Raw genomic sequence first — 70,720 nt, 5'->3', positions numbered from 1 at the left:
TTATGAGGAAATTTTCATTTGAAAATGGTTGATTCAATTTGTATCATCTTTGCTGGACATTAGATATTCGTGTATTAATCAAGTCAAGTTCATATGATAAAACCAGCTACTAAATTGAAAAAAAAAAACAGGCAAAATTAGTTGCCTTCTAGTTTCCATGATATGAAAAGTTTGAGAAACTGTGCTCTTATTTTTTTCCAGATTTTTCAAAGAAAAGGAAGGGGAAGAGGAGACAATACGTGACTGGGAAGAAAATCTGACAAGAAAGAGGAGAGGAGGAATTGAGAAAAAACAAAGGGAGGTGTAATGATTCAATAGAAAATTCTATTATGAAAAAGTTACATATAAAATTATAATAAATGTTATAGATAATGCTTACTACGTGGCATGTTTTGAGTGGATGGTAGTGCTACACAACATTGTCCAGTGACAAGCCAAATTCCATGCAAGTTTTTCTTCTTAAGACGAGTTTTTAAGGAAAAATTGAATATTTTGATCGGAGGTGTCAATTGAAAATATTTAGTTTTAATTTTTGGTGGAGATTTAGGGAAGAAGAAGAATCAGACGAAATTGGAAAAATTAGAGAAGGGGGTTTACTGATTGTGAGGAGCAGGATTGACACGGTGGTTGTATGGGATGAGTGGTGGTGATGGAGAAAGGAGGAGATGGAGATGGAGGCCCTTTGCTGAGTTACGTGGGATAAGAGAGGGTGGGCCATTTTGCCATTGTATTCATTTACATTTTTATTTAAATTGTTTTTTATATATATTTAAATATTTTTATATGCCACATCATCAAAATATGTGAGCTATACATATGTCACGTCATCACTTAATGGTCAAATTGATAATTTGACTAATGGATGTATAAAATTACAACTAAATATAAGTTTGTGTATGAAATTGAAATATTTTAAAAATATTGTATGAGGTTGTAGATGCACCTAAACCTAAGATAGTAAAATATAATTTACCCTTAAATATATATAAGTCTGCTTTGGTCAGTTTAGTAATGTTAAGGATACCTCAATAAAATGGGTAATGCTATTTGGACATATTTGTTTGTTCTCATTAATACGGTGGGATCCAAATACATGCAGGATAGTGTTATTTGTTTTTATTGACAAGGGGATTTGGTGGTTTCGTAATGGCAATCCATCATTCTAAAGGTCAGAAAGACTTTCGAAGACATTTCATCATTCCCTTGACCATTCTCATGCGATTCACTAACACCTCCTCACACACAATTAAAGTATATGTATCTTAATGGAGATGAAGAGATTCCTTTTTTTTTTTTCCTTTTTTTATTATAAAAATGGGGATTAGCTGTGAGACTCACATCACATCGAACTTTAACAATCCAAACTTTCTATTTTTCAAGTTGCACCTCATAGATCATCCTTACAAAATATTAGCCAAATCAGAAATATTTGAGACATCTAATTGAGTTCAAAGAAATTGACTAACACTTTGTTATAAGAAAAACATTAAAATTTTATCATAATAATTAAATAGACAAAGGGTAGTAATGGTATTAATTACCTTATTGTAGCCAGATATCATGCCACAAAGAGGGACCTTGGCATGCTTGTTGACATGGTTGAGAGCAGCCTCAAGCATTTCACCGCCAACATTGTCAAGGTAGACATCGATTGCATTAGGGAAATACCTGCAAATTATAAGGAAACCCTTCACATGAGTCTTCATGTACGCTTCGTCAAAATCATCATAATCCTAATTTTACTAAATGATAGTATTAATTTAATTACTTGCTTAAAGCAGCATCAAAATCTGTCTCTGTGTGGTAGTTAAAAGCATCATCATATCCAAATTCCTCCTTGATTAGCCTCACCTAAGAACCACAAAATATCAGCAATATTGGAAATAGCAAATTAATCTATCAAGAGTTATAGAAGTCTATGTGCTAAATTTCAGAGATTTATTTACATCATTGTGTTTGAAGGCATCATCATATCAAATACTATATAAGATAGTTCATGAGATTATTATTTAATTCGTCAGCATTCTATAAATAAAAAGAATCCATGTTCTACAATTCTACTAAGAATTTTCTGTACTTATTAAGATCAATTGTATAAATCCTAATAATATGGCGACAAGCAGAAATTTCAAAGAGTGAACCCTAATAGAAATATTTTCAATGAAAAAATGAATGATAATCATGAATACGTCACAATCTTAACTGTTAATTTTTCGTTCGCTTAATTTGTCATGTCTCGCTTTAGTGGATTATGAACGCAATTTATTTATTTATTTTCTAGTTGATACATTTTCGACTCCAATTCCATACTTTACATCATCTTCATAATTCATATATATTTGTTTGTCATGTCGCGCTTTATTGGATCATTTAAATATCAATGCAACTTATAGTGGTGCACGGAAATGTAGTACTCCTGCCACGACTGTTAATGGTGCAGAATGCAGACTAACGCTAGACTACACAATATTATAGCCTAATGGGGCCTGAAACAAGTATAATGTCCATTTTATATAATTGAACTGTCTATATTTTAATTCATCATTTATCAATTGGTTTTGCAAAATATTAGACAAATATAAAAGCATTAAAACATCCAATTACAATGAATAAAATACAGGAATATGGTTCTCCTAAAAAACATTAAAATGACTATTAAATTAAATGATCATATGATTTCAAATTTGAGTAATTTGTGGTAGATATTCTTTTGAAAGAAGACCTTAATCATAGACAATTAAATCTTTAAAATACATTAGAGTTTGGGCTCTACCAGAAATCTCTCAAATAAGCTCAACGAAAAATGAATATATATAAAAAATAAAAAGGGGAAACACAGCCAGCCACACACACGAGCGTACGAGTTTTCTGTAAATAGTTGAGCAGTAGGCGACAGGCATGAGTATATTTCATCAACTTCTTAAGATGGTTAATTAGATGCGTTGATGTGTAATAGTTAGGTGACCAAAATTAAATAATTGACCATAAAATAACAACAAACCAATTTTCTTTCCTTTATTTACATGGAGTGTTGTTTGTTCACTATCATAAACTAACGTATAAAGTTAACTCATTTTCGGTCAGGGACAATACATGGGACGAGAAACCACCACAGCATTGAGAATGATATTGGTGCAGATAAATAAACTTCTAAGATTTTTTTTATTAGCACCCCACATAATGTTGAATACATTCCATATTAAAATTTAATATTAAGTGGCTTATGTAACCTACTATGCGATGACAATTTCGACCTTATGAGGTTTAAAGAAAATAAAAAAAATTTAAATACACCCCAAGTTACTTTTAACATATTATTTATCTTCTTCAACTATCAAAACCCCTCTCACCCTCCACTCCATTGTTGAATAAAATTTTAACTATTGAAACTATAAACACGTTGATTGAGAAAAAAAATTAATGAATGGAACACGATATCAATATTTCAGAATTTTCACATGAGGTAAAATTTCATATTTGTCATTGTTTTAAGTATTCAATGACATCGGTAATTATTTAAGCCTGTTTTTGCTTTCCATACTACCCAACAACTCCTTTTCCGTTCTTATTCATCTTCTGGGGTTTACTTTTGATCTGTTAGGTTCTTCTCAATTGCCATTTTTTAGCAGAAATCCTTTTTTTGTTAGCAAAAGGCTTAAAGAGACAGAGAAAAGGAGATTGGATGCCATGACCCAATGAAATTCAAGCTCAACAAACCGGATTGTAGACTTCTCTTTTTAGAGAATGTTAGGGTTTTAATCCTAAGTCAATTTAATTTATAAAATTGAAAATGAGTATTATAAGATTTGAAGAATATGGGATGTATAGAGAATGTGGGGTGTATATGGAAAATATTAGGTGTATGAGAATGTGGGGTGTAAGGGTATTATGAGAAAGTATGTTGAGTGTATTAAGATAATTTTTAATTAAAAACGTAAATGTGAGGTGTATTAAGTATGAAAAGTTTAATCAACAATACGTGGGGTGTTAATAAAATAAGCCAACTTCTAATGGAATGAAACCTAAATAGAATCTATTGTTTCTAGAATATTTTGTAAAATACTCTAATTTACCACTATTTGTATCATACTTGACCAATCTCGAAACTACTAAGCACCGATCAACGTTATACCGTCAATGACGCATAAGAGTTTCCCTCCAACTAGGAGGCCAATCACAGCACGACACGTGTCGACATCAGAAGCCAATCATAGCGCGACACGTGTCAACATCAGAAGCCAATCACAACACGACACGTGTCAATGTCAGAATGAAACTAGAAACTCTCTTCTATAAATAGAAATCATTCTCTCACAATATTTCCAAATGTCATTTGTACTAAATCATTCACTTGTACTCACTAAAGGAGAGCTTGAACCTATGTACTTGTGTAAACCCTTCACAATTAATGAGAATTCCTCTACTCCATGGACGTAGCCAATCTGGGTGAACCATGTACATCTTGTGTTTGCTTCCCTGTCTCTATCCATTTACATACTTATCCACACTAGTGACCGGAGTAATCTAGCGAAGGTCACAAACTTAACATTTTCTGTTGTACCAAAGTCCTCACTGATTTTGTGCATCAACAACCACTATTATTGTTCAAACTGAATGAAATGCCACTTAAGCAACTAACTAATTATTCACTTCTAAACAATGCAACTATGATATCCCATCTCATCCCATAATTTATTTATTTATTTAAAATTTTGAGAAAAATGATTTCAAGGGTATTTTAGTCATTTTAACTTTTGCTTTGGCATTTGGAGGTGGATTTAGAATAGATGGATAGAGTTCGATCCCACGAGCATTTAGAGAAAAACCGTTCACAAGTCAGACTTGAAACAAAGAAGTTTTAAGCAGTGTTTAAAATTTCTTGGATACGATCTATCTTTCCATGGAAATATCCAAAATATTAGAGAATGATATGGAAATTGGAGGTGAAGTCTAAACTTCACCTCATATTGGAGAAACTTTTAAGTTTAGACCAAAATCAACATATATCATCGATATTTTTTACACATCTGTTAAATATTGGAGAAACTCTTATATTTCTTCCAAACCAATGTTTGACAATCCCCAAAGTTTCATTTTAAATTTTCATCATTTCCATTGAAAGCAACCGATATCAATATCGATATTTGATATATTCGTCAATATTTCCACAAATTTGCATATCGATATTTCCACAGGTAACGGTGTTTTAAACACTAGCTTTAAGTGTAGGGCAATTTGGTAATTTAGGCTTATTATAATAATAAGTTTTTATAAGAGGATCTACCAAAATTAAACGGCTTCCGTTTTTAGAAACCTGACCCAGCAGCACTAGAACCCCAATCACGACCCAATCGATAGCACCGACCCGTTTCTTAAGTCGTTTCAAATGCGAATTCTGGCCAACTCATGAAAAATTAGACTATGCCACCACCACTATCTTGAAGCTCATAATTCACTCTACAAAATTCACCCAAGAACCATCTGTTTAACCACCATACGTTGCGGTGTGAGGCCACAAAAATCGATGAAAACCTACTGGTTTCGACGACCTTTACCCATATTTCGACGAATCTGTAAAACGGTGACTGATGCTATCACCTGGGCTTTGTAGCCCTTCATCCCAAAAGGAAAACCCGACCAACCCCGACGTTGTTAGACCACCATAGGCGATGAATCGATGTTGTGAAGTTTTATGCACCCTCCGCCTTTACTTGTGAAATCGATCGTCTTACGTCCATTTTTAGACTTTGCCATAAGTATAAAAGTTCCTCTTATTAAGCTTTATATTCCTGTAAAATTGGTGTTATTTGGAGGTGGTCAGAAAACTGGGTTTCTGTTTGCCAAAAACCACCGCGTGCGGTGGCGCATGTGGAAAAATCTGAAAACATGAATTTTGGACATTGAGACATTCTCGATGTCCTGAGCTCATAACCAAGGTCTGTTTGTTGAAATTTGATAGGATAATTCGATTATTTGATTTTTGGGATAATTATACCGCCGTATGATTTTCGTAATTGATGGCAATCCGACGGTTAGATCGTCTTGAAACTAGAATCAAAAGTTGTTGAGGCTCAATTGAGCTTAGTTAGCTCATCACGATGACGTGTTAGTGTATCTCAATTTACATGCAAGTAGCATTGTTCCTTGTTGTGCGTGTCAGTTTCATAAGTTTGCCTAGTGGAGAGTTATGTACGTATTAGGTTCTATAGGAGCATTGTTGGCCGATCAGGGACACATAACGTTCAATGATGTGCACATTGTTTTGCGTGACGATTCAATTGTATTGATTCTTGAAGTGCGTTAAGCTCCAAATGAGTTGACTTTAATATTATGTGAGGAGTATTTTGCATATGAAATTCCCTCGTTATATACTCTGGGCGTATAACATGGACTTACAAATGTTATTACCCAATCATCGATCTGCTTTGTGAAATGATAGATACCTAGTGTACTTTCTTTCTCATTTCATGTGTGGATATTAAATCCCTAGTGTGTTACCTTTCTTTCTAATTCCATGAATGGTTCTGGAATCCTGCTTGATTGTCACTAGTTTCCATGAGTGATTCTGGAACACTACTTCTGTTTGGTTTCATGAGGGGTTCTAGAACCTTATATCATGTCAGATTCCATGAAAGGTTCTGGAATTTTACTCCGGTATCTTGAGAGGTTCAGGAACCCTATGCATAGTTTCTATATGGTTCCATGAGATGTTTTGGAACCTTACTTTGTGTGTCCTTGTTATCCAGTTCCTTGAGAGGTTTTGGAACGCCGAACTTTGTGATCTTTATGGCTCTAGCCCTATGATTTTATTGTATATGTGAAATTGTTTATTGAGTGTCTCTGTGAATTAATCATGAAAAGGGTGGTTGGATGCCTATGTGGATTCAATCGAGAAATTATGAGTGATGCCACCTATCAAAATCAAAACAGACCAATTAACAGATCTGCTTATCATCACTGGCATAACCATAAAAAATATCATTAAAAAAGCATGAGTCGTTATTAAAACATTATAAAGTTGATGATTACCACTAAGAATTTGATGGCTAGGTCGTGCTAATTTCATACAAATCAGTATTGAGAAGTATGTACCTATCACTCCAGCAATAACACTGAAGTGGAAATATAGTCCATGTATCCTTGTGTTTAGTGGAGAACAACCATCGTGTCATAAAATTGAGATTTTTTCATTTCTTTCCTTGTTAGAGATGGGCCTTTAGGGAGTGGAAAATCTCGTCGTTGGATTTCACTATTTAAAATTACATATTTTGTATTCTTAGTTTCAACATGTTTATAATTACGGCGTATAGTTTTTTTTTCAATAAGTAAAAGGATGAAAATGCCTTTAATGAACTAAACGGACTTTTCAAGGACGTATTTAATTCCTATATCTTTTGTCACTTTTATTTACATATTTGGATAGAGCTCAATCTCACAAGTGCGTCTTTAAACAAAGCTATAATGAATGAGATATAAACGAGCAAAGACATAGGCGAAATGGCCATTTGACCATTATCTGGAAGGCTCTAGGTTGGCTACAGCACTGATTTGGTACCACGTGTGTGGCTAGGATGGAGGGATGAGGAGATAAATGAGGAAAATGAGGGAGAGACGAGCCAATCAGGAGGGAAGGAAAATATGGGAAATAAGGGAAAGAGATAGGAGGGAATCGGTCGACCCAGTTCCTTCCCTTCAACCTGCGACGCGACCCGACGGAATCTATGATTCCCGACACCTTTCATGGCAATTTTCTGGTGAATTGAAGCTGACACGCCCCGATCCCGATGTCCTCGGGACATCGAGATGGCCACGTGTTGGCTGACACCCGAAGGTGACGCAAGCCATTTATGAATGCAAATGCTGAGAACATGTGAAACATGCACGTAGAATTGTAACAAGATAAAATGATGTGACTATTCATGCAGTAGTAGAGTACTATCGAAATAACAATATTCAACTACCAACAATGAATTGTTATGATAATGCATGACATGTTCGGAGCTACACTAATACAGAGTACAAGCACAAGGTAAGATAGGGAAGTGCTATTACAATAGATGCCAAGGCATAGAGAAATAGCACTATGTCATTGGTAGGGGAATGCCTTGTAGCTAGGCTGGTACCTAGGTCCTGAGGGGGCGCAAAACAAACATGAATAGACCAAGTTGATATATATAATACTGAAACAATTATCAACATACTAACCCCCAAAGTTTTATGAAAACATAGATAGCATAGTATGTAGTAGGTTTTCCGAAAACCCTAGCATGCCATAAAACTTGTCATAAATCATATTTCGTATAAAGTGTGCTAACTAGTTGTATCGGTGTTGTCCGAATGCATATAGAACTCTTTCTTCATAAACTTCCTTCATCAGTATCAATCGCCCGCAGACTCTTACATCACCCACTCGAAGGCATATATATAGTATCAATCGCTCGAAGGCTCCTACAGCACCCACTCGAAGGCATATATAGGTCCACTGGCTACGCGTAAAACCATTGAATATAGTCTTTCCAAACACACACACATATATATATATATATATATTTCAAAAGCATCTTCATAGTATAAAGTCATCCATCATCTATACTATAAAGAAGTGTGTGAAAACATGTTCTAAATAGTATATCGCCATCCATCAGATATCCTACAAAGAACATGGGTTCGATAGAAAATATGGTATTCCAAAATAAGCTCAGTATAGCATGATAATCAATTTCTCATAAAACGTTCACAAAACGTATTCAGTAAGTCATGCTTTTCATGTATGCATTTCTACTATTAAAACATGCATTTTAGAAACGGTCCACTCACAGTACTCCGCCGTCGAAAAGCTGCACAGACTAGCGAAGGTTGAACGCCACAATATATGCACCTAAGCACATAAAGGGTACAATTTGATAAACTCTACTCAAACGATTTAATTTGAAAAAAAACGGAGGTTAGAAACGGGTCCAGGACGTCGAAATTAGCCTAGAAGGGTTCCGGATGAAACCCAAAAAGTCAACAATCAGCGTTGATCAGGTCCGGGTCGGTCAAAGTCAACGGGTCCACCCAAATCAAACCGGGTCAAACCAATTTAAGGTTGGACTAGGTCAAGGGTTTGGGCTTGGGTCTAGAATCGAGTTGGGCCTTAGGGTTTTAGGCTTTAAGGTTTAACGGACATAGGCTTGAAAGCTCGGCCTAAGGTTAGGGTTTTGGGTATTGGGGTTTAAAGGGTTGGGCTTAGGGGGTTTAGAGTCAACGGGCCTAAGGCCCAACTTCTAATTAGCCCAATAGCCTAAGTTAAAAGGGGTTTTGGGGTGAGCCAGCTCAACAACCTGGGCTCAAATGTAATTGCCCGAAGGCTTGATTTCACCTGAGAGATCGCCAGAGCTTCCCCAGCTCTGGTCGACGGCAAGACGCTGATCAACCATCCAATTTACTATGCAAATGAAGGTATAAGAGAGGGGAAGAGATTGGTTACCATAGTTTCACCGAGAAAAAACCAGAAGTGGCAGGGATCTGGGTTGGGTGCCCTCGGGGTCGCCGGGGTTCCTATGCACGTCGTCGTGCTTTCCAGAGATGGTGGAAAGTGAGGGAGAGTTTAGGAGGGTGGTGGAGATACTGCGTCGTCGTTGGGTGAACGGATTTAGGTGTGCTTGGGTGTGGGTGCGATCGGCGAGGGAAATATGAAAGTGAGAGAGTGAAAGTCAAGCTGAGAGAGTGAGAGATCCAAGAGAGAAATAGTGGTGAGTTAGGGGTTGCCACGTGGCAGCGTGAGGGAGAATGAAATCCAAATAAAAGGTCCGGATTAGATTAGGATAATGGACCAAATTGAAAAATTACATAACTTTTAGGGAAAATGTGAAAATACATATAAAAATGGGGGTAGGATTTCACAGAAGCTACTTACCCCCTGGAATCAACCTAGCATCCTTTCCCCTTCCATTTCCACTCAAAAACCAACAAAATTTGGCCTTGATTTTGCGAAAAATGGATATAAGGGTTCTTGGCAGGGATTCACCAAACCGGAAGCTAACTCCATCAACCACCATCACCAATAGACTCCCTTTAACCTCAGGCACAAAACCCAAGCAGTGGTTGAGGTGTTGGAGTTTGTCTTGGGGTCGAATCGAGAACATCCATTCTTAGGGTTTCTGACGGATCGAGGGCATTTTCAGGTGCTTCCCAGTCGAATTAGACTTCGGCCCAAGTATGAAAGTTCTTCCCCTTGTTGTGTTCTACAGTTCTATAAAATTTGATAATTGTTTGGGGTTAAGTGAATTTCCCGAGGGCCCACTTAACCCTTCTTGGCTAAATTTAATACCCCGATTCCATATGTGACATCCGATTAACGAAATCCCATCGTTCGAACATAGTTTTGTTAGGGTCCGCCACTTGATCATTATAACCATCAATGATCCAATTGTTGGATCGTCACCAAATTTTAATGCGTTATAGTACGTAATATTTGAGGACCTTAGGAAATTACAGATCGAAAATCCGACATATGGATCTTCCCGAATTGAACTTCTAAGTTTGTAAAACCAAACGTTGACTGCCTCTTAATTTTAGCAATTGACGGAGATCCAATCTTTGGGCTATTATGATATTGTTCTAGAAGATTAATGAGACTCTTGGGAAGTTACGAATCAGAAATTCGTAGGCAGATGTTTCATATTGAATTATATAGGGTTGTGGACCCCACGATTGACTGAGAGTTGACTTTTGGTCCACCTGTTTCAAACTGTCTTAAATACTAATATTAGCAATACTAAAGACTAAGTGAAGTATAGTGGGTCAACATTGGTTAGTGAGTAACTTTAATATATGTGATATGGTTATTATCCTAGTTTCGTATTTAATATCCTTTGTGGATATGAATTGGTTTTATAAATGTGTTTTCTATTAAAATGTGATTTTTAATATTATGAAATGTGATTTGACTTGTGCATTGGGAATATTTGTGAAATGTGAATTGAAATGCATGTTGGATTGTTTGTTAAATGTGAGGGCTAGTAGTGGACTATTAACCCATTGTCATGGGGATTTGTTTGCTTCGATATTGTTTCATTTCTTGCTTCATTGACCCGTTCTAAATTTAGTACTTGTACTTTGTTTCATTTCGCTAAGCCTTTGTAAATTGAGCACATGATTCATGTTTTATTTCTTTGAGCCATTGTTATGTTTCTTGGACTTCCGCTCAGTTCCGTTAAGTGATCCAAAACAGGGTTCTGCTGGGGTTCCGTTGAGTGGTTTGGTTCCCTGCTCCGTCTGGATTTCGTTGAGTGGTCCTTCATCATATACTGATTTGGATTTCATTGAGTGGTCCGAAATCGTATCTATTTGAATTCCGTTGAGAGGTCCAAAATCCCTTCTACTCCGCGATTTCATTGAGTGGTCCGGAATCCCACTTTGTATTTTGGTTTCATTGAGCGGTCTGGAACCCGATGTTATTGGATTTCGTTGAGTGGTCCGAAATCACATTCTTCAAAGATGTAGGCTTCGGTCGAACTGTGTCGCTCTAGCCTTGCATTTTGGTGTATTGTATGAGTTATTAATTGATGTGATTGTGGAATGGTGTTGGAAAGCATATGTGTGTGTGAATGGCAAGATGACAACTCTTGTTTGGCTTATGGTTGATGTGTAGTGTGGTACTCTATGTTTTATGCTAGAAAGTGTTTTACAAAAAGTTCAGAGTTTAACAAATGGTGAACTTCGAATGGTTTGATCCCGTCAGAGAGTACATAGGCAGTCTAACAAAGAGGTTAGATGCAGCCATAGAGTAAACGAAAAATCACTATGCAATTCAAAGCTTGAGTTGTGCTTTGTCCGTATCTCGGAAGTGGGGTATGTTAAATATACGGGTACTTAGTGACGTCGCGTGTCGATCTTGGATGTACATCAGGTTCGGGGCGTAACAGGGAGCGAGGCCTTTTTATTATTGTCCTACCACCAAAGGCAGTTGGTATTAAATTGCCACTATAAAGGATAGCACAATGTTGTTTTTAAAACACCTATGTTGTATTATTGTCACTCACACAAGGTTCGCAACTCATCCGTCTTTTTGCTTTGCCCGATGTGCCACTCCCACGACATAGAGTTGTTTTGTAGGGTAATAGGTAGCGGCTATAGAAGAGGTTTTCGAAGGGTGTAGCTATTCAATGCACTCAATAATGGTGTTTGTTTCCTTTTGTTGTAATTTCGTTTTCGCTGATTACCTAATGTATATTATGTATAAGTCTCAGTTGACTCCATTTATTATTATACTGCTACTTTCTGTTGCCACATATCGATCTTAAGCATATCTTAGGATCAGAGCATGATTTTCTTTTCTTAAATCTTGGGATCAGAGCGTGATAGAAATAGGGGTATTTCTTTTCTTTTTATAATCAGAGAATCAGTGATATTTCATTCACTTTGAATTAGTGACAGATTTGAGCATTTTCTAAAATTTAAACTACTTACCTTCTCATCTGATCCGGTGCTTCCGATGACCGTGCATCCTCTGAGCTTGGCCAACTGTCCAGCATACATTCCAACAGCCCCAGCAATAGCTGAAATGAACACATTGGATCCTAGTTTTTGGTCTGCCAGCAACTCAATTCCCAATTTCCCACCCATGCTGCAAACCCCGGCAACCCTATATTTCATCATCAACCTAATTAGCCGTGATAGAATTAATTTTCATTTGTGAATTATTTTGAAGTAAAAGAAATAATACGAAAACGCACTCTGATTTGAGCTTCTTGATAATCCAGTAACCGCTGAAAAATTATAGAATGTCCGGTTTATAGTGCAGAGGCTAAAATAGGAGTGTTGTCATAGCTAGGGAAAATGCAAAAGGAGAGAAATTGGGAAAGAAAATTGTTACCTAACGAACTGATATATTCAGGCAAGGGGATCCCATTATTTGGATCGATCCTTCTTGCTACGAACTGGGATGGTACCACACAATATTCAGCAAAATGTGTGAATGGACTGACGACTATGTCACCTTCAACATAGTTACTATCTTTTGACCGAATTACCCTTCCAACCCCAAATCCTGCAATTACCTGCATAAATAAATTTTAATCTTAAACTGTAAATTTGTTATCAATGTTTAAGCAAGCTTGCATGTTCAGCTTTTATGCTCAAACAGAAGTAAATTCTAATAAGGTATTAAATATCAATACGTAAGCAAAATCGGATAAACAAAAATCTCAAAATAAGAACAATGGAGATTAATGTGATTCGGCATAAAGCCTACATCCACAGGTGAATCCTAATCCTAATGAGAAGCCTAATCCTAGTTAAAAGTAAATCTAAATTCTAATCAAATAAGTAATTAACAAAATTTCAACATCAAACAAGAAATCCAACCAAGAAGTCAGATCCAAACTTAAATAAGACACTCAAACGAAATAGGTAACACAAACCTAATTCATGCATCATTTTAATTTTGAGTTGTAAATCACAACATTGCAGCACATGTTACAAGTGTGATTGAATGTACTCTGGTATATATGCACGAACCTCGCCAAGGTTGAACTGGGGGTTGTATAGCCCATCTTCCCGGCCAGTAATTCTGCTGCGTAAATATGGCTCGACGGAAATGAAGAGGGTCTCAAGAATGACATGTTGTTCGGGAATGGAATCAGGGGATGGTGAGAGTGTGACCGTACGGAGTTTGAGATGATCAGAAGTTGGAACACCTTCAGCTGCATAAGCAGCCAAGTACCATTCTCTGCTTTCAACTTCTTCCATCTCTCTCTCTCTCTCTCTCTCGCCTAGCTTCCTCACCTCGTACTGGAGTTTGTTTCTTCTTACAAATACCGGTCTCTTCCTTTTTTGTGATTGTGTCTGTTCATTGTATATCGTGCGATCAGTTTTCATTAGGTATTATTTATATTTAATTTTAAATTTTAAATAATTTATAATCGCATGATGTACAATAAACGAACACAACTATAAAATTTTTTGGATCCCGAAAAAAAAATTCCAGCGATAATTTAGGAGAAAAAGTACTCAAAGACAATAAAAAAAGTTGATGGAGACAAAAGTTTGAAAAGGAAAGGAGTGGAAACTGTGGGTTTGAAATCTTGTATTGGTTGGTTTGTTGATTTGTTGGAAAAGTAGTGGAAGACAATATTTTTTTTTTTTTTTTTTTTAGGGAAAGGAAACTTTTATAAAAAGGCACAAAAGTCAGCGCAAATACATCAGACCAAAGGGCAAGCGAAGCTTAATAGGAAAACCTCTGGAAAACCATACCCGGAAATAGACCTAGCATTTTTCACCTGATCCGTTAACCCGATTCGATCCGATCCGTTAAAATTAGTATTCGGGTGAGTGATAAACGGGTCGGGTGGTTAACGGGTCATTTTAGGTGAACCCGCGAAACCCGTTAAGACCCATTATTTAGGACTTTTGTGTAATTTCAATAGTCCTAATAGAAAACCTCAGGTTCCTCACGTCTATCTCTCTCACCGTCGCATGCTCTCTGAGACATAACCTATTTGCTATCTTTCTTAGTTATTCCAGAAGTTTCAGCAGCTTTTATTTATTCGATTAATTGTTTGTTCAATTCAATTTATTTTCCTGTTCATAACCTGTTTGTTGTTTTGTGCAAAGTCTGAATCTTGCTATCTGTTTCTGGGAATTTTCTCAATTGCCCAATTGGGTCAAGTTCTTCATAACCCAAATTCCATTTTTCACTTCACTTTCAATTCTCCATAGAATTAGTTCCAAAATCTCACATCCCAGTTGGCTTTCTTTAAAATTTGAAAAATCTGACTTGGGACTGTTGAAAAGTTGAAACTTTATGGATACCCTTCTTGAAAGATATGATGTTTCCATGGAATTTTATTAAAATTTGGCTACTGACTTTGTCAAACTTTTGAATTCAAACCTTCCTAGAAGTTTCATTAAAATATGCAGTATGAAGATGTCTCTGCAGTTTTTTTTTGGATGAAATGTAAAAAAATAATAATAATAAGGTTAACGGGTTGGGTTCGGATGATCCGTTAGCCTAACTGGTCGAGTTTAACCCAATCCAAACTCAATAAACCTGACCCGCTTACAGGTCTACCTGGAAAGACCCATGAGGAAATTCCAAGGAGGGAGTGAGAGGCTGAGCAAGCCAAAAGTGGCCACCATAAAAATCATTAGCCAACTACAGACTCTAAATTCAAGATTTCAGTAAGCCACGGATGACCCACATCAGTCCAGAAATCGAATCCTTGTTCGTGGAGACTATATCTTGCAGCTCGATATGCAGCTCCATTCGCCTCCCTGGGAATTGCAATTAGGACCAGATGATGATTCACGGTTAGATCTCTAACCTCCTCCACGAAATTTCCTTCTGGTGCGAAGCAGGTATCATCTTGGGTAATTAGGCGAATGGCATTCTGTGAATCGGATTCAACAATAAGAGGAAGCCATCTCGCATCAATGGCGAATTCAGTACCCACTTTTAAGGCTTAGATTTCCGTAGCCAAGATAGATACTAGGCAAGGGATGGGCATTGCAATAACGCATTGAAAGACACCATTCCAATCACGGATCACAGCTCTCACACCCTTTTTACCTCCTCTTGTATCTAGCAGGGGACGCCAAACATTACTCTGAGCTTGTAAAGGAGCGCTCCTATGTCGAGAGAGATTGATCTCACAGTATTCCTTGACATAGTCCTTTACACGCTGAATTAGCACCTCAAATTCCAACCTTTGGGACCCAAAAACAAGTTGGTTCCTATCGTTCCACAGCCACCAAATCCCAGCAACAAACAGAGGAATTAGTTGCGTTGGGATCATGCTCCAAGCATTCCGTAACCACCCCGCTACATCAGTACTCTAGAAGTTCCATGCCGATTTGGGGATCCCTAGCTTAGTCCAAAACCGATTACAGAAGTTACAATCTCTGAAAACATAGAGCACATATTCAATTGCACCATGGTAGCGAGGGTATACCGCACCATCCATGATTCGGCAACAAAGTAAGTTTTGACGTGAAGGAATGCAATCATTCACAACACGCCAAAGGAGGTGTGACACTTTCGGATGGGCTTTCATTTTCCAGATTTGTTTCCATAGGGGATCGGGTGTAGATCGAGTACTACCACTCGAGGAAACTCCATCAATCAGATCCCTATACTCTTGAGCTACCCAATATCCACTTTTCACCGAATAGCGTCCATTTGAATTAAAATGTCAAATCCGTTGGTCGTTTCTATCTCCAAGTAAGGGATGGATAAAATTGCTTCAGCCTCTTCCCATTCAAAATGGTTGTAGACTGTTTCCACATCCCAATACCCACCTTCCAATATCAAAGAGTTCACAAATGAATTAAGTGGTAGAGTAGGTTGTGAATGCACCCTAAATAACCTCTCATTTGGAACCCACGCATCATCATAGACATGAACTGACCGGCCGTTACCAATGCACCAACGAGATTCGTGGTGCAACAACTCTCTGCCCCATAACAAAGATCGCCATGTGTAGGAGGGGTACGATCCCATTTGTGCTTCCATGAAGTTGGACTCTTTAAAATACCTAGCTTTGAGCATCTTTGCAATGAAGGAATTAGGAAATTCCAGTAGCCGCCAACCTTGCTTACCCAATAGGGCCTGATTAAAATATGAGATTTCCTGAAATCCAAGACCCCCAACACTTTTAATTTTGCACAAATGCTTCCAAGTTTTCCAGTGAATTCCACGACCATTATTGTTGGCCTACCAATATTGAGCAAAAATGCTTTCAATCTCATCGCAGCTGGATAAAGGAAGCTTGAAGACACTCATGGTATAGGATGGAATTGCTTGGCATACTACTTTAATCAATACCTTCTTACCGGCTTTGGATAGCAATTTCCCTTCCCACCCATTTATTTTCTTCCAAATTCGGTCCTTCGAAGATCGGAACATTTTCTTTTTATCTCCTCCCGCAACCGTTGGTAACCCCAGGTACCTTTCGTGGCAAGGAACAATTGGGACTCCTGCTTGATGGATCTGAGTTTTTGTTTAAAGACCCGTGGAAGAGCTAAAGCAAACAGCAGACTTTGCAAAAGTAATACTTTGTCCCGATGCATTTTCATAAATCAGGAAAATTCTCCTTAGTTCATTCACTTCCTTCAGTGAAGCATCGCAAAATATTAGGCTATCATTCGCAAAAAAGAGGTGATTAATCGATGGAGCCCCCGCCGCAATGGAAATACCATGGATCAGGCAATTCTCCTTTGCCCGTTGTATAAGGGAAGAAAAACCCTATGAAACAATTAAGAATAGATACAGGGATATTGGGTCACCTTGCCTGATTCCCCGAGATGAGATTATGGTGCTGTGAGGTCTGCCATTCATAAGGATAGAATACGATACCGAAGTAACGCAATTCATAACTAGAGCTACAAAACGGGAGGGAAACTCCATTTTATACATCATTTTTGTTGATATATAACCCTTGAGCTAATATCTTGGAGCTAAAGTTACAAATTTTGATTTTCCTTTTATGTGCTTTATCTTGCTGATGTAATCTGAGCCATTGGATCATAGTCCAAGTGGTCTCTTCTCTAGCATAGGATCTAAGTGATATAACAAGACAAGTGGCATCATCTCATAGGATGATAGCAATGTATGGTTGAGATTGTGTTGTGTATTGGTGAGTGAAGGATCTCCCTTCCTCTACATACATAACGGTTACAAATGTATTTTTGGATATAGAGTGAAATCGAAGAGACACATTCAATCTTCTTCTCTCTCATTTCTCTGTTTTGTTCTTCAACCTCCAACACAGAGATCTCCATTGAAAAACACATAAAACACAAACTCTAATATGGCCTCAGAGCCAGGTTCGGTTATCTAAACTAGGCGTAAATCTGTGAAAAGAAAACTGGAATTGATTCGAGCTGCAATCTAGCTCATACGACGATCGAGGTGGTGTGATTTCTTGAATCCGATGCCTAACATGGCAGGATCAGGCACTGCTGAGCTTCGCACACCAGTTTTCAATGGAGAAAATTATGAGTCCTGGAGCATTCGAATGAAAACCATTCTGAAATCTCATGGGTTATGGGATCTCGTTGAAAATGGGTTCGATGCTTCAGATCCAAAGAAGGAGAAGAAAAAGATAGAAGAGATCGAGGTCACGGAAGTGGAGAAGCCGACGTTAGCTGAAATCCTGATGAAGGATGCTCGTGCACTTGGGTTGATCCAAGGTGCTGTCTCAGACCAAATTTTCCCCAGAATTGTGAACGAAGAGACCTCAAAGGGTGCTTGGGACATTCTGAAGCAAGAGTTCAGAGGAGATAAGCAAGTAAGGAGTGTAAAATTGCAAGGTTTGCGTCGAGAATTTGAATATACTCGCATGAAAGATAGTGAATCCTTATCTGTATATCTCACTAGATTGTTTGATATAATGAATCAAATGAAGAGTTATGGTGAGGATCTGTCTAGAGAGAGAGTTGTGCAAAAATTGTTGATTAGTTTGCCTAGATCATATGATCCTATTTGCTCCGTAATTGAACATTCTAAGGACCTTGAAACTCTTGAGATTCAAGAGGTAGTTGCTTCTCTGAAAAGTTTTGAACTCAGATTGGATAGACATGCTGAAAATTCTACTGAACGAGCTTTTGCTAGTCTAAATGTTGGAGGTAAAAACTCTAAGGGAATAGGTTATTCTGGAAATCAAAAGTTTCAGAAAAACTGGAAATTCAAAGGAAAGAAGTGGGATAATAAGCCAAATTTTGTTCAAAGACCAAATGTCTCTAATGATGGAAACAAGACAGCTTGTAGACACTGTGATAAATTGCATTATGGCAAATGTTGGTTTGAAGGGAAGCCAAAATGCACAGGTTATGGGAAACTTGGGCATGTGATCAGAGACTGCCATGGAAACAAAAATATACAGAAGGTGAACTATGTAAACCATGTTGAAGAAACTGGTACCATGTTCTATGCATGCAATGCTATGACAGATGTGAAGGTGAATCATTCATGGTACATTGATAGTGGTTGTAGTAACCACATGACAGGTGATGAAAGGTTACTAATCAACATCCAAAGGAATCTGACTTCCAGGGTGAAGATGGGAACTGGAGAGATTGTTCAGGTTGCAGGAAAGGGGACTCTTGTTATAGAGACCAAATTGGGAAGAAAGCACATTCAAGAAGTGATGCTTGTTCCTGGACTTGAAGAGAATCTGCTAAGTGTTGGACAGATGATGGAGGACGGGGTACTATCTATTGTTTGGAGGAAATATTGTGAGTATCTTCGATGGTTGGTCAATGGATAATCTTGTGGTTAGAGTGCAGATGACAAACAACAGGTGTTTTCCTCTTACAATGATGCCAGCAAATCAGATAGCCTTGAAAGCAAGTGTGACACACTGTATGCAGATATGGCATAAGCGTTTGGGGCATCTAAATAACAAAAGCATCAAAATGCTTGAAGATCAAGAAATGGTTCATGGATTGCCTCATTTGGAGAAAACCTCTGTTGTGTGTGAAGGCTGCATGCTAGGAAAGCAACACAGAGAGTCTTTTCCATCAAAATCAGCTTGGAGAGCAAAATTTCCTTTGGAATTGGTTCACACAGATATCTGTGGACCAATGCAAACTGAATCTTTCTCTGGAAATAAGTACTTTCTGTTGTTCACTGATGATTGTACTAGGATGTCTTGGGTATATTTTCTCAGAAACAAGTCAAGTGCATTTGATTGTTTCAAGAAGTTTAAAGCAATGACAGAGTTGCAGTGTGGATATAAGGTGAAATGTCTAAGGAGTGATCGGGGTGGAGAGTTCTTATCAACTGAATTTGATAGTTACTGCAATGAGCTTGGAATTCAAAGGCAATTAACCATGGCATATTCTCCTCAACAGAATGGAGTAGCTGAGAGGAAGAATAGGACTGTGGTGGAAATGGCAAAGTCTATGATGCATGAAAAGGGTCTTTCTTATGCATTTTGGGCAGAGGCTGTGAACACTGCAGTCTACATACTTAATAGATGTCCCTCAAAGTCCCTCAAGAATATAACTCCATTTGAAGCATACACTGGTAGAAAACCAGGCATTGCACACTTGAAGATCTTTGGGTCACTATGCTATGTGCACATTCCCTCAACACTAAGGCATAAGCTTGAAGAAAATAGTCGCAAGTGTATTTTTGTAGGCTATGGAATCTGTGAAAAAGGGTACAGAGTGTTTGATCCAAGTTCTAATAAGATCATCATGTCTAGAGATGTACACTTTGATGAGAATGCTTCATGGGAGTGGGAGAACACTGATAAGAGTGAAATACAAGTTCCCATGATTATTGAGAATCAAATGGCAAATTGTAGTGAAGGACAGAATCAAGTGGAAGTATGTGAACCAAGACAATTCTTGGATACATCAACTCAAGTGGAGGATGTTGTTGCATCACTAAGTGAGAATGTTTTCGAAAGTTCTCAAACAACTGATCACACACCACAGAAATGGAGAAGTGTAAATGAGATCATGGCTCAGTGTAACATGTGCATTGTAGAACCTAAAAACTATGAAGATGCTATTCTAGATGAGTCATGGGAAAATGCAATGAAATCTGAGCTTGAAATGATTGAGAAGAACAACACATGGGAGCTAGTTGATAGACCATTTGACAAGCCAATCATTGGTGTTAAGTGGGTCTATAAAACCAAGTTGAACCTTGATGGATCCGTGCAGAAAAACAAGGCCAGACTGGTGGCAAAAGGTTATTCCCAAAAGCCTGGGATAGACTACAATGAAACATTCGCCCCGGTTGCAAGATTAGATACTATTAGGACCTTGATAGCACTTGCTGCACAGAAGGAATGGAATCTATATCAGTTGGATGTAAAATCTGCTTTTCTGAATGGAACTTTAAAGGATGAGGTTTATGTTGAGCAGCCACAAGGTTTTGTGAAGGAGAGTGAAGAAACCAAGGTGTATAAGTTGAACAAGGCTCTGTATGGGTTGAAGCAAGCTCCGAGAGCTTGGTATGATGAGATATATTCCTATTTCGGCAAGGCAGGTTTCAAGAAGAGTTCTAGTGAAGCAACACTTTATGTCAAAACTAGTGAAGCTACAGGTATCATTATTGTTTCACTTTATGTGGACGATATTGTATATACTGGAAGTTGTCCAAAACTACTCGAAGAGTTCAAAAATGACATGATGCAGCATTATGAGATGACTGATCTGGGGTTACTTCATCATTTTCTTGGCATGGGAGTAGTGCAAACAGATAAAAACATTTTTATCCACCAGAGAAAATATGCAATGAAGCTTATTGAGAAATTTGGGATGAAAGATTGCAAATCAGTGGCAACACCACTGGCTGTGAATGAGAAGTTATGCAAGACAGATGGTAGTGAAGCAGCAAATGAAAGTGAATATAGACAAGTTGTAGGTAGCTTGTTATACTTGACTGCTACAAGGCCGGATATAATGTTTGCTTCTAGTTTACTTGCTAGATTCATGCATAACCCCACAAAGAAACACATGGGAACAGCCAAAAGGGTGTTGAGATATATTCAGGGCACTCTTGATTTTGGAATTGAATTTGTAAAAGGGAAGACAACTACTCTGATAGGGTACTGTGATAGTGACTGGGCAGGAAGTGAGGATGACATGAGAAGCACCTCAGGATATGCATTTACACTTGGATCCGGTATGTTTTCATGGGCATCAATCAAACAAAACACAGTGGCACTATCCACTGCAGAAGCAGAATATGTCAGTGCTGCAGAAGCAACATCACATGCTAAATGGCTAAGGTTTGTGCTTGAAGATTTTGGTGAGGAGCAAGTGGAAGGCACACCAATTCTGTGCGACAACACTTCAGCCATAGCAATGGCAAAGAATCCAGTTCTACACCAGAGAACTAGGCACATCAGTAGGAAATTTCATTTTATCAGGGAAGCTATCCAAACAAAGGAGATTGAACTTGTCTACTGCAAAACAGAAGACCAGATTGCAGATATACGGACCAAGGCTCTGTCAAAAGATCGATTTGTCTACCTAAGAGATCTACTTGGTGTGAAATCAGCTAAAGGGTTAGAAGGGAGTGTTGATATATAACCCTTGAGCTAATATCTTGGAGCTAAAGTTACAAATTTTGATTTTCCTTTTATGTGCTTTATCTTGCTGATGTAATCTGAGCCATTGGATCATAGTCCAAGTGGTCTCTTCTCTAGCATAGGATCTAAGTGATATAACAAGACAAGTGGCATCATCTCATAGGATGATAGCAATGTATGGTTGAGATTGTGTTGTGTATTGGTGAGTGAAGGATCTCCCTTCCTCTACATACATAACAGTTACAAATGTATTTTTGGATATAGAGTGAAATCGAAGAGACACATTCAATCTTCTTCTCTCTCATTTCTCTGTTTTGTTCTTCAACCTCCAACACAGAGATCTCCATTGAAAAACACATAAAACACAAACTCTAATAATTTTCTCCAAGTACGCCCACTCAACACGGTCATAGGCCTTGGCCATATCAAGTTTCAGAGCTAGCTTCTTCCTTCCACATTTTCTCCTCCGTTTCAGGCAGTGGATAGTCTCAAATGCAGCAAGTACATTATCAAGAATCATTCTATATGGAATGAAAGCACTTTGATATTCAGAGATGACATGAGGGAGAACCTTTTTCATTCGCATTGCTAGAGTCTTGGAGATGATTTTATAAATGACATTACATAGACTGATGGGGCGGAATTCTGAGACCCTCTTCGGGAGGTTAATCTTGGGGATCAATGCGATAAGGGTCTTATTCAAAGATCCCAACTCGCCATTTCCGTTCAGGATTGACAAGCAAACATTACAGACATCATCGCCAACTATATTCCAGTATTTTTTATAGAAGAGCACCGGCATTCCATCCGGCCCCGGGGATTTGACCGGCCCAATGTCTTTCACTGCCACCTCGATCTCGTTCCTTGTAAAGGGTAAAGTCAAACCTTGACGCAGACTAGGGGGAACTCTATGTCTTACGGCATCAAAGATTTCATCGTGCAGAAAAGTTGATGAAGACAATAAGAAAAGTTGATGGAGACAAAAGTTTGATAGGGAAAGTAGTGGAAACTGTCGATTGAATTTTGAATTTTTGAACTTTAATCCTTGAACAAAATTAAAAGTTTAATCAATTTTAGTATTAGATTAATTATTTATTTTAGTCCGTTTATTTAATTTAAATTCATATTATAGTTTTGTTTTAATATTTAATGGATAGATTCATCAGCAAAGAAAAAAAACAAACAAATCAGTAAAGGAAATTAGATAAATAACATTAATTACTAAAGGAAAATAATAATTACTGATGGAGTTGTAAAATTCTAGTTCACAGCTGCTAGAAAGGTTTCGTCTTTCGCCAAGCTTCGAGTATCTCTACCCTGAAAGTTTGAAACAAAAGGATTAAAAAGAAATAAAAAAAGGAAAATAAAAAAATCTTTGACAGAAAAAAGGGAGAAGAAAATTAAGTCCTAAGTTGAAAAACATATAAAAATATTTGTTGTATTCAACCAAAGGAAGTTGACAATTGAAACCTTTTTTTTATGTTAATCTACTTCCCAAAGTAGAAAAACATATAAAAATATTTGTTGTATTCAACAAAAGGAAGTTGACTATTGAACCTTTTTATATGTTAATCTAGGGATAGGCTCGGTTCGGTTTGGTGCAGAGCGGTTCTGCTTAAATTTATTATTGAAACCGTGTGGTTTGGTTCATGACAGTTTCAGTTCGATTCATGTTGGTTTACGGTTCTAACCAAAATCATATATATATTTTTTTTCAAATTTTCTACTTCCAATACCAAACACATATTTCAACATAAATTCAATCAAATTTGAGTTCGCACTACTAGATTTACAAATTTGTGACCTGAAGATAGAAAGTGTAAATATAAATCAAAAGATAAAAAGCCTCATACTAAGACCAAAGTGTAAATCTTAAACTAAAACAAAAGTGTACATAATACATAATATACTGGAAAAGAATGAAGAAAATTAAAATAAGGGGAGAGAAGTGATAAAACAACAAAGGAGGGGGAGAGAACTGAAGAAAAATATTGGGCAAGCACATGGCCTTCTTGGAAAAATGTCTTATAGAAGGTTCAATTCGGATGTATTAAAAAATAAAAATAAAATAAGTAAAAATATTTTTTTTTAAACGCTAGAAGGAGGGTTCGAACCTCCGACCTTGTGGTTAACAGCCACACGCTCTAACCAGCTGAGCTATTCCAGCTTCCTGGAAAATTTAGGTGTTCAGCTCTTAATAAACAAGTAAATTCAAATCAAAGCTTACTACAAGTAGTCTATGATGCTGATTAAGTACAATTGGCGTAATCCCAATCCAACCGTATATTTGATTTACCATTAGTGTATCATTACTAGGGATGGGCAATGGTTATGGCGGGCGGGTAATCGCGGTTAATTTACCCATAACCGTTTATGCTCATACCCGCATAACCGTTTACCCGTTGGGTAATTACCTAAACGGTTATTCATATACCCATAACCGTTTATAAACGGTTAACCATACCCATAACCGCATACTCATTTAACCATAACCGTTTAATACCCGTTTACCCATTTATCCTTTTTAACCCGTTTATCTTCTTCTTTTTTTTACCATTACCATTTTTTCACCTGTCTACATGTTTTTTAACAACTAGAAAATTTAAAAAAAATTGTCATAATTTTTTTTTTCACAATTAAACACCGTTATAGTTACATTCACCATACATTTCCATATTTTAATTTTTTAAGTCCTTATACCATTCAAATAATTGAAATAATAATTTACAAACGATATTTTTAACTGTTACCAATGAAGGTAAATATAATATTTGCTAAGTATTATTGGGTTACAAAAATTGTTTAGAAGACATTTCTGTCAAAGCATTTCTTTCAATTTCACGGTTACCCGCAAAGAATTTAAATTAATTTGGCCAATTCCTTAATGATGAAAATCATCATTCCTGTAGTAGTGTTATTGAGAGAATGACCGATGAATTCCTTGCTAATTTATTGGGTGCTAAGTATTATTGGATCGAGAACATGGTTCGTGTTAGTTTTACATATATAAAATAAATGGGTAAACGGTTACCCATTTATAACCGCAGTTAATACCCATAACCGTCCATTTAAATTTCGCGAGTAAACGGTTATACCCATAACCGTTTATTTATCTAAACGGTTATCCATAACCGTAACCGTTTAATTTAAATAGGCCGGTAACCGCGGTTACCCATAACCAATAGGTATTTGCCCATCCCTAATCACTACAAAGATACGATGTATTGCATAAATTAAGTTATCATCCCTCTTTATTCTATTGCTTTGATTAAAATCTTATTTCTTTTTATTTTTTTTTATCAAAGTTCCTAGTTTTTAATGAACGTCATTATTTCATGTATTAATTTATTTACATATCAACATAATTAAATTTTATTTCTAAAATATAGTGTTAGAAACATTACATTTGGTATATTTATATTTATGATTAAACTTTGTATCATATATTTCTATTTTTTGCTTGTACCATTTTTAATTGGCATCCCTTTTTTAATTTGTACCAATTTTCTTTTTAGTTTCAATTTGTACCCATATATTAATTTCATTTTGTGCCCATATTTTTTACATTTTTATTTATACTCATAATTTATTTATAATGTACCCATTTTTCTTTATAAATGTACCACTTGGTTATATGTAAAATGTACCAATTTTTTAATGTAAAATGTGTTAACTACATTGTAAAAGATAAAGAATTGGTATAGAGGACGAGGAAGATGATAGAGAGAAACAAAAGAGATTCTAGAGAGAGAAATAGGATTTGTATGTACTAACTAAAATGAAGATTACACACATTGTTTTTATAAGAGAAATTCTAACTACTTTAACCAAATACTAACAACCTTACTAACTATATTACTAACTGTATTACTGACTTGTACCCTTAATAAAATGTACCCCTTTTTTTAATGTAAAATCTATTTATTTTGTATTTATAATGTATACATATTTATAATAAGGTTTTTTTAGCCAAAATGGTCTTTGAGATTTGCATAACACATCACTTTGGTCCCTGAGATTGAAAAATCAATAAAAATGGTCCCTAAGATTGTCCACCATCCATTATTTTGGTCATTCCGTTAAAAACTCCGTTAAGTGTCCCGGAGCTCTTGGCCAGAAGTTTGGGCAATTTTCAAAACTTCGTAACTCAATTATTTCGTAACTAAATGAAGATAGGAAAGTGTAGAACAAGATTATACCTATTTGGAAGCCCAATGGTTGTCAGAGATGGCCAGAAAATAGCCTGAAAGGTGACTAGTTTGCGGGAAAACTGGAAAACTCACTGAAAATTGGGTAAACTTTAAACATTCATAACTTCTTCAATACTCAACAAAATCGAGTGATTCAAAAATAAAAATCATACTTATCAATGAGACGAAGAGAATGGTACCTTTTATGATGGCTAATTCGCCATGGTTTGGTCAAAAAACGGCTCAAAATTGGCTAACTCGAGACCAAAATAGCCACTTTCAATCCGTTTTTCGGCCAAACTACAACGAGTTAGCCTTCGAGAAAGGTACCATTCTCTTCATCTGATCGAGAAGTATGATTTTAGTTTTGAATCACTCGATTTTGTTGAGTATTGAAGAAGTTATGAATGTTTAAAGTTTACCCAGTTACCGGCGAGTTTTCCAGTTTTCCCGTGGACCAGTCACCTTTTAGGCTATTTTCCGGCCATCTCTGGCATCCATTGGGCTTCCAAATAAGTATATTCTTATTCTATATTTTCCTATCTTCATTTTGATATATTGTGGGTCAAATTTAGTTAAGAAACAATTGAATTACGAAGTTTTGAAAATTGCCCAAACTTCCGGCCAAGAGCTCCAAGACACTTAACGGAGTTTTTAACAGAAGGACCAAAATAATGGATGGTGGACAATCTCAGGGACCAAAGTGATGTGTTATGCAAATCTCAATGATCATTTTGGCTAAAAAGCCTTATAATAAAATGTACCCTTTTTCAATTTTTTTGAACACTATGGCATCATTTGGCAGCTTGGACTGTACTGACTATTTCAGTCGAATAGGATAATCTGTCATCGGACTATACTGACTAAATTAGTCGATAGGATAATCTGTCATTGAACTGTACTGACTAAATTAGTCAAGCGTTTGGTGCAGTATCGTACTAATAACCGTATTATTTATAATGTATTTGGTAACATACTAGATAAGAGATTGGATTATATTATTTTTACTAAAAAAATTTGATAACTAATGAAAAAAAGGGAATTTTTCTTTTGATAAAAATTCACAACAACCAAATTCATCAAATTAAAAAATAAAATAAAAATAATCTTGTTTGTCATTTTGAACTTTGATATTGTATTTTCTATTTGTCCTTTATTTAAACCAAATTATAAAATAAAAAATAAAAATAAAAATAAAACAAATAAAAAATCCTTTCTTCCCCAGATCTTTTCCACCGCACAGCCCCCAAACACCATCACTCCCTTCTCTTTTCCAGTTCAAGTAAATCTTCCCCCTCTATACAGAAGAAACGGATTGTCGGTGATGGCATCGACGGATTTGTTAAGCTTACAGAAGAAAAAAGATGGAGGCAGAGGCCTATAAAACTTGAAAGCTCTTCAGAGTTGATGATATGAACTGGAGATTCCCAGTGACTCTATAATACCTGATTTCCCAAATTTAATCCACATTTTTATTTTCAATTTATCGAGAGGTTACATTCGATTGCCGATATCGTCGTAGGTGAATGCAGGCAATTCTAGTGCTCCGACGACGTGGATTTCAATCGGATCTAGTTCAAATCTAGGATCGATGGTACGCGAACCTGTGCAAGTCCCACAATTAGGAACTGAAGTGAGTTTGCAGAACGATGCGAGAGAGCCAGACCGACAGAGCGAGGACACATACCCGACTAATAATACATAGGTTTCTGGAAGGATAAATGAGCGGGCATACACCGTATAAAAGATGTGGGCCCAGTTTAAGTAATACGGGTACTATTTAGTACATAGTTGCACCAAACATCTGGGTCCATATTACTTATCATATATGATTCCTTATACGGGCTATCAAACGAAGCCTATGGGTGCATTCGTTTGACATTTATTATTTCAAAGTTATATTGTTACCTGTTTTTATCTATTTATTCAATCAGAATTTTTGAGTATTTTCTTTTTTATTGTAATCATTTTAATTTATATGCCATATAATATGGGATTTTAAATCTCACAACATGTCAAGTAATTAATATCAAACATATGGAAATACATATTAACAACAATAATGAGGTGTACAAAATCAAAGAACTTTGATAAAAAATTAAATATCATTAAGGTTTTAGTCAAAGAATGTTAATGGCTAAGAATCAGATTCAAAATCTTCCTAATTTATAATAATACATATAAGAAGAAGAAATGGAAATTTGAATTAACCCGTTTTATATAATCACCCAAAAAAAATTCTCCTCTCGTCTAAAACCCCCATTCCCAGTCCCCACAAGTTCACACATCGATCTCCTGTTTGCCATCCACATACATCAAAGGCACTTCTCGCCCCCTATTTTCCTGTATGTGATTGAGTTTGTGTATTTTTGTTTGTGGGGATAATGTAGTTTTCTACTGCAAGAGCCAGTCTTTATTTTACTTGAGTGGTTGCAAATTTGTCATCTCATTTGTAGGTTTTACATAACTCTTACTCTAGAAAAATTCGCTTTACCACTGATTATGTACAGTAATATGTTTTTTTTTTTTTGAAACTATACAGTAATATGTATAATCATGTGATCTGTCCATGTTCTGGGCTACATGGACAATAAAACCCTATGATCTTATTTTCATGACTTTAATTTCCATTTACCATAAGGCTTTTATGGTTTTTTTCATATTAAATTAATTCCACCTAGACTTTTACCATTATGTATCAAAGTGGCCATTTTTATTAGGGTAATGTTAAGGAGACTAAAATTTAGACAAAATTTTGCAAACTAACACTATGTTTGGATGAAGAAATTTAATATTACTAAGAAATTTTAAAATGATGGAAATTGAATTGACAGGATTTTATTTTCTAGAATTTGTGAATTTTCTTGTTTGGTTAACCTAAAAGAACAATGAAATTTAATACAAAATTTGTTATATTTAAGCTCTCAATCATAGAAATTGGGAAATGACACCTATTTACATGGAATTTAAACTTGGGAATTGGAGGTCCCAAATCCCAAGTTTTTTTCCACACGGAAAATCTAAATTTCTATGTTTATGAATCCAAACAAGGGAATTAGTGCAAGTCAATTTACAAATTCTGACTTTTATTAAAATTCCAAGTTTATTTCCCTCGTCCAAACATAGTGTAAATGAAATTGGAGTTGATGATTGGATTGTGACTTAAGCGCAAACGTGTTCAATCTTATTGGTGACACATCATTTAGTTTGCAATTTTTGTCTACAAATTTAGTTTCCCTAACATTACCCTTTTTATTATGTCCTGTAATATTTATCAAAATTCTTCCATACTTTCCTGTAAAAAATAATAATTATGATAGTTGGTACTAAGCATACATGACATATTACAAAGGGTTGTTTCTTGAGTTACATGTGTAAATGAATGAAAAGTTGCGACAGGAGTATGGAGTTCGTTGGAAGTTGTAAGCTGGGTTGGAGAGTTAAGCTCAGGAAGTCATGGCTGCGATGAACCCGCGCCTGAACCACAATACGAATACTATCAAGAACCAGAACAATATTATCAAGAACCAGCTGAACCGTACCAAGAACAAGATCACGAACAAGAACAAGAACAAGAACAAGAGCAAGAGCAAGAAGAGAATGATGAGCAGCCTGCTGGAGAAGATCAGAAAGAGTAAGGTAGGAGCAGCAGCAACGATAAGAAGCATATATGAAAAACGCGGCTGCAGCAGCTGCATTAGGACTTGGGAAAGCCAAGGTGGGTGCTGAGAAGGCCAAGGAAAAGATCAAGGGTAAAATCAATTGGATCAAAGATAAGTGTCACCGCAAAGACAAGGTCTCCAAGTGACCCAACTCGCTAGCTTGATGAAGTGAAATTAATTATTAGTTTTCCATTTTGTAAAAATGATAAGATCTAGGATTAAATTCATTTTCTTTGAAGTTTGAATCTTTGTTAGATGTGACATTGGTATTGTTTAGATTTGTTTAATATTCTGATTTGTTCTTCTCCATCTTTATTTTCCGATTTAACCACAAGTTATTTACTCGACTTTCTCAATATCTAAAAATGGCATGAATCTCTCACAAATTAACACTCACGATTCACGTATATAATCATTAATAAACTTCCAATTTTGATTAGTAGAAATGTTGGCACAACAGTTGGTATCTTAAAAATTCTAATAAAGACATACTTTTAGAGCACCTTCCATCACTTTTTTTTTTATAAAAACGATAGACTTTCATTTCATAGAGCATACAAAATAGGAGCAAATGCTTCTTTTAACGGTAAATAGGAGCAGATGCTCAATCCATTACAGAAAGGACATCCTCAAGGAGGACATCAGATAAAAAAACCCGGAGGGGAATCTTACCAAAGAAAAGGACTAGCATTTTTAAGTGCATAGCGGGTTAGGAGATGGATCACACCATTGGCTTGACGATGAACATAGGTATAAGAAGCCCTCAGTGATCGATCTCAACAAGATTTTAGAATATACGACATGTTAATGGAAGGATCCCGCAAAGCTAAGACAATCTGAAGCGATATAAACCTAATGTTATTTTCTATGTCTAACTCGCAATGTAATTATACGAGAGGTTTTTTCAAGTACCTGATACACAAACTAGCTACTTCACGTGTCATTATATAAGAGCGAGCATTTATGTTTTTGTGTTCCTCCACTCGTATTTTGACACATAGAGTATCGGCTTGTGTACCGGATACTTAGAAACATCTCTCTTATTTATCTACTTTGTATGTTGATGGTTAAAACCGATTCAAATATATAATGTCATTTTATTCGGTCCTTCATAAATTAGTTTTACCAATTAATATGAAATATAAGAACCCTAACTTTAATGGGAGATGTAAAATGCTCTTCTTTTTTTTTTCTTGCCAAAAAACTCTCTAATTAATGGCAACATGTAAATTATTCATCTTCGACCTAATTTGTAAATAAAAACCTAAATTCACATTCTTATTTACATCTTTAGGTGATAGGCACCGCTAATCTAAGAGAGAAAATTAAATGATATCTCGAATTTACATCTTTCTCATTAAGTAGAACTTCCATTCATATTTCCCGAAAATTTAAAATGGAATGTAAATGTGATTTTTACATCTCAAATTTGAATTTTCCCTTCTAAAAAGTTTGAGCCAAACTCACAAATCGGAAAATTTTGAGTCTAATATAAGTGAGCTTAATATATCAGTCTCATGAGTTTGGTTTATATAACTCTGATACAGAGGGGAGTGGCCGCTTCTCCTCGTCGTTCCGTTCAATCTGCAAATGCATCTAAGCAACCACACAAATAGATACGCAACACAATTATAACCTAGTTTGAATCTACAAAATTCAAATTATAAACGAACCCTAATTTCCAATTACAAATTTGTACCGAAGAAGATAAATTGCAATCGAAATAAATTGCACCGAAGAAGATAAAGTGAAAGACAGAAGAAGAAGGTTTGAATCTCAACTCTATCAATTAGAGTGAGAGTTGATGATGTGTCTTTCCATTGAGGCTTAAACCTGTAAGGGTTGCACTGGTGCCTTGAATTAGATTACATATTGCAAAGGAAAGGCTTACACAGCAAATTTGGGATCTACATACGCACACATAAATATATTCATCCAGTCACAACCATCTTGTATCTTGAAATAAAAATTATCATCTACTTAATAGAATATAGAAGGTCATTAATCCAAAACCGGAAAACATGTCTCAGTAAGCACCAAAATTCTCAACTGAAAGATAATTTACATCACTTGTAACTTCTTTTATTTTTTGAATCTTCAGAATGTCCCGAATGTGTTCTCACCGCTGTACACCATGTAAAGAAAGCCATCTTCATCCTTATTTTCCTCATAAATTGCAGACATTATAGCCGCTGCAACAAAATCAAACAAGAAGTATTGATAAAGTTGATTATACAATAGTAACCTACCGTACATATCTGCGAAGGGGGAAAATTGTACTAATCATATACTTTTACCTCAAGCAATCTCATAACAACCAAAACTGTATTCATAATAATCGGATGCATTTCCAGCAATATTTGCTTTGCTAATTACACTTACATAATTACATTACACCTAACAATTGCTATACTGAGACAACGATCTACGTCACATTGTTCTTGAACTCCAACTTCTCCATCGTCATAGACGATGATAATGTATGTTAAGACAGAAATATTACACATTGAGATAGGATCAGTTTCGTTTAGATTTGTCAATCGTTTCTTGTCACAATTTGGATCTTATAATAATGACAATACACATCTCAACTGCATCTTATCAAAGTCCATATACTCATTTGGAACATTTCATAATCGGACTCATTCACACTCCAAATGACATAAACCCATTACGAGAAATATATAAGGAAAGAAAAATAAGTAAACAATTTAGTTTTTCTTTTCTGTTTTTTCAGAAACCTTGGCAATACAGAAAAAAAAGGGATAAAAATACATGAAAAAGAAAGGGAGACATAATAAACCTTATTCCTCTAGAAACAAAAAACAAAAAAGATACAAGGAAAAGAGAGGGGGGGGGGAAATGAAACTTAACCCCTCTAAAAAGTTCAACAAAAAAAAAAGGCCCTCTAAAAGGTCTAAACCTGCAAAACAAGTTGAACGACACCACTAGAAAAAAAATAAGAAAGTTAGACAAACTTGTATGTCATAATGCATGTTAATTTGAAAACGAAAGCTAGGCAAAATAACATAATCGAAAAACAAAGCAGCACAAATTGGTTATCAAAATAAATTCTACCAAATTTCAAGACTTTATTGGGATTCTTTCGGAGTTTTAATCTTGACTTAATCTCGATTCCTCCTCTTACCATACAGGCCCCCAACTATCGTATCACAACAAATGGATGTGGAATATGATGTTTAATGGCATCAAGACATGGTCACTTAATCACAATATCTCAATCTTAAAATGACAGCACATGACATATTTCACATTTTTTAACGCTTCTCGTCGCATCTTAGGAAAACTCACATATCAATTAAAGTACAATGTCATCCACACTCTAATCGACATAACCCCGTAACAAGAAACAAGCAAAACATATATAATACGTATTATATTTCTTTCTTTTTCCGTGATGTTAGAGATAAAGAAATGATAAAAAGATAAGGAATATAGAACCAGTTATATACATAATCCCCATTCAAGTTTAGCAAGTGCAACAACGTATAACATTCTGATCAATCTTCTGGTGTTCAAGTCTCATTAGTCAATATTAATTTATTTCTTTTAATAAACCTGACAGGTCCAAATCAAAAGATTATTTGTGTGGTAGTATGACACATTAGACGCGTCAATTGTTATATTACGTGATTATATTTCGGTTTTGTACAATAACTTTTCGTCCAACTCGTCTCATCAATCTTTTGGCAAGTCTTTGCTTCCAAAATTACCCATAAAACTTGTGTAAATTGTGGACAACTTCTTTCCATCTCTGACCTCTCACCTACACAATATCGCAAAACGAGGTCTGATGCTAACCGAGTACCTTATCATCAAGTACTGGGTTTCCATTTCCAAACGCCAAAGCCGAACAGTCCTTCACCAAAATGAGGGCACGAATTGACAATTAGAATTAGGGTTTCAAATTTCAACCTCCAATGCTGCAACCTAAACGTAAAACGTATGGCATCATTGGCATGTCACATGTATATAGGACAACTCTACTACCTAGCTAGTGCCTACAAAGTTAATCAATGGCCACATATTGTAGAGGGAGGTTGATTGTCACCCCTCTCATTTCCATACTATTTTCATCCCCTCCTGTTTGTATGGTCACGGTTAAGCTACGTTAACATTTTATATTGATTTTTTTATAAAAATAATAAAACAAAAAATAATAGGAATATAAAATGTTGACGTGGCTTAACCGTGACCATACAAAACAGGAAAGGATGAGAAGAATATGGAAATAGAAGGCAGACAATTCACCACCATTGTAGAGACCTCTAAAAACACTCGAAGAAAAATATGCAGTGGTAGCGGTGAAAGAGTTTTTGAATTGAATAAGAAAAAACCTACAAGGAGGAAATCAAACCAAACCAAACCAAACCATTCCAAAACAAAACAAAGGTTCTATCTGTTCGATACAAAAATAACATAAATGCGGATTGAACAGAACGAACATCTCTTCTTCCCCTACTCCATCATCCATAAATGCTCACATTAAAAGCCCCAGGTTTGTGTCCGTGAACCTGTTTTTATTTTTTATTTTTTGCTTTCTTTTTCTTCAAAGATTCTTGTACCTTTTTCAAAATTAATATTCCCAACTTCCTTTGTTGCAAGGTGGTTGGAAATTTTAATGCAACTTCTTCAATGCTACCACCACCAGTAACTAGTAGCCATCTCTCTTTGTTGGGCATTACCTTCTTAAAGAGACATACATTCATCTGTCTCTCTCTCTCTCTCTCTAACTCTTTCTGCTCAGATCTGCCTTATTAATATGTTTAAGTTGTTCTCTCCGTCCATTGCCCCATTTCCAAATTGCCTCCTTTCTTCTCCTTTCAAATATCTCTGTCAGTTCTTGTTCCAAGCTCGTATCAATTTCCACAACCCAAATTTTGTTCTTTATTTGTTTTATTTCAACACAAATTTAACACTTTATTTTGTTGGTTTTGTAATGCATAATGTAAGTTCATATCGTTTTTGCTTCCAATCTTTTTCTTGGGGAAGTGATTTTTGCATTCGTTTCTTGTTCTATACTCAGCCCTTTTTTCAACGTAACTGAAACAAGGTGAAGAGTGCATAAGGAGAAAACAGAAGTGTGAAAATCATTACCCTTTCGTTTTCACTTTGTGTTTTGTTTTGTTTTGTGTAAAGATGAAAAGGGTATGTTTGTATTGTAGCCTATTTTGTGAACAGATTCATGGAATGGAAGCCAAAGAAAGAGATGGATTGGATTTGTATCAGTTTGAACGGGATATTGGTCCGGTTCAATAAGAAAACAGTGCTCTAAAAGTGCTTGAGCTCTGCTTTTTGATTGAGCCGTGCCAATATCACGTGCCACTGTTCCTTTTTATCATATATTCCACCGTTTGCCCTAATCCCAATTTAAAGGTATACACTTTATCATTTCTATTTTGTTTGTTTTCAGTATTCATCTTGACATAAATTAGGGTTATTCTTGAACTTTGTTTAATAAAAGCTTCTCCAAGTTCTTAGCTTGTTAATACACTATAAGAGGCTGTACTTTCTTTGGAAATTCCCCAATGCAGGAGAACTGTTGAGATGGTCATGGAATGTTAGTGGTCGGTCGAATGGTTGTGTTGTGTCGATTGATCAGCTAGTCACATTCTCCAAGATTTATACTACATTTGAAGAAGAGGGTTGTTATTTGCGTTCTAAAAATGTAATCCTACACTATTTTGTATGTTTTTACAAAATTAGACTACAGAATGATGTTTTTAAAGTGCTGACAACAGTTCCTTAAGAAAAAAAAACAACACTTTCTTTCATTGCTAATATTTTTCTCACTGGCTTACTGGCCTGCAGCAACTCTCAGAAATTTGAATGCTTGTATTACAACAATGACCACTTTATTGTATGTAGGCAAATTTTGGTGGGTTCCTCACGAACCTTTAACCAAAAGAATTCAATTACAAATAAAGGGCAACTCTAATCCAACAATGCTCTTAGTTTTGTGATGATCGAAGGAGATGGGAACGTTTATCGTGCACAGCCATTCAATTGTATTTTGATATAATGAATTTTGGATGAGTTGCCATTTTCTCCATAAGTCAATGTGCATGAGAAAGCCTACACACACACACACACACACATATAGCCCTTAAAACCAATGTCTTGGATTGGCTTTGTATGTTCATAGTTAGGTTAATTGAAATCTTGTGTGCTAGATGTTACATTTTACTAGTTTTGTATACATGATGCCATTTTTGTTATGCATATGGCATTTAATTCAACACATTATTCTGCATCCCATGTGCAAGAAAATGCATATTGCCATAGATGATTCCTGGTGTGGCAGTAAAATAAAGGCATATTTGCTGTTCTGTCTCGTTGTGGTAAAGTTCTCTATGTACTTTTACTCTTGTTGTAAAGTTTTCTTTTTTTTTTTGTATGTAGGCATCAGGGCCGGTCCAGAGATTTTTGAGGCCCGGGGCGACGTAAAAAAAAATGCCCTAACTTCATGTAAGAAAATTATTTATTTTCACACATAAGACATCGAAAAAATTATACTTAGAAAAACACTTCAAACTCAATAATTTAGAAACACATAAAGACTAATTTATTTTGTATTGAGAGAGGGAAACAAAAAAACTTCGGGCTTACAAGTAGATAGATGATGAGTTTTGTTTTCCATCTGAACTTTGAATGTGTTTTTGAATAAATCGTGAGATGTTTTTTTCTTATTTACTAACCTTGTCAATATGGGACTAAAAAATAATGATGTTTTCGAGTCTTTAATTGATATGTATTATTAATGAATGGGCACTAAATTAAACATTTTGATGACACGTCATATAATTTGCAAATTTAGTTTACGTATTATTCTTTGTTGAAGATTAGACTTGAATTAAAACGAATATATAAAAATAACAACCCACATAACTACTAGATAGTAACTAAAAATAAATTAACAACCAAACAAAAATTTGTAAAAATTGAAAAAAATAAACATGCACATAGCATTTCGAACTTAGGACCTCTTGTTAATTTTAAACAACAAAAATCATTGTTTCTAATTAAACTTGATCCTTTAACCAAATTTTATAAATTTATATTGTAGACATCGAAATTTCGGTAAATAAATGTTGACCGATAAATTAAAGTGTCAACGCTCATGTATTACATAAATTTTACACGTAGCGCGCGACTCAACGAAAATTGAAATGAGTTGGAAAAGTCATCAAATAGGACACATGTCAACATCTGGCAGAAACAACTTATTTCATCTGGGATATTATATTCAAAATTAGGACTTGGAAAATTCTATAAATACAAGCCCATTTCATTCATTTGGGAACCAATTCAGATTACACCTTGAAGCTCTGAAGCTCTGAAACTCCGAAGCTCTCAAGCATCCAGGTTCCCGAAGAATCAAGAAAGCCTGCTTCGTTCTTCGTTCATCGTTCTTCCAAGATCAAGCCCCAAAAGCCCTTGAAGAACTTCCACCAATTCAAGATCAAGCCCCGACGGCCCTTGAAGAAAGCACTATCGTTTATCATCCGTTCATCCAAGATCAAGCCCCAACAGCCCTTTGGATCAACAACGTCGACAAATCCACATACATCCAACCGTTCTTCAAGATTAAGCCCAAAAGCCCTTGAAGATCTGTTCATCACTGTTTCTTCAAGATCAAGCCCAAAAGCCCTTGAAGATCCGCTCAAATCCACTCTCAAAGATCAAGCCCACGACCCTTAAAGAACGTTCATCCAAGATCAAGCCTTGACGGCCCTTGGATCAATCGCACATCCATAAATACACACCTTACGGAGATCGAATCAGAGGATCAAATTAGAGAGATTGTAACCCAAAATCATCAAAATACAAATATTTGTTTGTGCACTTTCGTTCTTGTCTCTTTCGTTTCAGGAATTTTCCATGTTCACATATACTCTTATAAAAAGAAATTTGTAAAAAATAGAAAGTAATTAAGCACACATGGTGTTTTTAACCCAAGACCTCCTCATTATTTTCAAATGACAAACCACCACTTCTAGTTAAATTTCTGTGTCTTTGAACCAAATTTTATAAATTTATACTCTTATAAAAACATATATAAATATACCACCTTAATAATTTTGGTGCCCCTAATTTTTTTAGGCCCTGGACGGTCGCCCTGCCTGCACTGGGCATGGGCCGGCCCTGGTAGGCATAACTAGCTGTAATTTTGGACAACATCCTAGTAGTTTCTAACTTTCTAATGAAGAAAAGAACTGTACTTTTTGCCTTCTGTTTTGTTAGTTTGGAACACAATTGGTTTTGGTTATAGAAAAACTCTTGTACTGTAAAAATAATTATATTATGCTCTGATGTATGATATGTACTAGAGGACTGATGGGCTTGATATCCAGCCAAAAACCCAACAACCAAGAATCTGACGATCGCGAATCCCGTTGCATGTGCATATTAGAAAAATCGATGTCCGGCCAAAAATCCAACAACCAAGAAAATTCCTATTGTAAAATCCTGGCAAGGGTGATTGCTAATTCTAGTAATGATGCAGATGAAGTCGTTTTCATTTTTCTGTCTTTTTCTTAATTAGGCCATCTCCAATCGAAAGAGGGTTAGAGGGCTCGTTTTAGCCATTTGGCCCTTCAAAAAATTAATATTTTAATGAACAGTGCATGGGTATATTTCTTACCATCTCCAACCCAAGGCCAAAGGGCTATAAGGCCAAACATAGCCCTGTGACAAAAAATTATTTCAACCAAGAGTCAAAGGGTCATAGAGCCAAACATAATTTATTATTTAAATTTAAAAACTACAACAACTTATATTTAAAAACTACAACTAAAATTTAAAAACTATAACAACTTAAATTTAAAGTCCATAATCAACATCATCTTCATCATCTGCCATTGTAGGAGTATAGTCGGAGGTAAACAACTGCCGCCAGGCCATAATTTCCCTCTTTTTCCTATCAAAATAGGTCTTACTCATTAGAGTGTAATCCGAAGTGTTCCTTTGCATATTCCTATCATCCATCTCTTCTTGTATTTGTTTGGCCCGTTCTTCATGCCTACGGTTCCTTTCTTCCGCGGCAAATGCATTTTGCTTCGCCATTAATCGCAATGAGGCTGCCACTTCCTGTTGAGCGGCGTAATCATCCTTTGCCTACCCTTTTCCTTCAACCTTCAGGCCATGTTTCGTCCCATAGCCCTAGGCATGGAACCTTCACCCGAAGATGGATTTTCTACCTTTGTTTCTTGAATGATAGGAGATCCATCTTCATCCCCATCTACAACTGAGAATGCAATTCTGAACACCGGTGTAGGACCTACTCTATGTTGAGATGGATTTTCAAATAACACTCACCCTTTACAACATGAAACATAAAGGGTTTTGAGCTGCCCTCCATATACAACTTCTCCGTTTGGCATACCTAAAAAATATAATTACAAAAATTAAAGGATATTAATTTATGAAATTAAATGTAATATAATTAAATATAATTACAAAAATTAAAGGAAATTAATTTATGAAATTGAATGTAATATAATTAAATATTTAAAATAAATTGTGAAAACACTTATTTCGTCGTAGTAATTGGCGCCGCTTTCATGTCTACTTGCAGCTACTAACGGTGCTTGATGCCATTTATTCAAACGTGGATGAAGATGTTTCTTCCATCTTGAAGAACAACTCTCGTAATTTCAGGTATTCGGTGGAGTGGTGCTTTCGTAGAACTCATAGTATTTTTTGGACACACGAGTCCAAACACCTTCACTTGTTTGAGAAGTCCCCCTCACACTATCTTCTGAGACCCATCTATAAGCCCTGCAAAGAGCTTCATCTTCTTTTCGGGTCCAAGCCCTACCTTTCATTGTAGATGAGGCCATTTGAAAATTATTGAAAAATTTGAAGGAAATATTATTTGAAGAGATAAGAAAATATGAGAATTGAAATGGTGTAGGAATGGTGAAAATTATGTGTCAAATGGTGTAGGAATGGCTTACGTATTTATAGAAAAAAAAGAGAATTTTTTAAAATTCGAAAAAAAAATTTGGCCGAAAAAAAAAATAAATTCAAATCCAATAGTAACTAACGTCAGCTAGCCGTTGTGTTTGAAATTATAGCCCGGCCCGGGGCTGGGTTAGGCCAGTCAGTTGGCCCTTTGGCCCTTTTTTGTCCCGTGGGGTCCACGAGCCCTTTAGCCTAACCCTCGGTTGGAAACGATTTTCAAACTATTTTTGGCCATCTAGCCCTCTAGACCCTTCGGTTGGAGATGGCCTTAGCATCCAAAGAAAGATTGATCTTTTTGACTTTATAGAAAAAGAAAATTAGAAGCATCAATTTGACCATAGAAGATAGGCATGAGAGCGACATTTCAAGGGTGTGGCAACTTGCAAAGAGACTGCCGGACTAATTAGTCCTTCGTGTGTCCTGTTCGATTTTGTTTTGGACGTCTGATTTTTTTATGTAAATACGAATTAGAGAAGGGGTTTATTCCCGGCTTGATCATGTGATGAGAAAGATAGAGAGACATTACAACAATTGCAAGCATTTTGTCCAGAACAAAGAGACACACTAGGGTGTCACAAGAGATGTATATTCCTGCCGTGTGAGTGCTCTACCTCACACAGCGATATACATATTGCCGTAGGCGACATGCAAGAGACTTCCAAAAACAAGAGGCGGTGGAGCCACGGATGGTGTCAGATGAGTCACAAGATAACTGGGAAAGACATCAATGCAAAGTAATATGTATGTTAATATTCATATACCAAGGGGAAACAAGATTGTACAAGAAAGGCTGTAAAAGCTCCCACAAAGATTTGCATATTTATTGTTGCATTTGTTACTGTAGGCATAGAAGAAGAACTGTAACTTACAGTTTGGTTCTTCAAGCCTCTCAGAATTGTATGGGTTGGGGACCCCTCAATTTTCAATTTAGCAGCTGCTTTGTGGCCAATATCCTCTACTAAAATGGAGATGGTCCACACAGCAACCTCTCTCTCTCTCTCTCTCACACACACACACACACACACACACTCTCTCTCTCTCTCTAAACTCTATTTTTTGGTGTTGTAATTCTCTATACTCAATACAGGAGGAAAATGAACTAAGAAAAAACACCTGCCTTTATACTTAAGCTCGAAAATCTTCCCTAGGTTGGAAGATGTTCGAGCTGCCTATTCGAATCTAGCACTCCACAAGGCGTTTTCGCCTTCCCCGCACCGGCGGTGGACTTCCTTGATTCTCTCGGCTGACTTACAAATCCCACTGCAGCTCCAATCAAATGAAGCAACACAGATGTTGCCCGCCTGCGCCTTCCACTCACAATCTGCAGCAAACAAGTCTGCATTAGAATTAACGAACCCTAGAATGTAACAAATAGGCCACTCTTATTTTTCACAAATTAACCAAATAGTTGTTTACCCTCTAGAAAATGAGCAGATAATCGCATTAGCATGTATATTTTTTACTGCTTTTTCATATAAATCTGCACAAACTAAGCCATTTTGTTTTCAATCATTACTACCATGGTAATTTTGAACGAGGAAGACTTACCGGGTGGGGTGCCGCAACATAGTCTCCGATCATCAATATGCTGTACATCGAGTCCAATAAACCAAGATCCCAATGAGACATCCTCATTAGCGTACTTGTGTAGGACATGCCTGACAGATGCATACAAATGAGCACCACAAGTGCAAGAAGAGAAAAACAAACTTTTATGTATTTCAAAATCCATCCTCACATAAAGTCGGAAACTTACTGGTGTATTGATATATACGTAGCCAACTCTTTTGATATCGCATACAGCTGTCCTGTAGCATGACGGAAGTACTTGTTTCCTGGCTCACCAAATTTCCAATACTCAGGTTCATGGTATCTCACTCCCCTGTATGATCAAATATTCAAGAACTCAAAGTCAGTTTACTTTCTCAAAAACTATCTGAACACAAAAGGAAAAACAAGAAATAAAAGAAACAATTATAAGTACTGGCTTACTTTTGTGCTAGAACAGGACCAGATTTCATGCATCCAATGTACAGGCGCTTTTTCTTTCGGTGTCTGACTAGTGTTTCTCCTAGCGTCGCTGCAGAAAATTGAAAAGATGGGCTCAGTGAGACTAATAAATTTTGCTCTGCCAAATCGCAACATGCAAGTTGGCCATCCAGTAAGATCTTGTAAGCTTAAACGAACATAAGAGGCTTTCACAAAGGGTGAAGAACCCAAGTAGTTTGAAATAGGCTACCGATTTTGTAAAGCTTGTATTGTATCCTTATGTTTCTCAAATGGAAAAGAAACCTAGTTCTTTCACTTTTATGTCATCGTGCACAACGGTATCGTATGAAAAATGTTGATCATTGTAAAGTAAATCTTAAATTACCAATATTTACGTGGACATCATCGTCAACTTTGACATAAAAATCTGCATCCCACGTAGCAACAGCAGTAGCAAAATAAATCTTTGTCTTGGCTGACAATTCGAGGTACCCTTCAACATGGTCCTGCGAAAGAGGCATAGAGATGAACATGTTATGCTCAAGACTCAAGTGAGCTGCAAGCATACACATGTGGAACGAAGAGGACAATAACAACAGAAGAACGACTAAAAGACATTACCAGCCTCAGGATATCTCCATGCTTTCTGTCCTCTGCTTCAACAGCTCTATCTAGAATACCTCCTGACGCGGCACTAGACAAGGAACGGAAATAACTTGTAAATTCAATTATCCAAATAATCCCATGACCTAGGAATTTTAAGTGCAAATTAAGTTGAACCTAGCAAGGCATCTAGATTATGGAGGCTTGAAAGTTCTTTTACCTGGAGAGAAAGAAATAGAGAATGTACTGTCACTCCGTACATGTACAAGTACAACCCACAAACACTGATCTTAGACTCTTAAGAATTTTTTTTTTTTTTCGTGATTACATGGATACCTTTCAATTACCTACACTAGCATTTCATGCTTTTTATGAAATAAGGGTTTTCAACGACACGGAGTTGTGATAAATTGTAAATGGGGGAAACATAGTCTTGGCTTCCATCAGCTATAACTGAATGGGAACCAATGCATGAACTGCAGCCTACCAGATCAATGACTTAAACTACATCTGTGACGAATTATATTCTAGCAGACCACAATAGATAAGCCTTCCTATTTAACGTTAACTAGCAAGAACAAAGTTTAAATACTCACCTATGACCAATGACAAAGCGAATGATGATGCCCTTCTCTTCCTCCAGCCTCTTTCGTTTCTCGCCTATAATTCATGTTTTGCACAAGCAAGAGTAATCAGACAACGGATGTGAAAAAAAATCCAACAGAAAACAACAACGAAGACATTACAGAATCAATTTATGTACCTTGTGGCATCCACGTAGCACGAACTGAATCTCTTCTTTTCCGGCTGCTAAAAGCAGTATTAATTCCAACAACCATCAGATACCTTCTCTTCCCAGTTGAATCAGTCTTCGAGTCACCTGATAAAGGAGAGCCACTACGTATCGACTCCTGTGTTGCCCTTGCTGCAGCTAACTCCATCTCTAAATTTGAAATAGTCTTATCTAATGTCCTATTTCAACACACAACATAAAGTTTTTGATCAGAAGACTTAGAAATCAACCAAAATCGCGAAACATTATGTTCTTGTCCGAAAATCATAACTTACTGTATAGCATTATGAGTCTTATAAACCTCCCCAAAAATGTCTTTATCTTCGCGCTTCACCTCCTTCTGATTCAACTAAAAGAACCAGATCAGTAAACATAAAAGAAAACTTCAGATGAGGAACCTGATATACAAATTTTAATACATTAGCGAATAACAAATCTCACGATGATACGAAATTAAGTTAGAGATGAAACATTACAGATTTCGGATTGCAACCCTCTGAAACTAAATTTAATTTTTCTTCTTCCATAGCTGTTCTTCGTGTGATACCTTTACTTTCTGGTACAGTCCACATTCTGCAAACGCCACATAAATTTCCATAAAAACTTCATGACATCTCAACCAAAAGTTTCATCATTAAACTTGACGAAAATGTTTCCAAAGAAATTCATGCATGTTCAATCAAATTCAGAAAATAATTAACCATATAAAAGCCTGGAATTTCAGAATCATCCAACTAATTAAAACAAAAATAACAAATTTATCAAATATAAAAGGACACTTAATTTTACAATACACAGGCCGTCGGATTGAAGGATTGAAGGATTGAAGGATTGAAGGATTGAAGAAAGATCAATGGACAAAAACGGACAAGGCTTTGTGGAAGGTAAAACGGGATTTGTGAATAGCACTACCCATCAAATCCAGCATCAAAACCAATAACGACCATTTGTTCATGATCTAAAAATAGAAAATTTTCTAATAAAACTTTCCAATTGAGTTACCACTCTAGGAAACTGGCTCGAACCCACTACAGAAACAAGTACAAAGAAGTGGCTGATTGAAACAGTACCTATTGGTGAAGAGCATTCCGGCACAGAAGCAGCTTAAACAGAGAAAAAGGGTCCATTTCTGAGAAATAAAACTTCTAGATGATGATGGGCCTCCTCTGCTTTTCCAAGACATCTTCTTCTTCTTCTTCCCCAATTCTCTTCTGCTTCCAAAACAATCAGCTTTCTGAAGCAAAACCCATGAAAGAATGTGGAAGAAGAAGAAGAAGCACTTTTTCGAAAGTGAGCTTTTTTGAGGTACAAGATTTGAGGGCAGAATATGGAAGAAAGTAGAGTGCTCTGTTTATCAACTTGTCATTTGTATTGTTCCTTTCTTTATCCTTTTGCTCTCCTCTCTTCTAGTCTCTCTCTCTCTCTCTCTCTCTCTCTCTCTCTCTAGAAACTCCACTTCGCAGGCAAGGGACGTTGAACAGAAGGGAGACTAAATGACCAACAGTACCTGTCAGACTAAATGGCCCTAAACCTAAATTACCAAACAGTACCTGTCAGACTAAATGACCTGAGTGACAGTTACAGTATTACCCTTCAACATGTGTTTTCTTTATCTCTCAATTTTGCTTGAGTTCTTATTAATAGTTTATTCCTCTTCCAACTACACATATATATTGGGTGGGAGTAGGGCCATGCAGACTGTCGACATGTTCTCATCACTGGTTGTCACATGGGAAAATGTGGGTTTTGGTTCACACTTCACTTTGTGAGACGTGTATGATGGTTTCTTTTGAACTAGATGAGAGCCTTTTTTCTATGAACTTTCTAAAGATTTGCAATTGTAGGTAGCTAGGTAATGAATGATATTTTGTGGGCATATTATGTTATCAAATTAAAAAAGATTTGTAATTTACGTAATTAAAAGTATTTGTTTCTGTATTTTAGGTCTTAGGTTTGGTTCTTCTATCTCATTAAAGTTTTGCTTCATTGTTTGGGTACAGTGTTTGAACCATAGGTGACTGTTTGGGTACAATGTTTGAACCATAGTTGGATAATTATGTAGCTAATATAATCTAGAGTAATGGTGTTACTAACGTCAACGCGTGCATGATTGACTCCCAACTAATGTACAAACTACACGTATGCTTGGACGACTTTACTAGCATAATTCAAGAATCGATAAAACTTGCGATCCCCTATGGAGGAATGCCGAATGCACGTATCCCACCTTTTGCAAATAACTATCTTTTTTGTCTAAACTCTATAACCAGAACCATTCAATTTCTTAATCTTCATTTGAAAATCATATCTACAAAAATAAATAAATAAATAAATAAATAAATAAGAAATCGTTTAGTCATTCAAATATATCAAATAAATAGATGGTTCATCATAAATATGTTATTTGGTACTCACACCATCGATTTGTTCCATACATTTCAAATTACTAAATGATCTTCAAATCAGATGTTTTTTAGTAGGAATGATCTTCAAATCAAGATTAAGTAGTGAACGTTTCAATTATAAAATTCATACAATTAATATAATTTATTCAAAAGAAGTGGAATATGTGCATTCCCTTGTAGGAAGACGCAAGTATTATTCTTCAAGAAGTATAGCGTTACAAGCATCCTACCTAGTGATCCTTAGTAGAGTTGACCATGGACGCTACCCATAATACAGTCAAGTAGACAAATACGTACATAGAGAGATAGGGCGAACATTTGATTCCATTTCTTTGCTTAGGACTCGCAACTCGCAATAGCACGTCGACATGTTTAGAGAGTTTATTACAAAAATGTTAACAAGTAATTAACAACAGTTCTTATATTTAAACCCCCACTTGTGGTGCTTATAAATCGTTTACGATGTTTGAACAACTAAATAATGCACAATATATGATAGTAATACATTCCACATGTTTAGAGAGTTTATTACAAAAATGTTTGCGTATCATCTAATATCACAAGAAGAACTTCTAGCTCATGAAAATTCAACAAAATCCACATCGAAGATGTAAAAGGACAACCCCTACCTCTTAAAACCATTGCATCTAATGCTATTTTTATTGTTTTTAAAGGAAAGGGCATATGAATAAATGTATTATACTCACTATTCTTAAAATTCCTGCTTACCCCGCCTAGCCCACCTAGGCGCCCTTTTAGACATAAAATATATAACTTTCATTTTGCATTTTTTTTAATAAATTATAAGAGACTTGTCCAATACTAGGATGAACACGCATGATATGATTGTCTACCAAGTTTTCAATATGTTCTAATACTTTATAATCTATATGTCATTCTATTTTACAATTTATATATCATAATACAATTATGTTTTTTTTAAGTATACATGTAATTAAATGTTATATAATAAATTTAATTAAAACTTGGTTATAGTATATATTGTTTTGAGAATTGGCCTTAAGGACCTTGATTACCTTTAGTAGATAATTACTCTTAATTAATCCACCAAATTATACATTTTCTAACTCTCTCAACGTATGTGATCTTTACAAGAAATGGGGCCTGCAACACATAATTCTAAACTCATAACTTTTCAAAGGAAATGACCACGAACTATGGATGTCATTGGTTGGAATTTTGCACGAAAGTACTTCATCGGGCAAAAGATTAGTCGACGTAACAAACAATTTAGCCGACAGAAAATCAAATTAGTCTGGAAAGTCATTTTTTCTTGTAGTTTAGTACTACAAGTCTACATCAACATATTACACCCCTAATTAAGGTACAGACTAATCCATGCTTAGACTTTATGCAAAACAAATATAAACACAATTATAGTAAGATGATGTTTCTAGTGTTATTGAACTATATATATAACTAATTAGGATTAAATCTAATAACATAAAAGTTATCACACCATTTTGATTAAGTGCAGAGCAAACCACAAACATTTCTCAAATTTAATTAACAGATTAAAAGTTATTGAAGGTAAGAATTCAATACTACGTATCATTCAATGATATATTAAATTTGATTTCCACAACTATTTAAATATTTCATATTTAATTTCATCCATTCATTTCTCGTATCATCTAATATTACGTAATATTGAAGAAAATTATATAACGAGAAAAAAAAAAAACTTCGAATCGAAGAATTAACTTTTGGAGGGATATTTGAAACAAATAAAAAAGCCTCTTTACTCGTGGTTCATGAATCATGATTTGAGATTTGTGAGGGTTTTTATTTTATAATCCTATTAGGAAGAGACACTTAACAAATATGAGAATCTCCCAAGCTGATGATGAGAACCTGGTTTGTACACATAAAGGGAAGCCAAAGGCAACAAGCTGGGCTGGAAAGGTTGCCAAGTGCACGTGATCAGATCTAAGCACCCTGTTACGTGGCACGATATGATTAGTAGGACCTTAACCATGTCGATTAATCATGTGACTTGTGGTGCTCCAACTCACGTGGAAACTGCAAAAGTCTGCATGGCACTAGGGCCACGTGTCACGTGGTATTATTGAGTACTTGCACGTTAAGTTTTACGATTCCTTGGTCACTAAAGAGGGCCGGACATCCTCTCTGCTTCTTTCAGGAGGGCAAATTAACTTAATTAAGTAGCTGGGTTTAAATTTAATTAATGTGTTGGGATAATGATTCTTGGATTTGCCCTCAAATTATAATTTGCACTTGGATTCAATTATTTTTTAATTACTAGAAACTGAGAGCTAAGTTTCAATTTAGTTGGAAGTCTTCATATTGGGCGGTTTGGTTTGGACCAATTATTTAATAAGCTCAGAACCTAGAACTTAGTAAGTTTAGATAAACTCGAAGTTCTAAAAATATTCATCTATTACTTCCATAAACAGTGAATCAACCATATGCTAATAAGCCAAGTTTTATTATTCTCTTAAAAAAAAATAAGAGCGCCAATATTTCTTTTGTTTTTGGCATTTTGGATAAGATTTGGACTTAAAGTTCAACATTCGTTTTCTTTTTGGGTGAACATGCAAGGAGCAAAATCCAAACATAACAAGAAGGATTTGAACTTGCAAACTTAATAAATCATGTATCCATCATCTGAACTTTTAGCAAATTCATACATATCAAGAATATACTAATTTGGACTTGCAAAGATATTTATCGATCATCTTCTAAAGTAGTCCGTAAACCATTAAAAGATTCACGATTTTAATAGCCTAAATTGTGAACAAAACCAAACTTAAAAAAATCATGTATAAAAATTACAAATTAAGAAAGAAAATAAGGTGCGTTGTTGAAATCGGTTGGAAGATGTTTGCTTCGAAAAGGATTCCCCGTCGCTTTACAGCAGCACTAGTACTGTTCATATATTCTCTCTAACTCTAAGCAACCCAAAGCTGCCATTACACAAGCTTGGTTGGTGCTGATGCATCCCATTTATCAAATGCAACAGAACTACACAAGCCTTTATCATGAAGCCAAAGGGTATTTCTGTACCAAATTATACTTTCTGCCATTTTTGCCAATTTGCAAAGGAAGCTAAGCTATAGCATTATTTTATATGTTCTCTAGCTATATCATTATGGGATGACCTTTTTCGTACAAGTGAAGGTACTTTGTTGAATTCTTGGAGATGTGCCATTTAGGTTGCTTATGATAAGAGTATGATTGCCATTGTCTATGGCTTTAAGCAAAATCTGATTAGCTTTTACATCAAATGAGGGAAACAAGATTTTGTTTACCACCTCAAAAGAGCTAAAAATAAAGGAAAAGGTTCGTCATTCCAAGATGTTGGTTGCTAGTTTGATTTAATTTGTGAGCGTGATATATATTGTTCACGTATATGAATAACATGACAGGCTCGTGAGGAAGGGTTCAAGTTTGATATACATGGTTGACATATTTTTTTAGCAACTTAAACTATCTTTCAGGGTCATTATTATATGTCTAACCTGGTATTTTGATCTGGTTGGAATTAACATGGTATCTCTCTTAAATCTAGTTGGAAATGCATATAAAGAATGATGTAACCTCAATCGTCTTAAACTTTTCCACGTCATACTCAAGATTCAAACCGAATTTTAATTTCATCATCTCTAACCCTAATTGTTGTTGTTTCACAGTTTCTAGCATTCCATACAATTTAAAAATAAATCATTTTCTAGTTCATTCAAATTTTAGACATGTAAAGTTTTTCTGACTTCCATTTTCATAATAGGAATGCTTAGACTAGATCCTCACGCACGTATGATTCTAACCACAAATGCATATGAGCTCTATTATAGAGTCAACAATAAAAAAATTATTCACACGCCAACACATTATAAAGTCTTTAGTTTCAAAAAGTCTCCACTGCCGGCAAGAAAAATATAATAATACAATTTTTACCAAAAAAAAAAAAAAACAAACAAAGATAGTGCAATCTTAGTCATGAGGATTCTCTCCGGATCCTGTTTGTAAGGATCTTGGAGATTCTCAAATCGTATCCATTTATCGTACATCGTGCAGCAAAAAATTATTTTAAATACTTTATTTAAAATTAAAATATGAATAGTACCTGATGAAAACTAATCGCACGATGTACGATGAACGGATAACATTTGAGGATCCGGAGAGGATCCTCATTCCAATCTTAGTAGTTGTGCTTTCATTATTAAATACACCAACTTTAGCTGAAATGGAGTTGTTAGCTCTCATTTCATATGTATCATCCAAACCATACTACAAGCTACAAACTCTCCTTCATCCATTTCAAAATGTCAATTCCCTTCTTACTAGTTTCCCACCTTCTCTCTCTCTCTCTCTCTCTCTCTCTCTCTCTCTCTCTCTCTCTCTCTCTCTCTCTCTCTCTCATACGCAGCCGGCCGGCCCATGAAGGCATGTATGTCCCTTCTAAATTGAGCCATCGTCTTCTATCCACCGCTTTCTGTCTGCAGGCCCATACAAAAACATGTGCCATCTGCATGTAATCAATTCCCTTTATTCCCTCCCAACCCTTGTTGACAGTTTGCTTTTGGTTTTGGTATCTTCGAGAATTAGAATTGCAAAATAGTGTAAATAAAACAACAATATAATGTCATGCAATATAGGAAGGCAAGAGTGCACAAATTACTTATAACATGGTGTATATTTCTTATGTGTTAAAAACTATAACATGAGTTGACGATTCGGTTGACATATCTCACCTAATATCATCTAAATTTTTACGATAGGTGGTTAAGATGAGAACAATATTAGTATTATTGGTACCATGTTAGGCTGATAAAGTTCATCATGATTGTATTTTGCTTGTTATCCTTGAACCCTAAATCTGTGTTTTTATACAATAGACATCTATATATATGTTTTTTTTTTCGGTTGAAAACATCTATATATATGTTTATATAAACAATTTAACATAGAATGAATCGAAGGAAGAAAAAAAAACAAATTGCTGCCCTTGTGTATACGTTAAGTGCTTATAGAGGTTGTGTGATATAGTTGTTTATATATGAATCCTAACACTTTTAGATCTGCAACACGAGAGATTCTACATTAATCTCTCGAGTCCCAATACCCCACATTTTAAATTTCCCAAATTTATTACTCAATTAGTGTTTAAAATATCGGTTTTGGTAATATCAATATACAAATTTGTGAAAATTCGATGGATTTATCGACATAGATATCGGTTGCTTTCCATGTAAATAATGAAAATTTGCTTAAAAACGTGGAAATTTGAAATGAAAATTTGGAAAATGTCATATGGCATTTTTATAGATATTTAACCGAGATATCAAAAGATCGATGACATTCCCCTTTCCATATCTTCACTAATTTTTCTGATATCATCGAAGAAATTTCAAACACGGCTTTCAACTGTCTTTTTCAAACTTATTGCATCATAATCAATGAATTGTACCGAAAAATAATTTTAAATTTTAACAGACCAATAAAATGCAATAAACCCTAATACAGACTCAGTACACATAAACCATACGACCCAATGGACCATTGTCGGATGCAATGAAGCCCGATGGCGGAAGAACGACTCGTCGTATTACTCAAAAGGTGCGGACTGCCTCGCAAATAAACGGTCTGTCGTTGGGTTCTTTAAATGTGCCACGTAAGCCCCCCTCTCCAACCGTTCCGCCGCAAACCGCAATCGTCTTCCTTCTTCTGCTTCCATCGAGCTAAACAGAAAGCTCCAGAAACACAAAAATGGAGGCGAAAGGAAGAAACCTCAAGATTGCAGTAGTCGCCCTCGCTTCTCTGACAGCTCTCTCCGTCTTCTTATTTGCGCGGCACCGGAGACGCCGCCGGAACGCAAACTGCCCCCTAAGTCGATGTTATTTACGAGCCGATCATCTCAAGCTGCAGTACGGATTCAAGCGAGTTTTAGCTGACAATTCCTACTCTCCCTTCAAGCATCTGAACTTGAATGGTTCTCCGGAAGGTATATAACTTTGGTTTCACTCATAATTTTATTGATTTTTTTTTTTATTTTCAGAAACTTTAGTGAAATTTGAGTTTTGGTGATAGATAAGAACTGGAATTCGCATCCTTATGAGGCTGAAATCACGGGATTGGTGGAAAGTTTTCAGCTTGAGGAGTTTCGAAAATGTATTGGAATTACAGAGAAGAATGTGGGGGGTTTGGAAGAAATGAGTGAGTCGTATGATTGGGTGGAGACTGAGTCGAAGTTGAAGGAACTCGTTGAGGTTTTGAACAAAGAGAAGGTCTTTTCTGTTGATACGGAGCAGCATAGTTTTCGGTCTTTTCTCGGTTTTACAGCTCTAATACAGGTAAATCAGTGGTAAAGGAATTTAATTGGGTGTGAAATTGTGTGTGCATTTCTAATTTTGGTAATATTTAATTAGATTTCTACTGAGAAGGAAGATTACTTGGTGGACACGATTGCTCTGCATGATTGCATAAGCCTTCTACGGCCGGTTTTCGCTGATGCTAGTATTTGTAAGGTAAAAATAGTAATTACTCTTTTGTGCATATGTTACTGATTTGGCTACAAAAGTGTGAGTATGTATTAGTATATTGTAATGTGTAGTATTATGATGGTAGATTGTGATTGGAGTACTGTTGATGATGGGAATTTTATGTGACGTGTGTAGGTGTTCCATGGGGCGGATAGTGATGTTCTCTGGCTGCAAAGGGACTTCCATATTTATGTTGTTAATATGTTTGATACCGCAAAGGTTAGCTGTCTGTATACCGTTATTTTGGATGACATGTTCATTATATAAACATCAACTGAGAGAGATAGAGAGAGAAAGAGAGCGATGATTTAGCAACTCTCTGGTATCTGTTTTGAACTCATTTTCGTATTTTATTATTACACTGCAGGCTTGTGAAGTTTTGTCAAAGCCGCAGAAGTCACTGGCGTATTTGCTTGAATCTTACTGTGGAGTAGTCACTAACAAGTTGTTACAGGTTTGGCCTCAAGGCTTTTTTATTCATGTTCTTTCTGTTTGCCGTTATCTTATAACTAGCTACTAATTGGTCAACATGGCTTCTGATTTCATGATTCTTTTTAATACATAAAGCAAATATTTAACATTTCTTCAGGCTTGAGTATTTAAATGACACTTTCATATATTTAGTAATAACCCATGTTCTGACCAACATTTTCACATTGGTTTTGAAATGCTATGGAGATTTCTGAATAAGGGTTTTAGATGTAACCATTCTCACGGTAGACCTGACATTGGTTCGTATTGTTTCTCATATTGGTTTGTAGCGTGAAGACTGGAGACAGCGCCCCTTGTCAATTGAAATGGTACAATATGCTCGTACAGATGCGCACTATCTACTCTATATTGCACGCAGTTTAATTGCTGAGCTGGAAATGCTGGATAACGGTACACCTTCCTTCTTTGTGTAACAGCTGCTTTTCAGACCTTTGACGTTTCACTTGTTGGAATGGTCAGATAAGAAAAATTAAAGATGATACATGAATCATTGTATGTCCACGTGCACGCTTCTGTGAATATTATTCTGCGGAGAGGTCATAACCTAAATTACAGAATGTGATGAAAGTTTTAATTCTTAAGTAAAAGAAGGACATTGTATGATGTGTGGACGTTTGTGAACATTTCTATCTGGAGAATTGGAAACCTTACAACAACAACAACAACAAAGCCTTTTCCCACTAAGAATTGGAAACCTTGATTAGAAAAATTCATAGGATTGGTGTGACTGTGTGACATGATAAAGTTTATTATTTGTGATGATAATTTTCTACTAATCTTATTTAGCATGAGCTAAACTAAAACACACTGCATGTGTTATGTGGTACTTAACTCTTGCTTAGCCATGATTTCAAGTGGATAGCATTTTAAGACTATGTTGTCTCTTTCTAATAGTCATAGCATCAAAAGTCTAAATATCTCACTGTATCAGAAAACAACGGTCCCAATGACAAATTACATTTTGTTCTCGAGGCTAGTCGGCGTTCAAACTCGATATGTTTGCAACTGTACACTAAAGAGATAGAAGCTTCTCCTGGAGAGTCTGCTGCTTCATCAATTTTTAGCCGTCATTTGAACGGCCAAGGAGGGATTTCATCAGTTTCTCCTGAAGTCCAGGTTTGCTTCTTTTGATGTTCTTGACTTTTGAGGCGGTTGCAAGTGTTGCATATATTCAATAAATTATATTAATGCAAGGGTGCACTGGAATCTGGTTTCCCCCAAGTCTTTGCATTGCCCATAGTGAGCTTTATCTTTCATGGGGGCTGGGTTGGATTGACTGTTTGGGGTGTCTTGGGTGATTTTAGGATTCAGTCACTAACCCTTTATTAGGCTGGCACGTTAGGTTTGTTAAAAGGACCAAGAAAGCTTTCTGGATCATGTTCTGTTTGCGTCTATTTTGGGCATTTGGGTTGAGAAGAACGTTAGGATTTTTTAAGTGGTCAAGCATTCATCTTAGAATTGAGAGGACAGCCCTTGAGGCGGTTCCATGATTTGGTCTACTATGGTGCTGCCAGCCTCTTTGGTTAATTTGTTAGAATTTATCTTCTCCTAACTTTTTTTTCTAGGTTCTTGGACGCTTCTTGTATTCTTCTGTTGCACTTTCTGTTAACGTGTGTTACTAATTAGAATAAGTATGCTTTATGCAAAACTTTGTATTTTGTTTCAGGATGCTGTGAACAGATTATGTGCATGGAGAGATTTGATGGTTAGTTCCTTTTCCAAAAATTTGCCACAAAGGATGATGCTGAAAGTGTGTGTATATATATATGTATTTCTTTTTTTTGAAATTTTCTAAAAATGACATTACAGTACGAAGTTATGAACCTGCTCTCAATTAACTTATCTCGTGCTACTTAGACACATATCATTCTTGTTTCCATGTTTTCAATTGTACATTGGGTTTTATGGTCATAATAGTTTTTTATTTGATCTTGTAACGTTGCACCTGAGTGCACTGAGATCACATTCTAGATACTTAAGCAATCACCTGGCATTTGCTTCCTTTCCAGGCTCGTGTACACGATGAGAGCTTAAGATATGTAATATCAGATCAGGCTATTGTTGCCCTTGCAGACAAAGCTCCAACGAACCCTGCAGACATATTAACCACCATTGCTGAAGCTGATTGCAATGCAGATTCAAGTTTTGGTTCTGGCCTCTCATCTCCATCCCCTGTCGTTTACAGTCATTTGGATGACTTTCGTCATCTGCTCCATAACAAAATAGGCAACCCTGATAATTTCTTTTCTAAGATTCTTCAAAACTGCCTGGGTCCAAATGGGAGTTGCCCACTGTCCATCTTCAATTATGCTTTACTGGTAGAGTGTAATATGAAAGTGCCACTAACTTCTAGAAAAAATGGGTCGAGAAATTCAAAGCAAGTTGCTCGAAAGTCGTCTCGGCAGCTATTTGTTCAAAAATTTTCTTGTAAAGCTCCAGTTTATCATAATTGCAGGATCTATGCAGATGATGGCCGGTTGCTTTGTTACTGTGACCGCAGGAAGCTTGAATGGTTAGCAATCATATCTCAAAAAAAACATTTTACCATAAAATGTGTTGAATTTGATATGGTCAATGTTGTATTCTTACAGGTATCTTCGGCAGGATTTGGCAAAACTTGTTGATGAAAATCCACCTGCAATTATGCTTCTTTTTGAGCCCAAAGGCCGTCCAGAAGATGAAGGCAATGATTTTTACATTCAAAGTAAGAAAAATATATGTGTTAGCTGTGGCGAAAGAAATCATTACTTACGCTACCGAATAATTCCCTCATGCTACAGAATGCACTTCCCTGAACATTTGAAAAGCCACCGTTCTCATGATATTGTCCTACTATGTGTGGACTGTCATGAAATTGCTCATGCCTCTGCTGAGAAGTATAAAAAACATATCGCTGCAGAATTTGGGATTCCACTTTTTGTTCGCAGAGTGGTTGACTCAGAACAATCTCAGGCTACATCTGAATCATCTGTTCCAGAAACAACTTCTGAGGAACCAGGTGTATCTCCTTTACAATTGCGCATTGCTGCTATGGCTCTTCTGCGCCATGGACCAAGAATGCCATCCAGCCGCCGTGAAGAACTGACAGAGGTACATGAGCATATATTAAGCCCTTGATTTTGAGAAAATGATCACAATGGTATTGACTTTTGTAATGATTTTACGTTAGTTTTGACATCAAATGTTTTACTACTGTTGGTGTGTGATTTTAGCATCAGCGGTTTGTAGTATTGTTGGTTTGTTAGTTTAGGAGCTTATGTGTGTGAATTCAATCTTATTCGCTTTGCAGATAGTAATGAGGTATTATGGAGGGAGGCAAATATCTGAGGAAGATTTAGAAAACGCTTTGTTGGTTGGCATGAGTCCCAACGAGAGAAGACGATTTGAGAAGAAGAAAGGACTTTCTTTAAAGCATTCTAAGGGGATTATTCAACCAGATGCAGAGCAGGAGAGAACTACAATTACCATGTACACATCTGCCATTGTGAACGCATCGGAAGCTGATACTCTACTTGATTCATGCACCACTGAAGCAGAAGCATATACCGGAACAGAAAATGGAGATGCCTTCATGCTGAAGGATGCTGATTTGGGGACTGAAGAAGAAGCTTTTGCTGTTGTTGAAAAGAACATGAACTCAGATATAAGTGGAGTTGCTGATAGTCAGTTTATATCTGTTGTAAATGCTGATGGTGAGAGAGATACACCGAACGGATCAGTTGATTTTAGTCATGCCGGATATGGTGCGACTTCCCACCGTAAACGTAGATCAAAAATGTCACTTTTAGGACATGGTCCACATGGCAAGCAAGTTGTGGATCATCTGCTAAAGGAATATGGTGAAGATGGCGTTTCTCAATTTTGTCAAAGGTGGAGACAAGTATTCGTTGAATCTCTTCATCCTCGTTTTTTACCTGCCGGCTGGGATATAACGCACAGGTACATTCTTGTAGTGCTAAGTATATCACATATGGAAATTAGCGCTGGCATGCCGCTTTGGATGCATGTCAGCGGCACCATCACATCGTCGTCGTCATCTCTCCCTCTGCTTTTTGTCCATGCTTCATGCCATTTCTTTATAATTATGTTTAGCTGCTGAAATTCTGTTCATTTGTGCCAAGGGGTTGATAATCGGCACTGTTTTTTCCAGTGGTAGGAGGGACTTCGGCGAATTTAGCGTCTACAATCCTCTCAAGAAGGCTTCTGCTGCTGAATGTTTATGAATCGACAGACCGGTTGCAAGACGAGCCAAAATTATGAGGATTTGTTCGTCCCTCGATCCTCCTGTCAACCTCCATATTCCAAAAGCTGCCTTGTAACCTATTTGTTTATCTTTTAATTTTTTACTTTTGGATTACGAATTTCGCCATCATTTAGCAGACATTCGCTACAATCTCTTTTAAGATCGAACTCATTGGAATATTTCGTATTGGTCTGGTTTCTTTTTCGGAATTTTTGAGTTTAAGAGTTTCGAATATGATTAGTTTCGAACACTAAAAATGTGGGATTTTCATTCAACACTAATAAAAGTGAAGAGGAATATCGGTAGACTAACCGTTAAGTCACATGTAACTGATTAATTAGTGGGAATATCTAAAGGAGGCAGTGCAACACCCTAATAAACAAAGAGTAGGGCACAAATGTTCAACGGTTATTAGTCTAATAAACTAAAAGCCACAACACCACAAAAATCCATTCTAATTTTTACCAAAACGGTACTAGTTATAACCTCCCCAGATTCATTAAGCTTCTCAAACCACCCGTGCCCCCAACCTGGTTGAGCAGCTGCGGATTACCACTCATATTCCGGGTTACCGCTCGCATGTCGCCGCTGTTCAAACTCCGGAGCAGCGCTCTCCCCTTGCTAAAATTCTTGCTAACAGCTTTGCACGCCTCAATCAGCTCTTCTACCTGTCTAACTTCATGACCAGAACCCCTTGCTATCCGTTGTCTCCGCAACTCGCTTACCTTTAGGTTCGGGCTGTCCAACTCTTGAGCAGTCATTGAATCCATCATGACCAAGAACTGCTTCATCTGGTTCTGATTTTCCTGATCATCGCCGAGTCCTGCAGGAAATAACCGGCTCGTACATTCTGCAGGGAGCATCGAAGCGAGCTGGTTAGGTGTGCCGAGTTTTAGCTTGGTCTGAAACAACACTTGCATGGTCCTTATCGTAAATCCACCCTGTAAAATATTTTCCAATATGTCTTCGTGTTGATCCATCGGAACAGCTTCGCGAATCTTGTTCGCAAGTCCAGGCAAGTCCCCCATGCCTAACAGACGCCGGACAAAGGGTTTCACATCGAAGGCTTCCAACTGATCCGTGTGCTCTCCTGTTCCGATAAATATAACAGGACTCTTTGTCGCTGCAACAGCACTGAGTGTACCGCCGCCCTTTGCGTGACCGTCCATTTTCGTTACAATAACAGCTCCAACCGCAACGCTTTGCTTAAACGCTTGAGCTTGATGAAATGCAGATTGTCCGATACTTGCATCCATAACAAACACAACAAGGTCGGGACTGATTGCTTCGGAAAGTTGACGCATCTCTTCGAAAAGAGCAGCTTCTTGCTTGTGCCTCCCACTAGTATCAACAATTATGAGATCAAAACTATTGCTCTGATCGTTTTTGAACCTCTCCACACCTTCGACCGCAATTTTCACAGGGTCCGTCTCTGTGTAACTTCCATAAAACGGAACCTTAGCCTTGGCGGCGTTTTGCTTGAGCTGATCGAAAGCGCCAGCTCGGAATGTGTCTGCACAAACTAAGGCAGGTTTCCAGCCTTTGTTCTTATGATAATACGCGTATTTTGTACACGTTGTGGTTTTTCCAGACCCTTGTAAACCAACAAACATTACAACTTGGCTCGGTTTCTTCCCTTTTTTCGGCACAAGCTGATCGGGTTTCCCCGATGGATCCTGCAGCATTTGGCAGAGTTGATCGAACACGGCTCGCTGAATGATCTTGCGCTTGTTGTGACCGGCAGCGAGATCGGACAGATTGACATTCTTTTTAACGTTGATCTGCATGTCGCGAACGAGACTGAATTGGACGTCGGACTGTAGCAGAGCGCGACTGATTTCGTTGAGGCAGTCGTTCAGGACCTTCTCGTCGACCACCGTCGCATTGATCATCTGCTGGAGGGCACGGGATATGCTCCCTCCTAATTCCGCCAACACCATTGTTGGTTGTTTGATCGATCGGTTTGGCTTGGTTGTGAATTTTGAAAGTTGAAGATCAAGGTAGCGTAGAGTTCAAGTTTTCGATGAGTTTGTTTTGTGTTTTAAGAGTTCTATTTATTTATAGTTTGTAAGTTTCTTGGTGTTCAAGTAATCTCCTTTTTCTATTCTCGTTGGAAGAGATAATCTCATGTCACTAATCCACTACGGGGCAAGCTACCAAGACTATTATCTAGTAACTTGAGAGAAACCCTCTTCTAGTGGAATTAAGTTTAGACTGGATTTTCCTATTTTGTGTAGGAGTTCAATCTATTGTCTTCTCCTAACTGTAAATTATTTCGATCATTTTAAACCTAGTCGGGTACAATATGAGACCGCAACGTATTTTTTTATTACAATTTCATTCACTTGATAAGTATAGAGAAATAATTACACATGCATGTTGATAAGCCACATAAAACTTAAATACTTTCGATTCCAACGAATTTTTGCACGTTGATTTTCCATTGATAACTTAAAAGATGATCGGTTCAGATTAAACAAAATATTATAAATCCAGTCGAGTGATTAAAGCTGTATTAGGGCATAATTTAATAACAGTTCCATTTAATAACGAATTGACAAGTCAATTGTTATAGATTGTCTCACTCTCTCCCTCTCTCCCTCCCTCTCTCTCACACTTGCCCTTTATTTTTGACTGCCTCTCACCTATCCAGGATAATGGAACGAGAAACAGAACTACAAAATCACGTTTCACTGCAAACTGCCCAATCTCAACTACAGAAACGAAGCCTCCGATCAATAGCGCGTATCGGTGTAAGATCAAACTTGTTCCGACTCCAATCATAAAAGGTCATCTGCAAATGGAAACCAAAACCGAGTATAGCTCGATGTAATAGAAGCTATAAATGCTAGATATGGGATGTTTACAGGTGAAAACTTACCGTCGTTTTATATCATTTCGGGCTTTAGAGCCCGCTACAGAGACAACAATTGAGACTTATGATCAATGCCGTTGAAGACAAAAGTTCCGGACAAGGGCACAAACTGTCTTGTTATAAGCTGTCGGTAACAGTGTCAGAAAAGTACATGTCAGTTTTAAGTAGCGGTATGATATCACTAACCTACACAGGACGCAGAGCTGGAAACACAAACCTTAATCACTTCCTGAGATGCAATTCCTCCAATGAAAGCAGCGACTGCGTGGAGCTCGGCAGCACCAAATCGACACATCTCATTGATAAGGTCCTCAGTTAACGTTACGCCATTGCAGCCCACGTCATTAAGCAGGCCAACAGCGGTAGTCTTCAATCGAGATATGTCCTCATCCATTAAACTACGGGGAAAGTGAACATGCAAAATCAGTACAATATTACAAATTTGTACCGTAATATGTTCATAAACAGTATCAGGTGTTACCCGTCAAATTGCCCAGGAAAACTGTTGTAATTGGCAGCAAATCGATCGACAGCTCTAAGCAAAACATAAAACACACTGGCTACGCTGTCATGAAAATCAAAGGGCAACGGTGAACTTCAAGCAAGACAAAACCATAGTTATATGTAATCATTTTTCCTTTGCCACTTCTACTTGACAATTAGCAAACGTTCTAAACTGGATAAGCATAGCACAGCATCCAAGTATCGGTTTCTTTAATTGACTACAAAATTAACTAAAAGGATTCTGAAATATTTATTGTTCAGATCTTCAAGAATATATTGTCCCATGAAATAAATAATTCTACAAACGATATAACTAGAAGCCAAAGTAACAAAATCGTAATGTACCTGTAATCCTCATCTGTTAGATACTTCTGCAACTCTGGTACGGTTGGAGAATTGAACTCATCTTCAACTAGGCGATACCTGCAAACCTACAAAGTAAAGATTAGTGTTCAATTGAAGTCAGCTAGGTAAAAATCAAGAGGCTTAAGTAAAATGATTCTGAAAGACTACAAGATCAAGCCCTAATATGCACACTGCATCCTTAGGTAAAAGACATTTCTGCTGGAGAGATGCCTCAGATCTAACATCCAACGGTTTGCAAACCTTATGGTCTAAAATGAATCCACAAATGAGGAACAGTCATCACAGAACGACATTTCATCACTGAATAACTATTAAAAATCCTAAAATAGTTGCAATAAAATAAATTACAAAGAGTAAGCCCATGGAAGACAGAATCAAGTAGATTCCTTACCCAAAAAAAAAAGTTTAAAAAAGGTGAACATATATTTTAAAAAGGTAGGTGAAATTAAAATCTTATGAATATTTCTCGATCCACATTTACAATTAAACGAAATACTTGCAGCACTGGTGAAGCGATATAGGTAAGTCACACAATAAATTGGAACTCAAAACACTTACTTTGAGTTTTCTTGCATTCTTGCATAAACTTTTTATGGTTGTCTTTGAGATGCTGTTTGGATCTCTACCAATTTTTTTCAGAATAGTCCTAACCCTTTGCTCAATAACGAGATAATCAGCCTCAGCCTTGGCTTGGTAGAGTTTCTGTAAAGATATATAGTGCCTACAAGAGGGTAGATAGAACTCTTGCATCAACAATTATTATTTTTAAACCATAACAAAAGAGAGACTAGAATTATTGGGAAGATCAGTCACTAACTCTGTCGAAGATGTCATGTCTGGTATTGATCCTTCGAGGGGTGCCTCGCCGCCACCTTCATTTTCTATGAATTCCTGCAAAGTGAAGATTTCTGATTATACTATTTGAAAAATTGACAATGGAATGGATCTGGATCTGGATAGACAAGCTAATTATAAGCATGTGATTTTCTCAATTAAAAATAGGGAGTTTTAACGAAAAGCCCACGGTACTGTTCACTTTAACGAAAAACCACATTTTTACACTAAAAAGTCAAACCTGGTACTATTCACTTTACCCTTTATTTTGTCCTTATCATTAAAACTCAAAGTTTTCAAGCCCTTTTCATTAGTTTGCCTTTAAAAATATTGGCAAGCTACACACATGTCCATTGTAAGATGGCTAAAATCTCTAATAACGGAAGCTAAAATGTCTAGTCAAGCAATTCCTGCGTTGACCATTCAAGGAAGAAAAGCTCGGCATGAGAACTCTGAAAACATGTTCCCTTCGATCATGTTGGTTATTTCACATAAAATCCGCCAATCTACCATTAAAATGTAGGAACAGGGTTCAAAGCTATGACTTCAAAATGTGCATGATTGGCGTTAAATTGCCTAAAAATTACACTAACTATCGGTAAACAGTTTTATAATCATAGTTTTAGCCTCGAAACTTCTAGGCCCGATCGTTGTTTTCCGGAGAAAAACAGAGGGCCTGTGTACCAAATCAGGAAAAGAGGAATCTATTTGAAACTCTAGAAGATATGCATTATGGTGATAAACATTTTATTCTGAGCACTCTCAGTTTAACACAAAAAAAAGTTAAACATGCTATATCCAGAGGTCATGGAAAAAATCACAAACCTTCAACGCTGCCACCATCACCCAAAAATCAGACGAGCCGGAATCTATTTCCACACAGCTATCTCCAATTACCTGTTGCAAGTCAGAACCTAAGACAAAATGAGAAGAAGAAAAAAAAGAATTAACCACTTGTACAGTCGGACTGATATTCAAACATCAATATTCGAGGCTGAACCACAGTATGATCTGAACCTCCAAAGTATAGTGCAATACGCAAAGTTTACAAAGATGTATGAGTATTCTAGCAAATATGGATGATTTTATATTTTCTTTCCAGATTACTTATATTATGTTAATGATAGGGGGAAGGTGGATAAACTCTCTTTGTTCCGAAACAATGCCAAGCCAACCCCAACTCCATTGGAGTGAGAGTAGGATATAACAGTTTACCAAGCATGCCTGCCACACTGGCATCCATGCATGTACTCAAACCAAGTTCAATTTGCAGCAGTCATTAGCAAAAACATTAAAATATTTCATTAACATGAAGAAACATTCAAACTGAAAAACGTAAGTGACGACTATTTTGCCTATCTTGGAAATTTATACATACAATAGCATCTTCTGCAGAAATATACTGGAAAACTACAACCAAGCTTGAAAATAATACACTTACTAATTCCTCGTGGAGTAAAGACTTTGAAAGAGGCCTCAATGGCTTCTTTATAGTTATCTTCATCTAGTGCAGTCATCCTGGCTTTAATAAGCTCCTAAGCAATTCAAGAGCACAAGGAAATAAACAAATGTATTTACTAGAAAGCAATTGAGAAAATAAAAATGAACAGAAAATGTATGAATCAAGCATGTAAACCTTGAACTCTTTTTTCTCTTCCCTAGTTGATGGAAGTTTACCATCATGATTTTTTTCCCACTCCTCTGCCATCTTGACAAGAATGAGGACGTATGGCGTGTGCTTGTGGGCAACAGGATCTGACACGTCCAGATCAATAGTTTCCGCGTACCTATTGTCAATAAATAATAGATTCAATATCTAGAAAATAAACAAAAGGAGTTACGCATATATTATTGAACATGGACATATAGGCTAAGAAATCAGAATACTAGTCATCAGCTCATGTAGGCAAAAGCAAATTAGCATAAAATACACATGCAAATACTTAGTTATCCGAAATCCGAATAAGTAACTCTGAAAATGCCTCAGATGAAAATATGAAAAATAGAATTTCATACCTTTTAAGCTCCGGCCATGGATTATTTAAACGAAGGTCATCCAGAAAATGTTCAGGTTTTGACTCAATCACAGTATGCTCCTGTCCCAAAAAAACGTAGAGAAAATGGAGAACATAGTAATACTCAGATTCAAAGAAAAATATTACAAACATAACTCTGTGAGATCCATTTTTCACCTTGCCATCTAGATATTTATAAAATTATAGGTTTGGATAACAAAACCATGTCCCTATAAGCAAGCATATTCCGCTTCTTTATGATGTAATTAATCAGAGAAACACCTATCATCATTACACTATCAAGCTTCAAACTAGGACACGGCTATAGATTATCATATCTCATCCCTCATTACTCTCACCAATTGGAGGATAAAAACTCAAATGCTCACATTCTGGAATAGTAATTCCAAGATAGAGAGGACAGCTTTTACAAAAATCTAAAAACAGCATTACCTTCAAACTGATACGGACAAGCCCAGTTAGGCCATAAGAGCGAGCAAAGATCAGTATCACATTTGCCTCCCTGCAGATTCTATCAAGCTTTACCATTGAACTTTCCCCTAGCTGATGGTTCAAATTAGAAAATCAGGGATATTGCTATTAACAAGTGCGACAAAAGAAATCGAAAACACAAATAATCCCAATAGAAACTAAAGACCTAGACCTGGGGAAAGTATATAACCAAATTATCTTTACAAGTGTACCGACATCACATGTTCATTATTCAAAAAAAAAAAAAAAAAAAAGGCTTTTTTGCCAAAATGGTCCGTGAGATTTGCATAATGCATCATTTTGATTCCTGAGATTTGAAATCAATAGAAGTAGTCCCTAAATTTGTCCACAATAAATCATTTTTGTCATTCCATGAAAAATGTCCATTAAATAAGGCTAAAATGACAAAAATACTCATAATTTTTGTCTAATCATTTGACTCATTGTTTATTAAATTGAGGGTAATTTGTCATTTTGATCCTTATTTAATATAATTTTTCATGGAATGACCAAAACGATTGATGGTGGATAAACTCAGGGACCTTTATTGATTTCAAATCTCAAGGACCAAAGTGATGAGTTATGCAAATCTCATGAACCATTTTGACTCAAAAGCCTAAAAAAAACAATGTAATGAGAATGTAGGAATGTAAGGAGAAAACTTGGTAATCAAGTTGTCATACAAAAATATGTAAGCATACTATATGCAATACATTGGCGATAAGTAGAGAGCCCACACCTGAGTAGCCACAACCAAGGTAAACTGAGAAAAGAACGATGGGTTAGTCTCAATCAAAACCTCCGGATACTCTTCGATAAACTTCGCCTTCACGGCATCATTCAACTCCTGAAGAAACTGGCAAACGCATTTCGCTTTCGATTTCCCAACGCTCGATTCATCAACTACCAAAATGCATAAAACACTCAAAAAACAGTAATCAAACACGAAAACAACGATTCAAAACATACCCATTTGACCAAAACAAAAATTAAACATACCCATGAAGTTATTTCCGAGGTCACCCGGTTCGACTTTAGATCCATCGATGACGGTGATGCTTCCAACCCCGCCAAGAACAAGGTTCTTCAGGGTCTCGGAGCCGGTGGGGCCACAATTCAGCAGGCATACGCTGGCCTTCTCTAGGGCTGTCTGCCCTTGCTCGCCCCAGATTCTGCAATTTCAAATGGGTGTAAACAAACAGAGGATTAAACCTTTAGCGAAAAGGATTGAACAAGTTGAGAGTGGGATTTTGGAGAATTAGGGGAATGGTGGAGGGAAAAACGGGGAAAGGGGAAGAGAGAGATAGAGTACCTGAGCTGGCGATCGTATTTGGTTTTGGGTTCAGCCATTGATGCTCGTTTGTTTGCTCTCTGTCGACTACAGAAAATTCGCTTAGCAGTTACGCAGAGCCTCACACAGTGGTGGCGAGGGTGTGTTAGCATGATACGGTGTCGTTAGCATTTCCATTTTATTTTATTTTTTTTGTAGTGGTTGGGAGGGAAACGAGGGAACGTTTGCTAATGGTAGTGAAGTTAAATATGAAATGATACAAAAAAGCGACGGTAAATATGAATGAGTGTGAAGATCGTCTCAAAAATCTTCTTTTCGTACAGCTTGAGAAAATTTTAAATTATGTCTATGTATAGAGTCATAATATCAAATAGATACATAAAATTATCAAAATCATATATTATTGATTTAAGTATAACTCTCAAATGATTTCAAATAAACCCTTTAGCGATGTGCCTAGCAAAATAAAATTTTGGATAGGATCCTATAGGATCTTCCCCTTTCAAAACCGAACGTGAAAGTTTCCTCTCATCCAGCTCAAGTAATTACACCAAATAAAGATAAAGAGAGGGGAGTTCCAACAAGATTTATAATATGAATGCCTTTTATGCTTTGTAGAGATATAAGGTGCCATTATAGGATTCCATTTTTGAATACCATGACCCAAATGAACTCCTGCTTCCATCATCTCTTCCAAATTGATGTTCCAATATCCTGCAGGGGGAAGGTACTCCCTCCTCACCCAATGCCTTGGTTCGAGTCCCTCCCAAGGCGTTTAATGGTGCTAAACCTACATATCATAGAGAAATGCTAGGAGACTCTTAAAGTGAGACTTTTCATGGACTCTGTGACACCTCACAATGTAACGTCAATTCTCGTGCCAACATTATAAAACATTGTAAAAAAAAAATGAGATGTCAAAGCGTCCAAAAAAAGTCTCACTTTTGACAGAGTCTCTTTAACATTTCTCAGGTATCATATGTGCAGTTATAGGAGTGTTTGGCGCGGCTCATGAAATATGCTCTTTCAGTGGTTCAACACTCGGAAAATAGCTCATGAAATATAAACAGGAGCAATGTCAAGGGGCAAGGACTACATCAATGGATTTGTATCCAAGAACGAATTAACAGAGACGAGGAGGAATTACTTCTCGAAACTGCATCCAATAACCTTGCTGCAACTCTGCTGAGTGGAACCGATGAAAACGAGTAAGTAAAAATCATACAGTATGGCTCCGGTCTTCAAGAAGCACCGGAAAATAGATCAGTTATCTCGGACAATTCCTTGACAGGACGACAGGATGCAAGTAGCGTTGCATCCAAGGAAGCCGAAAACTCTCTAGAGTTGATGATACATTTGGAAATTAACTACAACTACAAACACGAAATAAAGGGAAGGCATTGATGGGAAGAGATTTCAACACTCTTTTCGTCTCCAATCTTTCTCCCCTTGCAGTGACCATATCAGAACATAACCTATTCACTACAGGACTTGCATCAATTGCGCAGACAAAAAAAACACATGAGCTACTACCAAAGATGCAAACCACAACGCCAAGTAGAAACGCGGATTCATGTAAATGACCATCAATCATACCAAAGAAGCCGTCTTTCCGTATCACACTGCCGATTTAGATTTGTGTTGAGACCAGACCCCATCTAAGGAAAACAGGACACATAATTTACACACATTGATCAATTTACCGCGCAAACAAGATGGACCGTTAGCAGCCAAACACCACAATTCAGGTAATTTCAGCACAACATTGTGAACCCATCTCAATTTAATGACAACTCCAAATGAGTGCAAAACGTCAAACAGTTAAAGCCATCCCGCGGAGTACAACCATACCAAAGAAGCCATATCACTACTACCTATTTAGAATTACCCAGGACGAAAACCCATCTAAGGAAAATAGGACACATAATTCACACACAATAACTCGATTTGCGGCTTAAGCAGCCAAACACCACAATTCGGGTAAATTCATCACAACATTATGAAGCCATCACAATTGAATGACAACCCAATGAACGCAAAACATCAAACAGTTAAAGCGCATCGCAATTCAACACCCAAATCATAAATCAACACTCGGAAAGCAATTGTTTCGGAACTTTTCAGTAAATATTATTAATAATCTCAGCTGTATCTAAGCAATTGTCCTCCAAAGTACCACATAAACTACAAATTAAAAAGCCTCATCTACAACAATGGTTCAACTGAACATTCTACAATTTCCAATTCAATGTGCAGCAAGAATGTCCGTACTAAACAGATCGATTATCGGATCGGGAGAGTCGTGAACCGGGCTTGAGGGACTGAGGAGCATAACCGACTTGGACGCCGCAAGCTTCTTCCGCTGGGGGCATCTGGGGCCGTAGATCCGACCCGAGAAGCAAGGGAATCCCTCCATCGCGTTGGCCTGGGGAAGACCCGCGTCGGGGCCCGGAGATAACGGCGGCGATACACAGATCTGAGAGAGCCAGTTGAGCTGGTGCGATCTGGCCCTGCTGATTCGGGAGTCTCGGATTTGGGCGAGCGCGCCGGGCTTTAGGTATTTGAGAAATGGCTCGGCCGACCGGTTGGGGGAGGACCGGCGGTGGAGTCTAGATCGGCGTTTCATGGCTGAGAGAGAGAGAGAGAGAGAGAGAGAGAGAGAGAGAGAAATGTATGATTTGGTGGTGGTTTGGAGAGATAGGGAGGGTTAGGTTTTGGGGCCTTTTAAGGTTTGGGAGTGGGAGCTGAGAGAGGCGGGAAGAAGTGGAGGGAGAGGACGCTGCCGGGGTTTCAAAACCAAAGATTTGAGGCGCGGAAACTTCAACAGTAGGGTTTTATTTTTTATTCATTTTATTTTTGGCGTGGTACTGTGTTGTGGTCCCTTTTTGCAATCTCCGTCATCCCGTCACCTTATATTTTTTGTACAATGTTTTATAATTTTGTTATGTATTATGCCAAAAAACATGACGTTGCTAAAAGTTCATGGAGTATCTCACTTTTGAAATAATCTCTTTAATATTTCTTCTACATGTTACAACTTGTGTGAAAGAAACTGTTCATGAAGATGTCAAAGAAATAGAGTAACAACAACAACAACAACAAAATTTCTCACTAAGTGGGGTCGGCTATATGAATCATAGAACGTCATTGCGTTTGGTTCTGTGTCATGTCCTCCGTTAGATCCAAGTACTCTAAGTCTTTTCTTAGAGTCTCTTACAAAGTTTTCTTAGGTCTTCATCTACCCCTTCGGCCCTGGACCTATGTCCCGTAGTCACATATTCTAACCAAAGTGTCAGTATGCCTTATTTGCACATGTCCAAACCACTTAACCGATTTTCTCTCATATTTCCTTCAATTTCGGCTACTCTTACTTTACCTTGGATATTCTCATTCTTGATCTTATCATTTCTCGTGTGCCCACACATCCAACGAAGCATCCTCATATCTGCTACACCCATTTTATGTACGTGTTGATACTTTACCGTCCAACATTCCGCACTATACAGCATCGTCGACCTTATTGTTGTCCTATAAAATTTTTCCTTGAGTTTCAATGGCATACAGCGATCACACAACAAGCTGGATGCACTCTTCCACTTCATCCATCCAACTTGTATTCTATGGTTAAGGTCTATATCTAATTCTCCGTTCTTTTGCAAGATAGATCCTAGGTAGCGAAAGTAGTCGCTCTTTGGTGCTTCCTGATTTCCGATCTTCACCCGTAACTCATTTTGGCCTCCATTTGCACTGAACTTGCACTCCATATATTCTGTCTTTGATCGGCTTAAGCAAAGACCTTTAGATTCCAACACTTCTCTCTAAAGGTTAAGCTCCGCATTAACCTCTTCCTAAGTTTCATTTATCAACACTATATCGTTTGCGAAAAGCATACACCAAGGAATATCATCTTGAATATGTCCCGTTAACTCATCCATTACCAATGCAAAAGGGTAAGGACTTAAGGATGAGCCTTGATGTAACCCTATGGTTATGGGGAAGCTTTCGGTTTGTTTTTTATGAGTTTTTACGGCAGTCTTTGCTACATCATACATATCCTTTATAGCTTGAATATATGCTACTCGTATTCCTCTCTTCTCTAAAATCCTCCAAAAAATGTCTCTTGGGACCCTATCATACGCTTTTTCCAAATCTGTAAAGACCATGTGTAAATCTTTTTTCTTATCTTTATATCTTTCCATCAATCTTCGTAAGAGATAGATTGTCTCCATGATTGAATACCCTCGCATGAACCCGAATTGGTTGTCTGAAACTCGTGTCTCTTGCCTCAATCTATGCTCAATTACTCTATCCCAGAGCTTCATTGTATGACCCATCAGCTTAATACCCTTATAGTTCATGCAATTTTGTACGTCGTCCTTATTCTTGTAGATAGGCACCAAAGTGCTATTTCGCCACTCATTTGGCATCTTCTTCATTTTCAAAATCCTATTGAAAAAGTCTGTGGGCCATGCTATACTCGTCTCTCCCAAGACTTTCCACACTTCGATCGGTATATCATCTGGGCCCACTGCTTTTCTATGATTCATCTTTTTCCAAGCTACAACTACTTCTTCCTGCATGATTCGGCGGTAAAATGAGTAGTTTCTACACTCTTCTGAGTTACTCAACTCCCCCAAAGAAGTACTCATTTCATACCCTTCGTTGAAAAGATTATGAAAATAAGATCTTCATCTGTCTTTGACCGCGTTCTTTGTAGCAAAAACATTTTCATCCTCATCCTTGATGCACCTCACTTGGTTTAGGTCTCTTGTCTTCTTTTCCCTTACTCTAGCTAGTTTATAGATATCTAACTTTCATTCTTTGGTATCTAGTCGCTTATACATATCGTCATAAACCGCTATCTTAGCTTCTATCATAGCTTTCTTCGCCTCCTGCTTCGCTATTATATACCTTTCACCATTTTCATCGGTCCTATCCTTGTATAGGGCTTTACAACATTCCTTCTTAGCCTTCACCTTTATTTGTACCTCCTCATTCCACCAGCAAGATTCCTTTTGGTATAGAGCAAAACCCTTGGACTCTTCTAATACCTCTTTTGCTACTTTTCGGATACAACTAGCCATGGAATCCCACCTTCGGCTAGCTTCCCCTCTCTATCCCACACGCATTGAGTGATTACTTTCTCTTTGACAATAGCCTGTTTTTCTCCTTTTAGATTCCACCATTTAGTCCTTGGGCACTTCCAGGTCTTGTTCTTTTTTTTCTCTCTTTTGATATGTACATCCATCACCAACAAGCAATGTTGATTAGCCAAGCTCTCTCCCGGTATAACTTTGCAATCCTTACAAGTTATACGATCCCCTTTTCTCATTAGAAGAAAATCTATTTGTGTTTTTGTCGACCCACTCTTGTAGGTGATCACATGTTATTCTCTCTTCTTAAAAAATGTGTTGGCTAAGA

General features: G+C 36.8%; 8 protein-coding genes, 1 long non-coding RNA gene and 1 other non-coding gene across 13 annotated transcripts; 3 read left to right on the top strand and 7 right to left on the bottom strand.

Moving 5' to 3' along the window:
* Positions 1-12,672: 12,672 nt before the first annotated feature.
* On the bottom strand, positions 12,673-13,762 carry LOC126633746 (uncharacterized). Its single transcript, XM_050304316.1, has 3 exons — positions 13,504-13,762; positions 12,860-13,043; positions 12,673-12,752 (listed from the first exon to the last, which is right to left on the bottom strand). Exons 1-3 carry the CDS (start codon positions 13,732-13,734, stop codon positions 12,673-12,675), a joined length of 495 nt encoding a protein of 164 aa, XP_050160273.1. The 5' UTR covers positions 13,735-13,762.
* A 4,162-nt stretch (positions 13,763-17,924) lies between these two features.
* On the top strand, positions 17,925-19,250 carry LOC126633745 (uncharacterized). Its single transcript, XM_050304315.1, has one exon. The coding sequence runs from the start codon at positions 17,925-17,927 to the stop codon at positions 19,248-19,250; it is 1,326 nt and encodes a 441-aa protein (XP_050160272.1).
* A 4,877-nt stretch (positions 19,251-24,127) lies between these two features.
* Positions 24,128-24,201, bottom strand: TRNAN-GUU (transfer RNA asparagine (anticodon GUU)). Its single transcript has one exon. It is a non-coding gene; the product is annotated as a tRNA-Asn (tRNA).
* Positions 24,202-34,620: 10,419 nt separating this feature from the next.
* LOC126583343 (uncharacterized) lies at positions 34,621-35,681 on the top strand. The gene is made up of 2 exons (XR_007609725.1): positions 34,621-35,283; positions 35,442-35,681. It is a non-coding gene; the product is annotated as an uncharacterized LOC126583343 (long non-coding RNA).
* Positions 35,682-38,632: 2,951 nt separating this feature from the next.
* On the bottom strand, positions 38,633-39,507 carry LOC126633744 (uncharacterized). The gene is given in 3 exon segments (XM_050304314.1): positions 38,633-39,026; positions 39,029-39,220; positions 39,489-39,507. Coding segments are annotated over 3 exon segments (507 nt in total). The 3' UTR covers positions 38,633-38,730.
* A 1,094-nt stretch (positions 39,508-40,601) lies between these two features.
* On the bottom strand, positions 40,602-44,878 carry LOC126583342 (probable beta-1,3-galactosyltransferase 2). Of its 2 annotated transcripts, none has more exons than XM_050247693.1 (11): positions 44,329-44,878; positions 43,735-43,831; positions 43,534-43,607; positions 43,229-43,437; positions 43,062-43,125; positions 42,484-42,556; positions 42,248-42,368; positions 41,866-41,953; positions 41,630-41,755; positions 41,422-41,531; positions 40,602-41,194 (listed from the first exon to the last, which is right to left on the bottom strand). In XM_050247693.1, exons 1-11 carry the CDS (start codon positions 44,439-44,441, stop codon positions 41,043-41,045), a joined length of 1,227 nt encoding a protein of 408 aa, XP_050103650.1. In that variant the 5' UTR covers positions 44,442-44,878; the 3' UTR covers positions 40,602-41,042. The 2 variants fall into 2 exon arrangements, with proteins under 2 accessions (XP_050103650.1, XP_050103651.1); XM_050247694.1 differs by having other exon boundaries at positions 43,534-43,598; positions 44,329-44,877.
* A 6,449-nt stretch (positions 44,879-51,327) lies between these two features.
* LOC126583340 (protein RRP6-like 3) lies at positions 51,328-57,101 on the top strand. Of its 2 annotated transcripts, none has more exons than XM_050247690.1 (12): positions 51,328-51,649; positions 51,736-51,998; positions 52,074-52,172; positions 52,323-52,406; positions 52,555-52,641; positions 52,949-53,069; positions 53,611-53,795; positions 54,346-54,384; positions 54,689-55,191; positions 55,271-55,769; positions 55,969-56,618; positions 56,830-57,101. In XM_050247690.1, exons 1-12 carry the CDS (start codon positions 51,415-51,417, stop codon positions 56,900-56,902), a joined length of 2,838 nt encoding a protein of 945 aa, XP_050103647.1. In that variant the 5' UTR covers positions 51,328-51,414; the 3' UTR covers positions 56,903-57,101. The 2 variants fall into 2 exon arrangements, with proteins under 2 accessions (XP_050103647.1, XP_050103648.1); XM_050247691.1 differs by having other exon boundaries at positions 56,801-57,101.
* A 297-nt stretch (positions 57,102-57,398) lies between these two features.
* LOC126583341 (signal recognition particle 54 kDa protein 2-like) lies at positions 57,399-59,215 on the bottom strand. Its single transcript, XM_050247692.1, has one exon. It carries the CDS (start codon positions 58,860-58,862, stop codon positions 57,402-57,404), a length of 1,461 nt encoding a protein of 486 aa, XP_050103649.1. The 5' UTR covers positions 58,863-59,215; the 3' UTR covers positions 57,399-57,401.
* A 119-nt stretch (positions 59,216-59,334) lies between these two features.
* LOC126583339 (NEDD8-activating enzyme E1 regulatory subunit AXR1-like) lies at positions 59,335-65,487 on the bottom strand. Of its 2 annotated transcripts, XM_050247689.1 has the most exons (15): positions 65,321-65,487; positions 65,008-65,180; positions 64,748-64,911; positions 63,970-64,080; positions 63,518-63,597; positions 63,138-63,288; positions 62,943-63,036; positions 62,327-62,415; positions 61,485-61,558; positions 61,226-61,388; positions 60,647-60,732; positions 60,279-60,362; positions 60,015-60,195; positions 59,804-59,921; positions 59,335-59,716 (listed from the first exon to the last, which is right to left on the bottom strand). In XM_050247689.1, exons 1-14 carry the CDS (start codon positions 65,449-65,451, stop codon positions 59,838-59,840), a joined length of 1,665 nt encoding a protein of 554 aa, XP_050103646.1. In that variant the 5' UTR covers positions 65,452-65,487; the 3' UTR covers positions 59,335-59,716; positions 59,804-59,837. The 2 variants fall into 2 exon arrangements, 1 of the variants encoding a protein (XP_050103646.1); XR_007609724.1 differs by lacking the exons at positions 59,335-59,716; positions 59,804-59,921 and having other exon boundaries at positions 60,048-60,195; positions 60,279-60,357.
* A 1,895-nt stretch (positions 65,488-67,382) lies between these two features.
* Positions 67,383-68,107, bottom strand: LOC126583338 (uncharacterized). The gene has a single exon (XM_050247687.1). The coding sequence runs from the start codon at positions 67,923-67,925 to the stop codon at positions 67,545-67,547; it is 381 nt and encodes a 126-aa protein (XP_050103644.1). The 5' UTR covers positions 67,926-68,107; the 3' UTR covers positions 67,383-67,544.
* Positions 68,108-70,720: the final 2,613 nt, after the last annotated feature.

The sequence above is a fragment of the Malus sylvestris genome, chromosome 9 (assembly GCF_916048215.2).
Source record: "Malus sylvestris chromosome 9, drMalSylv7.2, whole genome shotgun sequence".
Classification (NCBI taxonomy): domain Eukaryota; kingdom Viridiplantae; phylum Streptophyta; class Magnoliopsida; order Rosales; family Rosaceae; genus Malus; species Malus sylvestris.
The sequence above is the reverse complement of the archived record's forward strand: the minus strand, read 5'-3'. Positions and strand labels throughout refer to the sequence as shown.

Excerpts from the sequence above, each read along its gene's own strand:
- LOC126583340 (XM_050247690.1), top strand. The coding sequence starts at position 51,415 with ATGGAGGCGAAAGGAAGAAACCTCAAGATTGCAGTAGTCGCCCTCGCT. Across the intron at positions 51,999-52,073 it reads GTTTTACAGCTCTAATACAG|ATTTCTACTGAGAAGGAAGA; the intron begins GTAAATCAGTGG and ends ATATTTAATTAG. Across the intron at positions 52,173-52,322 it reads CTGATGCTAGTATTTGTAAG|GTGTTCCATGGGGCGGATAG; the intron begins GTAAAAATAGTA and ends TGACGTGTGTAG.
- LOC126583338 (XM_050247687.1), bottom strand. The coding sequence starts at position 67,925 with ATGAAACGCCGATCTAGACTCCACCGCCGGTCCTCCCCCAACCGGTCG.
- LOC126633746 (XM_050304316.1), bottom strand. The coding sequence starts at position 13,734 with ATGGAAGAAGTTGAAAGCAGAGAATGGTACTTGGCTGCTTATGCAGCT. Across the intron at positions 13,044-13,503 it reads CCCAGTTCAACCTTGGCGAG|GTAATTGCAGGATTTGGGGT; the intron begins GTTCGTGCATAT and ends TTATTTATGCAG. Across the intron at positions 12,753-12,859 it reads TGAATATATCAGTTCGTTAG|CGGTTACTGGATTATCAAGA; the intron begins GTAACAATTTTC and ends ATAATTTTTCAG.
- LOC126583341 (XM_050247692.1), bottom strand. The coding sequence starts at position 58,862 with ATGGTGTTGGCGGAATTAGGAGGGAGCATATCCCGTGCCCTCCAGCAG.
- LOC126633745 (XM_050304315.1), top strand. The coding sequence starts at position 17,925 with ATGGCAGGATCAGGCACTGCTGAGCTTCGCACACCAGTTTTCAATGGA.
- LOC126583342 (XM_050247693.1), bottom strand. The coding sequence starts at position 44,441 with ATGTCTTGGAAAAGCAGAGGAGGCCCATCATCATCTAGAAGTTTTATT. Across the intron at positions 42,369-42,483 it reads ATGGAGATATCCTGAGGCTG|GACCATGTTGAAGGGTACCT; the intron begins GTAATGTCTTTT and ends CCTCTTTCGCAG. Across the intron at positions 41,532-41,629 it reads ACGTATATATCAATACACCA|GCATGTCCTACACAAGTACG; the intron begins GTAAGTTTCCGA and ends TGCATCTGTCAG.
- LOC126583339 (XM_050247689.1), bottom strand. The coding sequence starts at position 65,451 with ATGCTAACACACCCTCGCCACCACTGTGTGAGGCTCTGCGTAACTGCT. Across the intron at positions 60,733-61,225 it reads AGAATGCAAGAAAACTCAAA|GTTTGCAGGTATCGCCTAGT; the intron begins GTAAGTGTTTTG and ends TTTACTTTGTAG. Across the intron at positions 60,363-60,646 it reads CTAACAGATGAGGATTACAG|CGTAGCCAGTGTGTTTTATG; the intron begins GTACATTACGAT and ends TTTTCATGACAG.